This window comes from Erinaceus europaeus, chromosome 6 (assembly GCF_950295315.1).
Source record: "Erinaceus europaeus chromosome 6, mEriEur2.1, whole genome shotgun sequence".
Taxonomy (NCBI): Eukaryota; Metazoa; Chordata; class Mammalia; order Eulipotyphla; family Erinaceidae; genus Erinaceus; species Erinaceus europaeus.
The window spans coordinates 10,472,796-10,544,436 of record NC_080167.1 but is presented as its reverse complement, the minus strand read 5'-3'; the positions used below and the strand labels follow the sequence as shown (position 1 = coordinate 10,544,436).

Sequence of the window (71,641 nt, the reverse complement as noted above, 5' to 3'; positions counted from 1 at the left end):
GTTGTTCTCTGCTCCTGATGCAGGGGATGTGGTTTTCATTTCACATCTGGGACTCACTTAACTTGATTTGGGAAGTCCTGTGTTTCGGATCCAACCAAACCAAACAGCAAAGTTTGTGAAAATAACCCTGTTCGGCCTCCCTCCCCTCTCCACCCCAGCCCAGCCCACCACCCCTCTTGGTGTGGATTGATTTTTACATCCATTTGAGTTAGCCTGTAAGAAAAAAGAGGAAGAGACTAAAGGGGAACAATGAACGCTGAATCGACTTGCCTTCTCTCCTTGGAATGGTGAGGCCTCACATATGTGGACTGATTCAATTATTCCGCTTCCATTGAGAGGGAGAAAGCAGGGGTGGAGTCTTCTTCCTGACTGCTGTCTCTTTGGGTTTCCGGTGCACGGGGGGGGGGGGGGGGGGGGGGGAAACAGTGCAGGATGAAGGGAAAGGCTCTTAGAAACCACAAAGAAGCAAAACCTACTTGTGTGTTTGGTTGGCCTGTTATCAGGATAAATATGTGGAACTTTATTCCTCAGCACTGGAGAGTCCTGGCAGAAATCTTGTGGTGGGAAACATTCAGGGAGTCGCCAACCCACTCACCTATTGGCTGGAATGCATAGGTACTGGACCCAAGAGCTGAAAATCCAAATGTAAAAATCAGATGTATAATACATGGGGGTGGGGTGACACGGTGTGAGAGTGATTTGCATTGCAAAAGATCCATTCTCTGTCTCCATGGGGACACACTAGACCTCAAAAAAAAAAAAAAAATAGCTCAGTCCTCAACTTAAATTTTCATTCAATTTACAGGAAAAAAAATAAGTGATATGTTAATATCCAAACCCTCTGTATTAAATCTTACTGAATTTTCCAAACATAGGCACTACAGATTCTTTTAATCTAGCTTTTAAAATAAGGAAACTCTCAACTTCAAATTTTAATCTAGAAGAAGGAGGAGGAGGGGAAGAAGAAGAAGGAGAAGAAGAAGAATTGTAGAATGAAGTTTTGAGAGAAAGGTACCTGGAGTGTAACTGCATGTGTGATTCACTGCAGCTGAGTCTAACTTCTGATTAAAAAACAAAACAAAAGGAATGGGTCAGGTGATGATGCATCTGATTGAGTGCATGTATTACAGTGCACAAGGATCCAGGTTCAAGCCCCTGGTCTCCCTACCAGCAGGGAGGAAGCTTTACAAGTGGTGAAGCAGGTCTACATGTCTCTCTTTATCTCTCTCTCTCTGTCTCTTTCTCTCTCTCTCTTTCTCTTTTTCTCCCTCTCTAGCTCCCTCTCCCTTCTCAATTTCTCTCTGTCTCTAGCCAAAATAAATAAGCAAATAAATAAATAAATGGAATGGAATGGTTAGATGTGTGAAGAAAAGAAAGCAGATGCACATACACATACACATGTCCAAAGTGTGCACAGCAAAACCTTCCATCTCCAACAAAGCAGGAACAAGTTGAGGTGTCTCTCTAGGAACATGTATCACTGCTACTACACAGTGAAGGTGGGGGTGGCAGAGCTGGAAATAAACTCTCTGCTCTGTCATCACCAGCCAGACTCGGGTTCAAGTCACTGGCCTGCTAATTATTTCTTCTGTGATCCTGGGAAAATTCATTGATCTCAGCATCTTCCCCCTCCCACTCAAAAAAAAAAAAAAAAAAAAAAAAAGGCCATGTGGTCTTTCTGAGAGTTAAATGAGGTAAGATGCTTAATTCAATATCTGGTGCTCCATGAATTTTAAAACTATGTAATTTTGGAATTAGAAGATTATGACTTAATGTTGAGAAACAAAGTCATGTATTTAAGCATTGAGGAGAATTCCTGGAACTCAATAAATATTCAATCATTTTTAAGAGCCCAGCCAAAAAAATAATCAACCCAGACATTCTCGAGTACACTGAATGGAAAACAAGGCTTACAGCCATTAGAACTAGTCTATAATTAGGACAGGAAATAGCAGAGTTTTAGCTTCTTCACCAAGAGAACTGAAGTTGACTTTTGTGGCAGAACCCATATTTCAAGCTGAGTTAGATCAATCCTGAGAGGAAAATCAACTAGCCAATCAGCACGCCACGAAGACTCTCCAAAAAAAAAAAACAAAAAAACGCTTCTAATGATGTTCACAGTGCATGTTCCTTAAGTGCTAAGCGTCAGTCACTGTTCTAAGCTCTTGATGTGAAGGTCAACAGCCTGTTAATGCTCACAGGTGAGCCCTGGGAGGCCCAGGCAGTAATGACACCCATTGTACTGATGCAGAATCCAGACACGAAGAAGTTAAGTCTTCTCTTTGAGATGTTTCCGTTAACAGAAGACCTGGAACAGACTCAGGTGCCTGTGTGTAACTTTCATCTCCTCTCAGGCCTCTGCTCTGTCATGTATTCCCACAAAAAGTAAAATAAAAAGGACGAGAGAGAGGGAGGGAGGGAGGGAGGGAGAGAGAGAGAAAAGAAGAAGAAGAAGAAGAAGAAGAAGAAGAAGAAGAAGAGGAAGAGGAAGAGGAAGAGGAAGAAGAAGAAGAAGAAGAAGAAGAAGAAGAAGAAGAAGAGAAGAAAGGAAGAAAGGAAGGGAAAAGAAATGATTATTGACATTCCAAATATTCAGCCTCCAGTGGAGTCAACCAACGATTTCAACTGAATAGAGACTTAAACAATTCTTATGGGTCCTTTCTGTTGGAGACTAGTGAAAACAGCAGGGGGATAGAGTGAGGTCTCTTAAGAAAAATTTGCTTGATTTTTAAAATGGAACATTTTATTTTGGGGTGATTTTTTTCCCCCTGCCAGAGCTTCTCTGAAGCTTTACATCTAGACAGATGCACTGCTACCAGCAGACTCTTTATTATTATTATTATTATTTTTTTTCTAGATAGGCAAAGGATGAAAGTAAGAGAAAGGAGACATCACAGACAGCACTGCTTTACCATTAAGGGAGTTTCTCCTTTGCATGGTGTGTCCATGCAGAGGCCTGAACCTTGAACCTTGGGCCTCCCATAGGATCAGGTGGGTGATCTGCCAAATGAGCTCCCTTTCCTGGACTTAAGTTTGGGAAACTAAAGTGATAGATAGTTGTAAGAAATGATACACCAAGGTCCCATTTACCCTTCAGCCTGTCTCTCTAGGCAGGAGACTTGTAACTTTTGAAATTTTTTTATTATCTTTATTTATTTGTTGGATAGACAGTCAGAAATTGAGAGGAAGAGGGAGATAGAAGGGGGTGGGGAGAGACCTGCTGCCCTGCTTCACCACTTATGAAGCTTTCCTCCTGCAGGAAAGGCGGAGGCTTGAACCTGGGTCCTTGAGCACTGTAGCATGTGCCCTCACCAGGTATGCCACCACCTGGCTCCTAGGAATCTTGTGTGACTCTAGTATATAACAGATCATTGCCAAGGACTTTGAGTTTTTAAAGAATACTGAACTCTTTTTTTACTTCTACAAATCCGCCATCTGGTTTTTTAAAAGTAATTGATAGATTTTTAGTGCCATCAGGGTAATCACTGGGGCTCTGTGCCAGCATGGCAAATCCACTCCTGCTTCTGGTAGCCATTCCCCTCCTCTCTCTCTCTCTCTCTCTCTCTTTGGTAAGGCAGAAAAAAATTGAGAGGGGAAGTTAGGTAGAGAAGGAAAGAGAAAAATAAAAACTTGCAGACTTGGGAGATTCTAAAATTTCTACCTACTGGGAGGATTATCCATATCACAATTAGATTCTAGATTACATGCAGGACTAACCTTTTAGCTTAAAACATGAGATTTTTTTTTTCTCTTCTTTTCTTTTCTTTCCTCTTTTCTTTTCTTTTCTTTTCTATTTTTTCCTGCCTCCAGTTCCTGGGACTCAGTGCTGGCCCTAGGAATACACCTCTCTGGTGGCCCATTTATTTATTTATTATTATTTTTTATTTGATAGGACAGAGAGAATTTGAGAGGAGAGGGTAGGTAGAGGGAGAGAAAGATAGACACCTGCAGACCTGCTTCACCACTTGGGAAGCAACTCCCATGCAGGTGGGGAGCAGGGGGCTCGAACCAGGATCCTTGCGCTTCGTACTATGTGTGTTTAACCCGGTGCGCCACTGTCCAGCCCCCAAGACATGAGTTTTTAATTGAGCTTCAAGGGCGGAATGAAAATGCAACACTCCCTAAAATTTCACATACAAAATTTTAAGTGTGACAGCTGGGAGGTGGCAGCACCTGCATGAACACACATGTTACAGTGCACAAGGACCTGGGTTCAAGCCAGGTCTCCACCTGTGGGGCGGAGGGGAAGCTTTGAGAGTGGTCAAGAAATGCTGTAAGTATCTCTGTGTCTCTCCCTCTCTATCTTCTCTCGCCCTCTATATCTGGCTGTCTCTATCCCATAAATAAATAAATATAATAAACAAAAACCTTTAAAAAGCACAACAAAAACAACCCTCAAATTTTAAGTGTGTGTACTTTTTCCAAGGAGGGAACTCTCAATTTCCAGCTTCTCAAAGTATCCTTGACTTGAGAACCAGACCTTGAGTGGACTACACCAACCTGTTATTTCTCTTCCACAGTTAGTTGACTAACATATGCTGGCTAAAGCCATGAATACAACTCTAACTCGAAATAAAAAAGTAAAAAAAAAAAAAAAAAAACAAAGAAACAAATACATTTTTTGAGGTAGTTTTTTTTTAAATAATTTTTTAATATATTTATTTATTTTTATTGTTGTTGTTATTGATGTCATCGTTCTTGGATAGGACAGAGAGAAATGGAGAGAGGAGGGGAAGAAAGATAGACACCTGCTAACCTGCTTCACTGCCTGTGAAGTGACTCTCCTGCAGGTGGGGAGCTGGGGGCTGGAACCAGGATCCTTACACAGGTCCTTGCGCTTTGCACCACATGTGCTTAACCTGCTGTGCTACCGCCCGACTCCGACAAATACATTTTAATCTGTGTTTTGCGTGTGCCAGGGACAAATGTTAGAATTTACAGAAGAGATAAGGGAAAATGTGAGTCAGGTTTTTTTTTTTTTTTTTCAGTTATTTCTGACAGATTTGTGGACATAGCAACTGTGTGTGTGTGTGTGTGTGTGTGTGTGTGTGTGTGTATGTGTGTGTTTTCCTCCTTACAGGAAGAATATTGACCCTGCTTGCTTTGCTTCAATGTCTCTAGGCACTCTTTCCATAAAGATGGAAGCTTTAAGAAAAGCTTAAGGGACCCCCTCACCCCCCAATAAAGGTAGGAAGTCACCTCTGGCCCCACAATCCAGAAACTAAGACGTCCCTGATCCTGTGAATCCTGAAGGGGACTAAGTGAGGGACTCCGAGCAGACGGAACACTGGATCTCAGACCACAGACCACAGTGTCCCCCTGTAACTCAAGAAGACACTGCCCTCTCCTGTGACAAACATCCTTCTAGCTGCAGCCCACCCCCCAACTTGGCCTTACACAGCATCCAGCAGACTGCACAGAGAACTTTCCAGACCCTGCAGACAGTCCTGCTCAGGCACTCTCGGAACTCTTGTTTTTTTTGCTCTGACTTACAAGAGACAGCGAGATGGGAAAATGTGCCTTTGATTATGACCCCTCAGTGCTTCCTGAGAGCTTCTTTCTGGACTTTTAAGTCTCCTCGAGTTTCAAGGCCTGTCTCTTTCTCTCCCCTGCTCCTTCCCCTTTTGTTTCAATGATTCTTAAAAAAAAAGCCATAAAAAGCCTCTGATACTATAAATTTCCCCTGTAAACCCTGGTTTATAGTTTTAATTCCCACCCCCCATTTCTCTCTCTCTCTCTCTCTGTCTCTGTCTCTCTCCCTCTCTCTCTCCCTCTGTCCTCTCTCTGTCTTACAGTGCTACATGCCTGTATCCTGAAGCACTGCAGCTTTGTAGGACAAGTTCAAATTCATGAGAAAGGTCTGGGCCATCCCATGACGTGGGGTTTTGAACTCTGGGAGCAAGTGAGGCAACCTCTTCTGGAGTCAGCTGCACAGTGACATCACAGGCAGCTCCAGACACCAGTGAAATAACTCACCCCTAAATTGTATGTTGCTTTGCCATGGCCACTACCCAGAGCTGATTCCGGCCCCCACTGCATTAAAGGGGGGGTTGGCGTTGTTTCTTTCACTCACTCTGCCTCTATATTTCCTTCCTTCCTTCCTTCCTCCCTTCCTTCCTTTCTTTCTTTCTTTCTTTCTTTCTTTCTTTCTTTCTTTCTCTCTTTCCTTTTTTATTTAAAGGTCTACAACTTATTTTTTTAGTTATTTATTTTGCATAGAGCCAGAGAGAAACTGAGAGTGAAAGGAGAGATGGAGAGGGAGAGAGGCAGAAAGACACCTGCAGCCCTGTTTAACCATTTGTGAAGCTTCTCCCCCTGCAGATGGAGACCAGAGGCTTGAACCTCAGCCTTTGCACACTGTAGCATGTGTGATTAACCAGGTGTTCCACCTCCTGGCCCCGGTCTCTGTCTTAAAAACAAATAAATAGGAAGCCTTGTCCAGTGAGAACGCTGTCAGCTTCTTTGAGAATACCAAGTCATCTGAAATCTTCCAATGGCCCAGAGGAAGTTCTGGTTGTAGAGAACTACAAAAATAACAGCAACTCAGGCTCTGGAAGCACCCGGGGCAACACGGGGAAGTCCATGGAGAGCAGAGCAGTGTGTCGGTGTCTCTCCATCTCTCACGTTCTTAATAAGGATGGAAAATTAAAAAAAATATAATATCTGGGCCAGAAAGACCCCTAAGTTGTATATCTCATTGTGTACTAGGTCCTTGGTTCATCCCTACATGGAGCATGAACAGACAGGAGACCACTAGCTTACCCGGCCCCAAACTCCTAGGCTCCTCTGAGGTCCCTCAGGAGGTCTGGCTGGTTTGCCTGGATTATACACCCAGCAGTGAGGTTTCCAGGGAAGAGTGACCTTGGGGGGTTGACTCACTGAATTCCCAGCCTGACCTCGGCCTTTCTGAGTAACAGCCAAACCCTGCAAGCCAGGCCACCTCCCCTCTCCAGGCCTCTCTTTATTTCCCACCTGCCAGATGGGATGGCCCCCAAGCAGAGACCTCCATGCATTTAAACCGAAGATACTCAACATGTAGCTATAACTGGCAATGCAGAGCCCACAAGTGAAGCATTTATTAATATAAAGAAATGATAGGACCAGGGAGATGGCTCAATAGCAGAGCACAGGATCTGCAAGCTGGAGGCACAAGGTTCAATTCCCAACTCTACAGAGGCCTCCCCACCCCCAACCCCCGCCCCTCAGTCAAACTCTTTTGTTTTTTTTCTAAAAGTCTTTTTATTTATTTATTATTGAATAGTGACAGAAATTGAGAGGAGAAGGGAAGGAAAGGGAAAGAGACAGAGCGACACCCATAGCCCTGCCTCACCACTTATGAAGCTTGCCCCTACAGGTGGGGACCAGGGCCTTGAACCCAGGTCCTTATGTATTGTAATGTGTGTGCTCAACCAGGAGCACCACCCCTTGCCTCCCTCCCAAATCTTTTTAAAAACATTTTATTTATTATTGGATAGAGACAGAGAGGAATTGAGAGGGGAGGAGGGGATAGAGAGGGAAAGAGACAGATAGACACCTACAGCCCTGTTTCACCACTTGTGAAGCTTTCCCTCTGCGGGTGGGGACCAGGGACTTGTACCTGGTTCCTTGTGCACTGTCCTGTGAGCACTTAACTAGATGCACCACCACCTGGCCCCTCACACCTCTTTAACAACAATACCAACAACAATAATAATAATTGCATATGCTTGCCAGGGACTCACAAAATCTGCAGTTTCACTGCTCCCTCTAGGCAATTTTTTTTCTCTTTTTAGACAGAGACAAAGAGGAAGAGAGAGAGAGGAGAGACACCCCAGCACCTCTACCATTTATGAAGCTCCCCTCACTCAGTGCCTTGCATGGTGCTCCCATGAGGGGGCAGGGGTTCAAACCTTGGTCCACACTCACGGCAAAGTATACTCAGTACTCATGGAGCTACTGGGCTATTTCCTGACTCTAAAGGAATATTTAAATGTGAGCCCCCCATCACCTTGGCTGGAGAGGAGGCTCAGGAGGTCTTAGGTCAGACCCCTCCATAACCTCTTCACCGAGACCCATGGTGTGGACCTTGGCAGGATCCCAATCAATGTTTGTTAAGTGAAAAAGTGACCCTCATGGCCTCTCCCATACTTCTCAAGCGCCCTGAACCGATGGGATCCCCAAAGTGGATTTCAAAAGCCGGTGACCTTCTCCCAGAACTGTGTGATAGCATCTGGGGCCGGGACAGGGAGGACACAGCATGCTGGCATTGGGCCAAAGCCTGGGGCTCCCTGGGTTCCAGAGAAGTGAAATGCATTCTTACTGCCCAGTGAGCCAGGGACATGCAGACTGGCCAGTTCTTTTCATCTAGGCTGAGAGAGATCAGAATCTCGGGCAATACCCTGGACTATCCACCCTCCCCTGAGGAGCCAGCTTCAGACATGGGGCCAAGAGAAGAGGTTGGAATACACGAGGTTCTACTTGTGTTTCCTCTTCTGGTCTTGTTTTTCAACTTCAGTTTCAACTGCTTGAGAGTGAGATCAGAAGTTGGACTGGACTTGGTGTATTGCACTAGAGTAAAGGACTCTGGTGTGGGTGGGGGGGGAGCACAGGTCCTGGAAAAGGATGACAGAGGACCTGGTGGGGGTTGTATTGTTATGTGGAAGACTGAGAAATGTTATGCATGTACAAAGTACTGTATTTACTGTCGACTGTAAAACATGAATCCCTCAATAAAGAAAGTGATATATATATATTATTTCCTCTATTTGGAACTTCCCCCTTGATAATAGGACCAACATTTCTTCTGTTGACTTCTAATTTTATTATATAAATTTTCAATTTCATATAAATATTAACATATTTTATGGTTACAAAATTCAGTCATATCTTTAAGAAAATATTACAATGGGGAAAAATCACTAGAAACAACTTCTTACCGCTGGATAGTTATTTCTCTTTGATATCCAGGACAGGAGTCTGCAATTTATAACTTCATAGACCAAGATCAACTTCAAAATTGAAATAAGAATTGTTTTCATATTTTGAAGTTGCTGAAAAAAATATTACTTTTTTTTTTTTAATGAGTGGGAGATACAGAGAAAAAGACACAGAAGAAAGAACAGAGCCCCTGCTCAGCTCTGGCTTGTGGTGGTGCTGAGGATTGAACCTGGAACCTCGGAGCCTCAGACACTGCATCCTTTTGCATAACCTTTATGCTGTCTCCTCAGACCTGCTAACAAAAAGGAGGGAGTCAGGTGAGGATCCCTGTTTGAGCCCCTGGATCCCCACCTGCAGGCGGTGAAGCAGGTCTGCAGGTGTCTGTCTTTCTCTCTCCTTCTCTGTCTTCTCCTCCTCTCTCCATTTCTCTCTGTCTTATCCAACAACAATGACATCAATAACAACAACAACAACAATAACTACAACAACAATGAAAAACAACAATGGCAACAAAAGGGAAAATAAATAAATAATAATAATGAGAGAGAGAGAGAGAGGGAGGGAGAGAAGAGGTTGGATATCACCCAAATCCACAACAGTTTCTTTGGGAGTCAGGTTCCAACCTGGAGCCTGCTGCATTCGAGACAGATGACATCATACGCGGTGAGGAATTAAAGGCAGCGAGAGATCCTCCTGATTTACAGAAACGGTTAGAAAGAAGCTACATCCTGCGTGTGGAAAAACAGCCTGTCCCTATGAAGGCTCCCGGCTGCATTGACTTGTGTGTCCAAGGGAGGGTCTCAAAGACCCATCTGCTAGTTTATGAGGAGGTGGGGACAAACTCCTCTGACACCCCAGCTGGGCCTGGGATGCCCACTACTGTCTTGCAGTACTGAAATAAAGTAAAGATTAACAGCAACCAAAAACAAACAAACAAACAAACAAACAAAACTCTCAGTAAACTAGAGCTCACTTGGATAGTGTACTGCTTAGCCGTGCGTAACCCAGGTCTGAACCCAGCCCCACTGCATTGAAGAGAGTTTTGGTGCTGTAGCCAGTCTCTCTCTCTCTCTCTCTCTCTTTCTCCCTCTCTCCCTCCCTCCAAGGTTATTACTGAAGTTTGGTGCTGGCACTATGAAGCCATTGCTCTTGGTGGCCATTTTTTCCCCCCTTTTATTGCATAAGACAGAGAGAAATTGAGAAAGGAGGAGGGAGCTGGGCTGTAGCACAAAGACCAGCATAAGGATCCTGGTTCGAGCCCCAGGCTCCCTACCTGCAAGGGAGCTGCTTCACAGGCAGTGAAGCAGGTCTGCAGGTGTCTATCTTTCTCTCCCTCTTTCTGTCTTCCCCTCCTCTCTCCATTTCTCTCTGTCCTATCCAGCAACAACAACAGCAATAACAACAATAATGATAACAATGATAAAACAACAAAGGCAACAAAAGGGAAAAAATGGCCTCCAGAAGAAGCACTGGATTTGTAGTGCAGGCATCGAGCCCCAGCAATAACCCTGGAGGCAAAAAAAAAAAAAAAAAAGAAGAAGAAGAAGGGAGAAATGGAGAGGGAGAAAGACAAAAGACACAGGCAGAGAGCCATGGGCTAGAACCAAGATCCTTGAGCAGGTCCTTGTGATTAGTACTATGTGGGCTCAACTAGGTGCACCACTGCCTGCCTTCTCCCCCATCCCCTTATCTACCTTTGTTGAAAAAAAAAAACTAATCAGAAAAGCACTCTTTATCAAGTTCTCAAGGTAAGAGAAAGAAGAATGCCAACAGGAACCCCATTTTACTCAGATCCACCAAGGGATTTTGAGAAAATGGAAAAAAAAAAAATCTCATATTTTTTTCTAAGTGAAAAAACATGATGGCAGCTCTTATGTTTACCTCTGGGGATGAAGAAATTGTCCTATAACCATATCGCAGGACTTCCTGTCATGTCAGAAGACTGAGCCTTGGCTCCTCTGGCCCTTGTCATAGTGTTCCCTCAGAGGGGCTTCCCCTCTGAGGGACTGCCAACATGGCGTTCTAGCGACTCACGCCTGACGGCCTTGGCTCAGAGAGAGTCTCAGCAATAACCATTGGATTGAGTGCTGGTTGTGCCACTGCTGACTGAGAAGTGTTAGTCAGGTTTCTGGTCTCTCAGAGGCAAGTGTCCAGCAGCCATAATGATGACAGTTATGGTTGTAGTCTCATGTCTACTGTGAGAGGTAGGAGGGGGGCTGTGTGTCAGGTCCTGACTCCCCCATCCCACAAGCCACACATATTAGAATTGCTTTTACCCACGGTCTGAGTCTCAGCTTCCCTTGCTCAGTTATTATTTTCTCCCCTTCCTTCTCTCCCTGCCCCAGCTACCCTTTCTTCATTTTGACGCAAGACTCTCAGCATTTACCTCAGCCTCTCCGCATGCTGGCTGTTCAAAGTTCTGAAGCTGCTCTGAGGACTGAGCCCATGGCTCTTAGTCAAGCACCTGGCATGTATTAGGAGCTTAATAAATGGTTTGCTGAAACTGTGGGATCCAGAACAAATGTCTTACAAGAAATCTGTAGCCATAAAAGGTTGTGTTTCCTGTGTCTTCCCACAGCCAAACCTCTGTACTAGAGATTCTGCAATTAAAGATCTGTTTCCTCAGGAGGAAAAAAAATGGCAGGATGACATGCAGATGCCGGCTTGTGCTGGATTCTTAATTTTGCAAAGGGTGTCAAGTTGTCTTTAGCCACTGGCAATCATGTGTGAACAGGGTTCTCTATCCTGGTTCTCACTGGTAAGTGAGTGGAACTTAACTTTTTAAACTGTGGGCTGCGTTGCAAGGAGAGGGAATTAAAGACTTTGGTGAGGAAAGAGGGAGAAAAGTCAGGTGGCAACAAAAATCACTGAAAAGAGAATCATTTTAAGGTATGGCTGAGCCTTAATTGGTGTATTTGTTAAATGAATACTGGATTGTATCCTTTCTTCCTTTCTTTTTATATTTACTCTCCCTTTTGCTGCCCTTGTTGTTTATCGTTGTTGTTGTTATTGCTGTCATTGTTGTTGGATAGGACAGAGAGAAATGGAGAGAGGAGGGGAAGACAGAGAGGGGGAGAGAAGGGTAGACACCTGCAGACCTGCTTCACCGCCTGTGAAGTGATCTCCCTGTCGGTGGGGAGCCGGGGGCTTGAACTGGGATCCCTGAGCTGGTTCTTGCACTTTGCACCACGTGAACTTAACCTGCTGTGCTACCATCAGACCCCCCAAGATTTTTAAAATTTCTCAAACAGAAACAGAGAGAAAATGAATGAATGACTAGATCCCAAACTGACAGTGGCTTTGCACAGTTCTTAGTCTCCCTGCAATTCGTCAACTGGTTGGGAACTTAGGACTTGGCCGAAAAAAAAAAACAACTGAAAAACAAAGCTGACATAAAATACAAAATAAAGGGGGGGGGGGGAGAGGGGCGATGATTAGTTAGAATGTGTACCCACTAAGCGAGCCACACGGCATTCTGTGCTCTAAAACTGAGAACAACTAGCTGCAAAAGCTTCATAAATCATGCACTCAGGATAGGGGTTTGACCAAATAGCTCCGTTATCAAAGGGAGGTCCGACTCTCGAAACTATCAGCAAAGCCAGAAAGAGTTGCTGGAGGAAGCGGAATGTTCTGAGGACACGGCAGGAAACACATATGAGAAGCCACGTGCTTCTTCTGTTTAAGCCAATGACCATGGAACTGAGCCTCGATCAGCCAGAAGTGTCCATCCAGAAGAGTCTGGGAGAAAGTGAGCAGTGGAACAGTCTCAGCACATAAGCGCCAACATCAACTGCCAGAGACAGAAGTCAAATGTTCAGCTCAGAACTGGACATAGGTCAGTTGTCCTGTGGTTGGCGGAGTTTCCGACATGATGGGTCAAGGATGGTCTCTCTCATTCCTGGGAGTCTGAGTCACATGGGGAAATCTAGAGAGTTGGGACATGACTGATAGAATATCTGTACTTTCTGATAGAAGATGGAAGGGCCCGGGCAATGCCACACACCTGGTTAAGCAGACATAGTACCAAACACAAGGACTCATGCAAGTATCCAGGATCCGGTTCGAGCCCCCGGCTCCCCACCTGCAGGGGAGGAAGTTTCACAAGCAATGAAGCAGGTCTACAGGTCTCCCTCTCTATCTCACCCTCCTCTCTCAATTTCTCTGTGTCCTAACCAATAAAATAGGGGAAAATGGCCTCCAGGAGCAGTGGATCTGTAGTGCTGGCGCCAAGCCCCAGTGATAACCCTGGAGGCAAGAGAGAGAGAGAGAGAGAGAGAGAGAGAGAGAGAGAGAGAGAGAGAGAAGGAGGAGGAGGAGGAGGAGGAGGAGGAGGAGGAGAAGAAGACTAGGAAGAAGAAGATCTAAAAAGTGCAGACTGATATAATCAATGAAAAGAAAGTCCTTCCTTTGCATTCTCAATTCTGAAAAACATGAAGGTCCATTTACCAAGAATAAACTTTCTTCCATGGTTCCTGAGCAGGTATGAAATGGGAGAGAGACAGATGATTCAGGGGGGCCTCAAAGCCCAGTCATTTGGCCCATGGTTTGGAGAGGATTTAGCAGATGTGAGCAAGCCCATGGAGCACAGCCAAGCCCGTCCCCACATTCAGCTTGCGGAGACCACAAGTGCAGTTTCTCTGATCCCAAGGGAAGACTCTCCTTTCATGCTGCCCAGTGGGACCCCAGCAGAGGCCAGACGCCCTCTCCTTCTCCCACCATGAGAAACCAAGGAGCAGAAATCAAGAACTCCCTTGCCTCCTGTTCCCTATGGTCCTTCTGCTCCCCAACAAAACATACCCAGAGCTCAATGTTCTTACAATACAGAGGTTCTAATTCCAAAGAGTAAGACTGAGAGCAAAATAAGTATTCCACTTAGGGGTGGGGCTGGTGTTAGGTGAAGCATTACAGCCACATGACAGAATGCTCAGCTGGCATTCAACCCCTCTTCAAAGGCTTCTGAGACAAAGTTACATTAAAAGCAGAAAGGGGGGGGGGGCAGGTGGTAGTGCAGCAGGTTAAGCGCACATGGTGCAAGGACTGGTGTAAGGATCCCGGTTCGAGCCCCCACCTTCCTACCTGCAGGGGAGTCGCTTCACAGGCGGTGAAGCAGGTCTGCAGGTGCCTGTCTTTCTTTTCCCCTCTCTGGCTTCTCCTCCTCTCTCCATTTGTCTGTGTCCTATCCAACAACAATGACATCAACAACAATAACAACAACAACAACAATAAAACAACAAGGACAACAAAAGTTAACATAAAGAAAGAATTTAAAAAAGCAGAAAGAAGAAGGGAGCAGCGGTGTGCTCGGTTAAGTGCACACATTATCATGTCTAAGGACCTGGGTTCGAGCCCCTGCTCCTTCCATGCAAGGGAGATGCCTCACAAGCAGGGAAGCAGGTCTGCAGATGTCAGTCTCTGTTTTTCTCTCTCTAGCTCCCCTCCTCTCCCAGTTTCTATCTGTCCCATCTAATAAAAAATAGAGAAGAAAAACAAAGAAACAGAAAGACTAGGAATGGGTGGTGGTGTACCTGCTTGAGCGCACACATGGCCATGTGCGAAAGCAAAGACCCAAGTTCACATCCCTGGTTCTCACCTTGGGGGGGGGGGGCTCTGGGCTCCACTGAGTGATTCCCCAGTGGAGGAAGTGCAGTCCTCCGGGGCAGGAGTGAGAATGGAGCCAGGCAGGGCCCCCTGGAATTATTAATTTATTTCATTATTTAACATTTATTAGCTTACTTATTGGCTAGAGACAAAGAGAAATCAAGGGGGGAAGCATCACAAGCAATGAAGCAGGTCTGCAGGTCTCTCTATCTCCCCCTCTTCTCTCAATTTCTCTCTGTCCTGTAAAAAAAATGGAAGAAAAAAGGCAGCCCTACCCCCTCCTCCCCATCTAGCTGCTCACAAGACTACTCACCCCCATCCCTGTCTATTTTTAAGACATGGAGACAGAGAATGCAGAAGAAAAAGAGAGAGAGAGAGAGAAAGAGTGAGAGAGAGAGAGAGAGAGAGAGAGAGAGAGAGAGGGCCCACAGCACCAAACTTCCCTCAATGTAGTGGGGGCCAGGCTCCAACCCAGGTCATACACATGGCAAAGCAGCGCACTCACCAGGTGAGCTATCTCCCCAGCGCTTCCTTCTCTTGTCTGATTCCAGAAACCTTCTGGGACTCCTTGTCTCACTTTCCCACAGACCACCCCGTGTCTCCCCCGACACCCCAGCCGTCATCCCCCATCCTCCATCACAGCCTCTTCTGTGACTTCAGGGGACAAGGAAAAAGAGAACCAGAATGAGAAGTGCTGTTTTGCCAGGGGTCAGGGGCCAGGGGTAGAGGTCAGGGGCCAGAGGTCAGGGGCCAGGGACTGGAGCAGGGACTGGGTGGCAGGGGATAGTGGCCTGAGCTGGAGCAGGGCAGGGTGTATATGGGGGGTGGTGGTGGCTGGGGGCGGGCAGGGAGTCAGGAGTGAAGTGGAGGCTAGTGAAATCAGCCTCGTACGTGGCCGTGCCATCTTGAAAATGGCGTTTTACTTGCCACCCTCCTGTTCTGTTATTTATTTATTTATTTTTTCTGTTTGTGAGTCCTGGGAGGCAGAACCTGCCTTCAGGGAAGCCAGGATAGGACATGTGTGCTTGCACACTCTCTGCCGCTCCCCCTTCCCAGCGTCCCCCTTTTATAAGGACCCATAGGGTTGCAAGGTTAAAGGCAGAGGGGAGCAGCCTCTTCACAAAGTGCCAAGGATCAAAGTCATTAACAGAGGGCAAGAGACCCGGCCTGTGGGAGACAGAAGCCAGCTCCCCAGTGCCTTCTGAGTGCCCTCCTCATCTCCCCAGACCCAGACAGGCTGCTGAGACCTCCTCCAGCTTTTTCAGGGGTGCTGGAAGGGACCTCCCACCCTCACCCTGACCCCAGCCCCCATCAGGCAGGAAGTGAGCCTACTCTAAGAGCTTGGGGACAAGGGGGTGAGGGCAGTCTCCAGGGAACCTCAATAGCCGCCCTGAGCCTTGAGGCATAACCTCTGAGCCCCCCCACTGTCCCTGTTTCCTGTTTCAGGAAAGGAGCCAGCACACACAGTCACACGGGGCCACCAGGCCAGGGGACTCTGGGCTCTACTGAGTGATCCCCAGCTGAGCAAATGCAGTTGTCCGGGGCAGGAGTGAGAATGAAGCCAGGCAGAGGGAGGCCAGCACCCTTGGGTGCCTGTGATAGATAGTTAGACGGTGGTGAGGTTGCACCCACTGGCTTCCCTGCAGCCACACTCTAGCCTTTGCGTCCTCCTTTCTGAGTCTGGACTCAGTCAAATGGCCTGCTTTGCCCAACACACAGGTTGTTTTGTCTTGTGTTTTCTAGAACCTTTTCTGTGGTTGCAAAGTCGCAGGTGGGTGGGCCTCTCGGAGGATCCTTCAGGGAGAAGCCTGTGATGACACCCCAGACCCTCAGGGATATGGGCTGAGCCTGGAGGGAGGCCAGCTGAGCCACACAGCTGCCACTCAAGGAAGCCCCCCCACCCCCCCACCCCGCCCCAGCTCAGTTCAGGACTCAGGAGCAACAATGGCGCTTAAGTGTTGAGATAGTTTATTCAGCAGTAACAGCCTACAAATCCAACCACCACCACCTCTACCGTTGCAGAGAGACTTCCTGTTTGTCCCACAGCTCCACTCAACACTTCCCAGATGTCACCATTTGGCCCTTGTCTGAATCAGGGCTGCATCCCATTTATCTTTAATATGTTTTTTAAATTTTATTTCATGTGTTTATTTATTGGACAGAGACCAAGAAATTTTGAGAGGGAAGGAGAGAGAGAAAGAGAGACACCAGCAGCACTGCTTTACTCCTTGTGAAACTTCCCCTCTGCAGGTGGGAACTGAGCAGGGCTTGAACCCAGGTCCTTGAGCATTTTAGCATGTACACTCTACCTGATGTGCCACTATCAGGCCCATTGCATCCCACTTCAAGGATGAGGGAAGGGGCCGGGTGGTGGTGCATCTGTTTAAGTGCACATGTCACAGTGCCCAAGGACCCGGGTTCCAGCCCCTGGTCCCCACCTTCAGGGGGAAGCTTCCTGAGTGGTGAAGCCGGGCTGAAGGTGTCTCTGTCTCTCTCCCTCTCTAGCTCCCCTTCCCTCTCAATTTCTATCTCTAGCCAACATCAATACTACTACTACTACTAATAAAAGTATAATATTTTAAAATGAGCATAGCATGGCTCAGGACACTCACACCCACCATGTTTCTCCAAGACGGTGGTTCCCAAAGGTGGCTCAGTATCTCTCCTGGGAGTGGAGTCCTGGATCCTTTGCTTTCTGTCCCTGCATCCCTAGGTTATCACTGGGGGTTGGGGCCGGCACCAGGAATCCACTGTTCCTGGCCACCATTTTTCCCATTTTATTGGTTAGGACAGAGAGAAATTGGGTGGGGGAGAGAGAGGGAGAAAGAAAGATAGACATCTGCAGACCTGCTTTACCACTTGTGAGACAACTCCCCTGCAAGTGGGGAGCCAGTGGCTCGATCCTGAATCCTTGCGTGTGTCCTTGCGCTCAGTACTATGTGTGTTAACTAATCAGGTGTGCCACCTCCTGACCCCCTTAATTCTTCACCTGCCTTCGACTCCTAATTGATCAAAGAAAGATGGTACCAGTCACCAAGGTTGTAGAGTCATGGATTTGAAATTGGCAGTGTCTGAACATTGCTGAAATCAATGACTGTCACAATGAGTATACCCAGTCAAATGCCAGTGATTCTGTTTCTCTCTCTCTCATTGAAAAAAAATTATTATCTTTATTTATTGGACAGAGACATCCAGAAATCAAGATGGTAGTAGGAGATAGAAAGGGAGAGAGACAGAGAGACACCTGCAGCTCTGCTTCACCACTCGTGAAGCTTTCCCCCTGTAGGTGGGGACCAGGGGTTTGAACTCAGGGTCCTTTCTCACTGTAGTGTAGTGTGACTGGGGACTGGCTCCCTGTCTAGTTTGTCTGGGTGTCTTGCTCAGGGTAGTTGCTCAGCAAATCTGTGCTCAGCCTTGAACAACACAGGGCTTGAGAATCACTCCCCCAACAGTCAAAAATCCATGTCTACTAAAATAGACTTCCCGGCTCCTTTTTACCCTAAAATCTCTATTCCCATCTGCTCTATTCCTACTTTTTGCATTCCTGTTTATTAGACAGTTTGCCCTGCTTTACATCTTACCACCTTTCAGCCATCAAGTTGCAGATGCAGCTATGATTCCATACCGACTTCCCTGGGCAGATGACCTCGCCAGTGTGTCCTGGAACCTCACCTCTCCAGAGCCCTACACCACTAAGAAATTATAGAAAGAAACAGGCTGGGGGTATATATTAACCTTCCAATGCCCATGTCAACCGGAGAAGCAATTACAGAAGCCAGAACTGCCACCTTCCATACCCCAGAAAGAATTTTGGTCCATATTCCCAAAGGGAGAGAAATCTTAGGGGAAGATGACCAGAGGGCTCTGAACTCCAATTCCAATCAGGACCCAGAGAAAGAAGGAAAAAAAAAAAAAAAAAAGGAAGGACACTCAGACGTAGTAGGTGTGACTTAGAAGAGAAGGCAGGACTGTAAGGGGAAAAAGGGCAAATATATATAAATATAGACATAAAGTTACAGAAATAATAGTCAGTCCATATCTCTGACCTTGGGAGAACTACTGCAGTTTCCAGTGGAGGGAATGGGGACACAGAATTTGGGTGATGGGAATGGTGTGGAATTGTCCCCATGTTATCTTCTAATTATGTGAATCAATATTAAATTACTAATAAAAAAATCTCTGCATAACACAGAATCCCCCCAGATTTCCACTACTGTTGAAATTTGAAAGCTTACTGTTGATCTCAAACTATACTAGTAACATAGATCAACAGTCAACACATATTCTGTATGTTTTAATTGTGGATTTATCTTTTTCTGTATTATGAGTCAAGGTCTTATTTTATAAAGACAGTGTTACTAAGGAAATCACCAGGAAGGGAATGCATATAAAGTCACAATATTGGGCTGGATTTATCAATACCCTTGTTTACGTCATCTGTTCACAAGGAAATCAGCGCAAAAGTGGATCCGGCATGTTCAAACCTAGCTTGTCCGAGGACCAGCTGTATGTGGAAAGGCATCTTTGGCACCCCTGGCTGGAAAATAAGAGTGAAGTGAGAGTCTTCTGAGCAAGAAGACGCCAGGTCTGTCTCTCCACATGTAGTTGGCCCTTGAACAACCTGGAGGGAGAAAGCTGAGCTGTCTCAGTCTGTACACGAGGGGTTTAGTTTAGACTCAGAGGCAGCCTGGGGGTGGGGATGGGGGTGGGGGTGGGGAGGTAGCTGAGTAGGCAGAGTGCAGGCTTTTCACGCCCGAGACCCCAGGTTCAATTCTCAGCACTGTAAAAACTGGAGCACTACTCTGGCCTCTCTTGTGACATGGATAAAATAAATCACAGGAAAGATCATGAAGGGGCAGGGAAGAAAGTACAATGCTTCTGCAGGAAAAAAAAAAAAAAGAAGAATTTCATGCCTGAGGTTCTGAGGCTCTGAGGCTCTGAGGCTCTGAGGTCCGAGGTTCAATCCCCAGCACCACCCTAAGCTCTAGCTGAGCTGCGCTCTGGTCTTTGTGTCTATCTCTCTGTATCTTTCTCTCTTTGTCTGTCTCTACCTGTCATTAATATAAAAATAAAGTTTAAAAGAAGAAAGCTCATTAAGTTCTTTTAAAATTTGTATTTATTTATTTATTATGCAGAGAGAAATTGAGAGGGGAGGGGAGATAGTGAGAGGGAGAGAGACAGAGAGAGACACCTGCAGCCCTGCTTCACCACTCCTAAAGCTATCCCCCTGCAGGTGGGGACCAGGGGCTTGAAGTCAGGTCCTTATACACTGTGTGTGCACTTAACCAGGTGTGCCATTGCCTGACCCCCCACCTGTAGAAAATTATCCCAAGGGAGAATTATTTCTTCCTTTTTTCCTTGCAAACAATTTCTTCCTTTCCCCAGTGCCCCCTACAGTGCCTTCAGTCCCTCTGAATGAAGCCTGCTTTCAAGTCTGTTTGGAGGCGAGGGGGTGGCCCTGAGCACAGTGACCCCTCAGTGCCCCGGGCGCCCCGCAGAGCCCCCTCTGACACTCCCACCCCACCTCCTGTGCCTTGTCACTGTTTTTCCTTGCAGCTGTCTCTGCATTTCAGAATTCATAGCTCTGCCAGGGACTCTATTTCAGGATTTGTGGCAACAAGCAAGGTCCAGCAAGAAGGGAGCTCTCAGCTAGCATGGTCCCCTGCCCTTCCCCCTCCCACCCCCCAGCTACTTGGTGAGCAGGAGAGATGCTGAGGCTGGTGGGCATCTGGGGGCCCAGCAATGTGCCCACCAGGAGGGGGCAGTGCCGGGGACGACTTCCACTGCACTTCAATTTATCCTCTGCCAGGCTGGCTGCCTGGTGTTCTCTCTCTCTCTCTCTGTGTGTGTGTGTGTGTGTGTGTGTGTGTGTGTGTGTGTGTGATGGCCACGAGCTGTCTCCCCCCACTAACCCCATCTACAGACACTGAGCTGAGCTACTGTGAAAACTGACTCTGTTCCACCACCCCAGGCCCTTTCCACATGGTGAAAGGGGCCAGGAGGCAGTGTCCTCACTCAGAGGGGATTCTGGAGGACCTGGGGACTGGTGAGCTTTGAAGGGTAGGCACGGGTTGTGGGTTGTGGGGGAGTGTTTCCCTCCCATCCTGGAGGCCCCTGTCTTCACACTGTGAATTTGCTCCACTCGCATGAGCCAAGCCCACTCATCCTTAACCAAGCTGAGACATAGAAACAGCACACTTCCACATGTGTGCATGCAAGCTGGACACCACACACACACACACGCACACACACACACACACACACACACACACACACACACACGCACACACACACGGTTCTCTAGCCTATGATGAGTCTGTAGAGTATGATTGGTAGTGAAAGGGCCGAGAGATAGCTCACTGGGTAGGGTGTGCTTCTTGCCCAGTGTGTAACCCAGGCTTGAACAATGGGCCCCTACATAAGAGAACCCCATCACCTGGCAACGTTCAGGTGCTAGGATATCTCTTCCTTGTTCTCCCTTTTTCCTTTTCTTTCTTAGACTCTGTCTAAATGAAAAAGTGGTGAAATCGCACATGTGTGAGAACTTAACACTATAGAAAAAGATAAACATACATACACACCTCGCAACTGCTATATATGATAGAGCTACACATATGGAGGATATAAAATAATCTACATCGGGGTCTGGTGGTCTGGTTGAGCGCAGCACAGATTGCAATGCACGAGGACCCAGGTTCAAGTCCCTGGTCCCCACCTGCGGAGGGGGGGGGGCTTCATAAGTGGTGAAGCAGGGCTGCAGGTCTCTCTCCCTCTGTATCTCCTCTTCCTCTCAATTTCTGGCTATCTCTATCCAACAACTAAGTAAAGATAACACAAAATAAATTTTAAAAAACTCACATAATCTATATGAGCAGTGATTTATAAACCACCACCCCAACATGACCAGTGTCACTATCTATTCTGCTTAGTTTGGTAGATAGCTGCTTCCCACGCAGACAGGAATCTCCGACAGTCCTAAAACCTCTCCAAAGATGGCAAGAGCGAGGGCCAACATTTATCACCACCGCACACACCATACAGGGTAAACATATGCAACATAGATACGTGTGCACAGACGGGATGGGGCGGCATGGGGTCTGTCTGTGTCATGAGAGCACTGGGCAGGGGGGGCACAAGTGGATGCAGGCTCACAAAATGTTTGCGACTGGATTCCAGTGGCCTCGTCAGTCTTCCCAGTGCAAACTGAATTGAAGTACAACCATGAGTGGCTCCCAGTTTCACGTTCTCTTCCACGGCCTCTCCCCCATGCATATTATCATCAAGAAATGTTTCTTCCTCTCTGGACCCCGGTGTTTACCTCCCGTGCTCACCCGAAGGGACTTCACAGGGTCTCTGTGCCGGGCGAGCTAACCTGTCACTTCTTGTAGAGTATTAGATGTTCTTTATCACTTGTGTGGACTGCAGACACAGCTGTAATGAGCTCTGGTTTTTACCAAAAACCATATGGAGAACAGCAAGGGTGACAGGGTAAGAGAGTGTCCAAACTTTGTTCCCCCTTTTCCACTTGTTGCATAGTAGTTTCTCAATAAGTGATGGTGGAATCAGTACCCCAGAGAGTGAGTTTCAGCCCAGCTCTAGGATGAACAGCTGACATCCTCATGTGTACACAATCTACCTTCTTCCAGCTGTCCGGATGCCCAGGGAAATTGGGGAAGGGGCCTCACCAGAGCCTCCCAATTCACTAACAGCACCATAAGCCAGAGTTAAGCAGTGCTCTGGTGAAAAAGAGAAAGAAGAAAAGAGAAAGGAGAAAGAGAGAAAAAAGCCCACACTCCACAAAAACCATACTGCAGAAGGCAGCTCTGCACCAGAGACTATGCCACTGTTTAAGCAAGGATAGGATTGATAATGGGCTGGGCTGGAGAGAGAGCAGAGAGGTTGTACAACACAATTTCATGCCTGAGGCTCTGACGCCCAAGGGCACTTACTAAAGGGACCAGACAGGAGGGGAGAGGGGACTGGGCCAGGTTGGTAAGTAGTGATTGGGGACTGAGAGAGGCAGGGAATGAGGCCTCCTGGTTAAGGAAGAAACTCCCAGCAAGCGGGTAAGTGGCCACAGGGAACCTTTAGAGCCAGGAAACCACCATGGGCTCTGGGCTTGATCAGAGGTGCCAACCTGAGCTTGCCGCTGCTGCTTCTGAGTGAATGTGCTGGTGCTGGCTGTTCCTGGTGATTCAGCAGGTAGAGTCACTGCCCCCCACCCCTGCCACCGTCCCAGCATCAGGCAAGGCCTGTCGGGAAATTGTGAGGAGCCTCACAAAAAACCCTGCATTTTTCTGCCTCCAGGAGCCTGGCATTCCTTGAAACATTAAGCCAGCTCCCCCTGCTCCACCCTGCATTCCTGATACTATGGCCTGTCTATATAATCATTATTTTGCCTGAAAGATCCCCACCCATTCCATTCCTTTGATCTGTCTTCTTTCTACACTCAAGAAAGACCCTCCCTGCGTGCAGGGTATTATTAATCCTACCAGTTAAAGCCCTCGCAACAGTTGCTAAGGAAGTACCTACCTTTCCAGTCCCTTTTGCCTTTCTCCGCCCCTTTCCTAGCCATTTCTGTATCTGACTTGCCACCTCTGGGTATGCCCTTTAAAAACCTTGGCTCTCTGATCAATAAAGATATTGCATTGCCTTGCCGCCATGAGCTTGGTTTCTGAGTCATCTCCCTCACATCACTGAGTGAGTAGCAGCCCAGGCTGGCTCCGGTCACCTTCTCTCCAACCCAGAGAGTACACGCCCGGGAAGAGGCACCCCCACTCTAGCCCGGCAGAGGCCAGCAAGGACAGAGTGATGGAGCATCCTTCTGTGGTCCATGACACTTGCCAGTCAAGAGCAGAGCCACACTTGGAATTGAGTGGGGGGTTGATTCTCTACTTTGCCTTTCTTTCTTCCCTTCTTTCTTTCTTTCTTTCTTTCTTTCTTTCTTTCTTTCTTTCTTTCTTTCTTATCTTTACTGAGTAGAAGCAGTCAGAAATCAAGAGGGACAGGGGAGATAGAGAGGGAGAGGAAGAAAGGCAGCCATCTGCAGCTCTGCTTCACCACTTGCAAAGCTTTTCCCCTGCAGGTGGGGACCAGGGGCTTGAACATGGGTCCTTGTGCACTGTAGTGTGTGCACTCAACCAGGTGTGCCATTGCCACCTGGAAGCCCCTCCCACTTTCTTTCTTCTTATTTTTTAAATATTTTAAATTATCTTTATTTATTGAATAGAGACAGCCAGAAATTGTAAGGGAAGGGGGAGAGAGAGAGAGAGAGAGAGAGAGACACCTACAGCCCTGCTTCACCACTTGTGAGGCTTTCCCCCTGTAGGTGGGGACTGGGTGCTTGAACTCGGGTCCTTGCACACTATAATGTATTCACTTAACAAGGTGCACCATCAACCAACATCCCTCCCCCACTTTCAACAAGTGATACAGCTTCTATCTGCTGCGCTCCCCACCTCTGGCTCCCCTCTGAACTCCATGTCCCCAGAGTCACACACAGAATGACCTGGTCCTGTATCAGCTCTGCCTAAGCCCACCTACAGGCAGGAATACACACACACACACACAACACGCACATGTCCCCCACCCAGATGTGCAGCCCTTGTATTGTCCCTCTGTCCCCTCCCCTTTGTCCATCACCCAGGCATCTTCCTGGCCCCCGTCTTCTTCCCACTCAGAGTCCTGCTGGTATTCTCATTTCCTGCTCAGAATATTCTAGTGAAAGGTCCATCAGGACACACTTCATCTGGGGAAGACACTGGACACTCTTCCCAGACACATAGCAGGGGTGGGGAGGTGATGGATCCAATGGAGACCCTGTCAGGGGTGGGGTCTGGGTAGGGGAAGGCTGGAACCCACTGACCCCCAGGGATTCTGCCCCAGCAGATGCCTGTTTTCTTTCCTGGCAGTGAAATCATACTTCCTCCCTGAGATCCCCCCCCCCCCCCGCCCCTCTTCAGAAACACCCTCCTTCTCTACCTGAGGGCTAGAAGTTCACCTTTGCAGTCTGGTTTAGAGTCTCCCGTAAAAATGAGCCTAGGGGCCGGGTGGTGGCACACCTGGTTGAGCATACATGTTACCATGCACAAGGACCCAGGTTTGAGCCCCCATGCCCACTTGCAAGAGGGAAAGCTTGGCAAGTGGTGAAGCAGTGCTGCAGCTGTCTCTCTGTCTCACCTTTCTCTATCTTCCCCTTCTCTCTCGATTTCTGACTGTTTCTATCCAATACTTAAAGATAATTAAAAAAAAATTTTAAATCCTATTAAAAAAATAGAAAGAAAAATGAGTCTAAAGTGTCTTGTCTTCTCCACAATGGAGCTACGGATAGCCAGAATTTACAGGGGTTCCCTAAAAACAAGTAAAAAGTGCTATACTTGGGGTTTGTAATGAAAGAACCCTTGTTTCCCCGGGTTGCCTGACCAGAATCTCCCAGGAGGTTCCAAAAGCGCCATGTTCCAGGGACTCTTGAGAGAGTAGAGATAGTACTGGCTGGGGGTGCCTCCACTACTTCACATTCCAGAAGGGAAGGGGGTGTAAAGATACAGAAGGAGAAAGAGTGACATCTGCAGCACTGCTTCACTGCTTGTGAAGCCTCTCCCCTGCAAGTAGGGACCAGAAACATGAACCCAGGTGCTTGCACATGGTTAACATATGTCCTCTACCAAGTACCACTGTCTGGCCTTCAATCTGAGTCTTTCAGATGACTCTTGGAATCTAATTTTTTTTTTTTTTCTGTTGCCACCACGGTAATTGCTGGGGCTCAGTGCCTGGCCATTTTTTCTTTTTCTTTTTCTTTTTTAATGATTTGATAAGACAGATAGGAATTGAGAGGGGAGGAAGCGATAAAGAAGGAGAGAGAAAGAGACACCTGCAGACATTTTCCTCACTCAGGAAGCTTCTGCCCTGCAAGTGACAAATATTGTGTGTACATAAGTGGATGTGCCACCACATGGACTTATTATCGGTATTATTATTATTATTTTAAAGCTTGCTGATATTTTTACTGGGTTTGAACTGAACTATCTTAAGCAGAAGTGATATTTTTCTTTTTAAAAAATATCTTTATTTCTTTTTAAATTTTTATTTATCCGGGCCACTGCTCAGCTCTGGCTTATGGTGTTTCTGGAGATTGAACCCGGCACCTCAGAGCCTCAGGCAAAAAGGTGTTTTTGTTTTTGTTTTTGGCACCTCAGAGCCTCAGGCATGAAGGTGTTTTTGTTTTTGTTTTTATTTTGTGGAAAGATAGCACTGTCTCCCCCTCCAGACGTGAGCATCTTCTCTGCCTGGGACACTGGCTTGCTCCCAGCTTCTCCCTCTGACAAACAACACAGCAGGAGTCAGGTTAGGGTGTGTCTCTGGACCCTGTGTATGAAACTCTCAGATGTGTATAGGCAGGAATGTGAGCCTGGAGTCTAGCAGTAAAGCTGCCTCAGTTTCCTATAAAAAAAATTCTAGAACACTCTGCAAATTAGGTGGCGACTGGATGACACTGCGCTGCTAGCTCACACTTGGTTTCTGATGTCTGTGTGTCTCTCTTGCATGCTTACTTTCTTATATTTTATTTGTTTGTTTGTTTGTTTATTTATGTATTAGCTAAAAACAGAAAGAAGTCAATAGGGAAGAAGGCCATAGGAAAAGAGAGATATGGGGGAGGGAGGAGGCGGTGGTGCACCTGGTTAAGCACACACATCACAGTGCACAAGGACCTGGGTTCAAGCCCCCTGGATCCCCACCTGCAGAGGGAAAGCTTTGCAAGGAGCAAAGCAGGTCTGTAGGTGTCTCTCTGTCTCTTTTGCTTTCTATCTTCCCCTTCCCCTCTCAATTTCTCTCTGTCTCTATCCAACAATAAAGAAACAAAATTAAAAATAGAGAAGAAAAAAAAAGGAGAGAAAACGGCCAGACACCTGCCGCCTGCTGCACGTTCATGAAGCTTCCCCACTGCAGCTGGGGGGGGGGGATGGAGGGGCTTGAACCAAGGTCTGGGACATTTTAATATATACTCCCTACAGGCTGTGCTACCACCCAACCTCTTGATTTTCCATTTCTTCCCAACATCTGGGGCTGGGAAAGCAACCCTGCTTTGGGTGATAATTGGTCTGTTCTCTATTATTACTGTGAGGGCAGCCATCTTCAGCTCTACTTATTGGCCATCCGAGTTCCCTTCTATTCTGAAAGGCTGGTACTCATCCCTGCTCCCTCCTTAAGAATCAGTTTATTTATCATTAGGGTTGGGTGAGCTCTTAACCGATTTGCTCAAGCAGCTTCTCCAGGGAGGGCAAAGCGATGCGTTTGACAAAGGGAATCAGAGGTCCTGCTCCCCTCCCTCCCAGGGCTGAGAAAGCAGCTCCTATTGACTGGCTTCTATCACTCATCTGATTAAAGCAACCACTTACTTCCAAATGCTTCGAGCCGGGGCCGGGAGCCATTCATAAAACTCATATTGAACGATCTGCTTCCACAAAGTTTGCCTTAATGTTTTTTGCACAGTATTGATTGTTGGGGGGGGGGGTGGGTGGGAACTATAAAAATTGACACCAGGACAAACTTTGAAAGATGGCTCTCACTCAGCTGAATGGGATCAATGCACATCGACCAGGGAGGGGCAGGAACACCCCACCACCACCCCCACCACACACACACATATACTTCTCCATTAGCCGGTCCCTGCTTCACCAGCAAAACCCTTCTGGATCTTTCTTAGCTCTGCTTAGGGACTTCAAGGCAGCTGTGAAGGGGCCCAGGCTAAGTGCTGAGGTACAAGAGATGGTCTTCACCTTGGAGTGAGGGACTTCCAGGTGCTTTGTACTCAGCACTTGCTGTGGACTTTTGGCAAGGGAGCAGAAGGAGTGGGCTAAGTATCTACTAAGTGCTTACTATGTCCCAGCCATCTGAGAAGGGCACTTTGCAAATTCTTGGGAGGCCTTGGAAGATTGACCTCAGGCAAGGGACTCCAGTCCTTCTGAATTTCCATGTGAAAAGCAGAGCATTGGGGCCAGGTGGTGGAGCACTTGGTTAAGTGGCACCCACTATAATGCACAAGGACCCAGGTTCAAGCCTCCTGGTCCCTACTTGCAGGGGAAAAAGCTTCATGAGTGGTTAAACAGGGCTGCAGGTGTCTCTTTGTCATTCTCCCTCTCTTTCTTCTCTTCCCCTTCTCAACTTCTCTCTGTCTCTATCCAATAGTAATAAAGATTAAAAGAAGAAGGAGTAGAGGAGGAGGAGAGGGAGGAGAAAAAGGAGATGGAGAAGGAGCAGGAGGAGAAGGAGAAGAAGGAGAAGGAAGAAGAGGAGGGAGAGGAGGAGGGAGAGGAGGAAGAGAAGGGAGAGGAGAGGGAGGAGGGGAAGGAGGGGGAGAAGGGAGAGGAGGGGGGAGGGGGAGGAGGAGGAGGAGGAGGAAGAGGAGAAGGAGAAGGAGAAGGAGAAGGAGAAGGAGAAGGAGAAGGAGAAGAAGAAGAAGAAGAAGAAGAAGAAGAAGAAGAAGAAGAAGAAGAAGAAGAAGAAGAAGAAGAAGAAGAAAAATGAACTGCTAACAAATGCAGGGTGTTATGTGGCCGGCCTGCCCCATCACCTCCACTGTCCCAGGGTGAAATGTGACACTTGTATCAGACATGCCCCTGACTGCTGGGAACTAATCTCAAGAGCAGCCCCTGCAACCTCAGGCTGGTCTCCCTTGTGCTCAAGGACCAGACGCAGAAGCTCAGGAAGGTTGAGTGTTTTGCCCAAGACCACACATTGAATAAGTGGCCGTATGGGAACTCAGGGATCTTCCACCCAGCCCTGGTCCCATACTCTTCTTCTGGGTGCACTATGGGTAATGATCAGTCTGGGGGTGTAGGGTGGGAAGCAGGACCCCTCACAGGTCAAAGAAGCGACAGCTCTGTTACCAAGCGTGGTCTCTGTCACAGAAAGAAGCCCTTCTGCTTTCTGTCACTTGAGATGGGCACTGTCTGCCAGACCTGAGTGTAGGAGGGGGATACAGACCCCAGAAGGCCACAGACAGGGTGCCTCCTTTGTGAAAATCCAGAAGTAAAGGGGCCTGATAGTGGTGCATGTAGTTAAGAGCACACATTACAGTGTGCAAGGATCCGGGTTCAAGCCCCAGTCACCACCTGCAGGGGGGGAAAGCTTCACAGATAGTGAAGGGGTGCTGCAGGTCTCTCTCTCTCTCTCTCTCTCTCTCTCTCTCTCTCAGTCTCTCCCTCTCTGTCTTCCCCTTCCATGGACTGGGGCCATGGATACTGCTGGGACATTACCAACATGATGAGACATACAGAAAAGAGTTACTTCCAACACAGAGGGAATGATGGGCTCAGTGGGGCAGGGGAGTGGGCATAAGGGGGGTCATGAAGGGGTATGGGAGAGGGAGCCCCAGTCAGGGCTGGCAAGCATGGGGCTGGCTTCAGAAGGGCCAGCTCGGCTGAACTGAGGAGCACTCAGAGTATCTGTGGGTCCAAAGGCTTGTTCTCTGGGGAGTCCCTCAGTGTGTGGAGACAGGGCAGAAGGCATCAGTCCCCATAGGAACCACATTGGGGGCTTGGCAGCCTCGAGGCTAAGTGGCCACTCACCACTTCTTTGGGGGGGTGGGGTGAGGCCTTGGGAGGTAGCTCAGGAATAGAGCACTGGCCTTGCATGAAATCTTGGCTCTGAGTCCTGTGGCATATGATGGAGAGGTGACCAACTCATCAAACCCTCCTCCTCCTCCTCCTCCAGCTCCTCCTCCTCCTCCGTCTCTCTTTCTTTCTCTCTGCCTGGGTTCCTGCACTACAAATCCACTGCTTCTGGCAGCTATTTTTTTTCCATTGTATTAGACAGGACAGAGAGAAATTGAGAGAGAAGGGGAAGACAGAGTAGGAGAGAGAAAGATAGACACCTGCAGACAAGAAGTGTCCCAGCTGCAGGTGGGGGAGGGATGGGGGCTCGAACCCAGATCCTTGCAACAGGTCCTTGCACCTACTACTATGTGCACTTAACTGGGTGCACCACTGACCACCCCCGACGATCAGCTCTCCCTCACCCATCCTCATCGTCATCAATCATTAAAATTGGGGCTAAGAGATAACTCACCAGGGACTGGGGAGACAGCACAGTGGTTATATGAATGTATTCTCATGCTTGAGCCTCTGAGGTCTGAGGCTCAGGTTCAGTCCCCAGCACCACCATCATTCAGAGCTGAGCAGTGGTACTCTGGTCTCTCTCTTACCCTTTGTATCTCTCTCATTAAACAAACAAGCAAATAAATAAATTAGATTTAAAAAAATAAAGAGAGCACTAACTCACCAGGTGGAGCATGTATCAAGCCAGGTTCAGGAGCACCAGAGCCAGACGGAGCTTCAATGCTGTGCTGTCTCTCTCTGTCTCTGTGTGTCTGTCTCTGTCTCTCTTATCTAGATGAAAAACATTAGGCTGGGAGCACGAAAACTGGATCTGTGGGAGCCCCTAGCTCTATAGCAAGGCAACACATTTAAATAAATAAAGAAGAAGGCGGGTTTTCTCGACCCTGCTCAGGAGAAGGAAGGGGAATCATCGAGAGGAAGCTATGAAGAAATGCTGATACCTGGGGCCCTGACCCAGATCAGAAGGTAGATGGGCGGGACCTGGCCATGTGTATTTCCACACATTCATCCCCTGACTGGCTTGGGGGCGTGGCTTGGGAAGACAGAGGTCATGCCAGCAAGAGTACAACAGGAAACCAAGCTTCCAGAATGTTCCTTCAGTGGGTCCCAGAGTGTATGCCAGCTGCTTCTCCACTACTGAATCCCTGCCTTGCCTGTTGACCTCAGTTACATCACTGGTTCACTCCAGTTGCCCGCTAGAGGCTGTTGAGGCTCAGAGAGGTTGAGTGACCACCCAGAGCCACACAGCTGCCTTCAGAATCCCTGACGTGTGAAGCTCAGGATAATTTGCTCCAGAAATACAGGGTGCTCTGAGGTGGTCAGAGGGTCCCAGGGCCTGTGAGGGAACTTTCTGGGTGCTTCTAGAGGCCGCCATGGGCAGCTTTCACTCTCCCTACCTGCCTCACCGCCCCCCACCACCCACCGAATTTACAAACGTTTCCATTTTATTTTTTTAAGTTTCCATTTTTAAGACTCCAAAGCACAGTGCCACGCGAATTGGCTGCCCTACCCCTTCACCCTGCTCCCATTCTGGAGAATGCTTGTTAACAGAAAGTAGTGGTGCCAGCAGAGAGAGAGAGAGCGAGCTCTGCCCCTGGGGCTGCCTGCCAGTCCTCCTACCCAGCACCCCTCAATAGCCCACAAATCACTCCAGAATGGGGGAGTAGCTAGTAAGTGCCGTGTTCGCCCCCCACACCCCCCCAGGGCCTTACTGAGGGTGGATGCATGTGCGTGTGCGTGCTTCCTTTCATGCTTTTCTTTTTATGAACCTTGTAAAAGCACCTACTGTTGCACCCTCTGCTGTAAACACTCTTTTAAAGGGATTACCGCCGGGGTCAGGGCTCTGAAAGGCACCTGGAGAGATTGAACATGGCTCCGGAGAGGCGAGAGACAACGGCAGCCCAATGCAGGGCCGGAGGGATATTCTTTCAAGATTCATTGTATTAATTTCACATGAGAGAGAGAGAGAGAGAGAGAGAGAGAGAGAGAGAATGATACCAGAGCACCACTCCAGTCCATGAGTGAGACTTAGATTATGAAGCTTCGAGCCTCAGGCAATGCAAGTCCTGCACTCTACCAGCTAAACTACTTGCCCTGTCTTAAAAGAAAAAGGATTTACTCATTTATATTTATAAGAGAGAGAAAGAGAGGGATACCAGCACACTGCTCAGCTCTGGCATATGGTCATGGCAGGGATTGAACCTGTGGCCTCTGGAACTCAGGCATGCAAGCCCTACGCTCTAACACACTGAGCTAGTTCCCTAACCTTCCGAGGGATATTCCTTTAATTCTATGCCCCCTCCCTCTGTCTCTCTCTCTTTCTTTTTTTCCATTTATCTTCTTTCTTTCTTTCTTTCTTTTTATATTTATTTATTTATTTATTTATTTATTTTCCCTTTTGTTGCCCTTGTTTTTTATTGTTGTCGTAGTTATTATTGTTGTTATTGATGTCGTCGTGTTGGACATAGAGAAATGGAGAGAGGAGGGGAAGACAGAGAGGGGGAGAGAAAGACAGACACCTGCAGACCTGCTTCACCGCCTGTGAAGCGACTCCCCTGCAGGTGGGGAGCCGGGGCTTGAAACGGCATTCTTTCGCCGGTCCTTGCGCCACGTGTGCTTAACCCGCTGTGCTACCGCCGGACTAGCTCTTTCTTTTTAAAGATTTTATTTATTTACGAAAGTGAAAGATAGGAGGAGAGATAGAAAAAAAACAACAGACATCATTCTGGTTACATATGCTACCAGGAATTGAACTGGGGACCTCATGCTTGAGAGCTCAATGCTTTATCCACTGCACCATCTCATGAACCACTATTTATTTATTTATTTATTTATTTATTTATTTATTTATTTATTTTCCCAGAGCACTGTTCAGCTGTTCAGCTCTGGCTTATGTGGTGCTGAGGATTGAACCTGGGACCTTTGGTGCTTCACGCACGAAAGTCTTTATATATAACCACTATACTATCTCTCCAGCCCGAAGAGATATTTTTCAAATGTTTTCTTTGGATGACAGATATTTGGATGCTTTTTTTTAAAGTACTCATTTTTAAAAAAAATTTTATGACAGAACAAGAGTAGAGGAAGTAATACACACACACACAAACATACACACACACACACACACACACACACACGTATTGCTTTTTCTCTGACATTAGGTGGTGCTGGGGATTAAACCTGCAGTCTCTGGACCTCAGGCTCGCGTGTCCTGTGCCCTCACAGACTGAGCTATGGCCCTGACCCCTGATACTCTCAATTCCCCTGCTGCCACTGTCCAGGCGCCCTGCTGGGTGACTTCCTGATGTGCCCCCAACAGACTCCTAATGCTTCTTCCTCCTGCACCCCCCCCACCCCATCTTCTCTCTCTAATCCATCCCCTACCACCTGCCACCCACCACCCCTAGAAGGGCCTTTTGGGACCTCTGCAGGTGTCTATCTTTATCCCTCTCTATCTCCTCGTACCCTCTCAAGTTCTCTCTGTCAAATCAAGCAAAATAGAATGGGGGGGAGAAATGGCCACCAGGAGCAGTGGATTCACAGCATCAGCACAAAGACCCAGCAGTGGCCCTGGTGGCAATAAAAAGAAAGATAAGTAGAAAAAGAGGAGGAGAAGGAAGAAGGTGAAGGCTCTCTCTGCCTGTGCCCCCAGCTCCCGCACGGTTGTAGTTGGGTGCTGTTTCTTCTCCAGGAACCATGAACCCTGTTATCACCCCATTTCCCAAAGCTTATCTCTGTGCTCGGATCACCTCTCCTTCTTTGGTCCTCGGTCCAAGGATGTTAACAGTTCTCCCCTTTGCTGACCTCATGGTACTGCTCCCCCCATGACTGCTAACCCACCCCCCCTCCCATACGCAGGCACTTCCAGCCCTTCCTCACCTCTCCTTGATCTATAAATGTGAGAACATCACGTCCTTCCAAGCAGGGTCCTAACTGCTGACTCAGGTGGGACACTCAGTTTATGTGCCATTGACCCATAGGGAAGACCATTAGAACCATAAGGAGCACCAGGCTCATTCTAGCTGGAACATTCTAGGGGGTTAGGATGTATCTTGGTGGGATGGGAGTAAGATGACAACAGAGGACAACAAAATGGAGATCCACCATTAGGAGCAAGGGTTTGGGAGGCTGGGCAGTGGCGCACCTGGTTAAGTGCACACATCACAGTGCATAAGGACCTGGGTTCAAGCTCCTGGTCCCCACATGCAGGGGGAAAGATTCACAAGTGATGAAGCAGGGCTTCAGGTCTCCCTCTATTTTCTCTCTTTAAGCTTTATTTATTTATTAATCTTTTTAAATATTTACTTATTGATTCCCTTTTTGTTGCCCTTGTTTTATTATGGTAGTTCTTATTATTGTTGTTATTGATGTCATTGTTGTTGGATAGGACAGAGAGAAATGAAGAGAGAAGGGGAAGACAGAGGGGGAGAAAAAGACAGACACCTGCAGACCTGCTTCACCACCTGTGAAGCGACTCCCATGTAGGTGGGGAGCCGGGGGCTCGAACCAGGATCCTTACGCTGGTCTTTGCGCTTTGTGCCACCTGTGTTTAACCCACTGTGCTAGCACCCGACTCCCTTAATCTTTATTTATTGGATAGAGACAGCCAGAAATTGAGTGGGAAGGGGATAATAAAGAAGAGAGACAGGTGGGCCGGGTGGTGGCACATCTGCTTGAGTGCACATATTGCAATGCCTAAGGACCCAGGTTCAAGCCCCCAGCCCCACCTGTAGGAGGAAAGTTTTGCAAGTGGTGAAGCAGGTCTTTAGGTGTCTCTCTGTCTCTCTTTCCTCCCCTTCCCTCTCAATTTTTGGCTGTCTCTATCCAATAAATAAAGATAATAAAACTTTTTTAAAAAGAGAGTAAGAGAAACACCTGCAGCCCTGCTTCACCATTTACAAATCTTCCCCCCACCCTGAAGGTGGAGAGTAGAGGCTTGAACCTGGGTCCTTGTGCATCGTAACATGTGCGCTCAACCAGGTGCACCACCACCCACCACCCCTTAACATTTTTTTTTTTTACTATCTTCATTTATGGGATAGAGATAGCCAGAAATTGAGAGGGAAAGGGGAGATAGAGAGGGAGAGAGACAGAGAGACACCTGCAGCCCTGCTTTACCACTTGCAAAGCTTTCCCTTTGCAGGCAGGGATCGGGGGGGGCTCGAACCCAGATCCTTGGGAATCATAACATGTGCATTCAACCAGATGCACCACCACCAAGGCCCCCTGTCTCTCCCTCTGTATTCCCCTTCCCTCTAAATTTCTCTCTGTCCTATCAAATTAATAATAATAATAATAATAATAATAATAATAATAGAACATGGGTTTGGAGTCTGACAAGTCTGCACTGGAGTCTTAGCTACACAAGGAGGCACCACACTGCACACCTGTCCACCAGCTCTGTGTGTTCCTTGCAAGGGTTTGAAGAGCAGTGTGAGTTGGCCTGTGGAAGGTATTCATTTCAGAATACTGGGGGATAGTTTCCCACTCACAGCGTCCATTTGCAGTGTGGCTTTGTCTGGCCTCTCCAGTTACAAACCCCATAATGGTAGGGTTTATGCCTTAGCTGTGTCCACCTTCTCCCAAAGCTTAGCTCAGGCAGGAGACCCTCGTGCTAGGGAGAAGGAACACAGCACATACTGGCCACGTAGGCATCATTTTAATTTCTAAGTCCGTGGAGACTCAGACAGTGAGTGAACTTGACCAAGGTCACGCAGCTTGACTTTAAAACTGATTTGAACTGACTGATGCCAACACCTACCTACACAAGCTTTTTTTTTTTTCTTTATTTTTTCACTGAATCAGTTGCTATTCATTTGACCCAGAAAGGGGAAAACAAAAAACAAACAAACAAAATAAAACCCATCCTGAATGCTAAAGATGACACTTCACCAACTTTTGGGCTAAGGCAGTTGAGGAAGGCAGTGGAGAGGTGTGAGAACATCAAGGACAAAATCCCAGTGAGAGGCCGCCTTCTCAGAGGTCTGGTTAACATGCACCAAAGTGTCTTTATGGGGAGAGTCTCCAGGAGCTCAGAGAACAGAAGGATGAGATGTCAGCAGTGGCAAGGCATATGCCAACATGAAATCTGTGTGTGGACGGCACATGAGAACCGCATTGCAAGTGAACAATCACTAATGATCTCTGGCCTGTGAGGTGCTTAAAAGTTTATTGTTGGGAGATGGGCAGTAGCGCAGTGGTCAAGCGCACGTGGTGCAAAGCACAAGGACCGGTGTAAGGATCCCAGTTTGAGCCCCGGCTCCCCACCTGCAGGGGAGTCGCTTCAGCTGGTCTGCAGGTGTCTATCTTTCTCTCCCCCTCTGTTTCCCCCTCCTCTCTCCATTTCTCTCTGTCCTATCCAACAACTACAACATCATCAACAACAAAAACAACAAGGGTGACAAAAGGGAAAATAAATAAATATAACAAACTACATTTTTTAATATTATTATTATTATCTTTATTTGTTTATTGTTTAGAGACAGCCAGAAATCAAGAGGGAAGAGGGACATAGACAGGGAGGGAGAGGGGCTGGGCAGTGGCACACCCAGTTAAGCACTTAGTACTAAGTGCAAGGACCCCTGCAAGGATCCTGGTTTGAGTCCCAGCTCCCCACCTGCAGGTGGGAAGCTTAGCAAGTGATGAAGCAGGTCTGCAGTTGTCTCTCTCGCTCTCTGTCTTTCCCTCCTCTCTCAATTTATGTCCTATCCAATAAAATAGAAAAGAAAATAGCCACCAGGAGCAGAGAATTTGTAGTGTTGGCAGCAACCCTGGAGGAAAGTGTGTGTGTGGGAGAGAGAGAGAGAGAGAGAGACCTACAGCACTGCTTCACCACTTGCAGAACTTTCTCTCTACAGGGGGAACCAGGAGCTCAAGGTCCTTGTGCATTGTAACGTGCTTTCAACCAGGTGCACCACCGCCTGGCCCCCGAGTTTACAGTTCAGATTGGAGGGAGAGAATAACTGATTCTCTCAACTTGGATTACAGGATGGTGTTTGGGGTGGGGAGGTGGGGGAGAGGGAGGTAGGCAGTGGTGGACTGACTGGTGCTGCAGGGGAGTGGGTGGAGAGGGCTCCCCCAGGGGGGATATGACAGTGCTAAGAGCAGAATGAGAAGGGCTAGTGACCAGGCTGGCCTGATGGAAGGCATCACTGGATCTTTCCATAGGTCAGGCAGGGCTGCTTTGCAAAGCTGTGCCGGGTATTTCTTGCTCAACTCCATATGGGCTATTGCCCAGGGTGCTGAGTCCCCAGACCAATCTCTGCTAGCCAAAGAACTCTTATTTACCCAGAGGAGAATGGGTGACCTGCCTACCTATTGTGCAAACACACACACACACACACACACACACACACACACACACACCAGGCACTTTGTATAAATCACCACATATAATCCTCTTAACAGCTCTGAAAGGCAGACTTGGTAGATTAAAGACAGTAGCAAATCCCTCCTTCTCCACCCACTGGAGAGGTAGCCAGATCTTTAGGAATGGGCTCATGCCATAGGGATGTCTGAGAGGTGAAGTCATTTTTCTCTTTCTCCTTTCATCTGGAATAGCTAATCAACAGGTTCGGGGTGGAGGTTAACATCCTGGGACTTTTAAGAGTAGGGCATAAGAACTTTTTTTTTTTCTTTCTTTCCCCTTCAGTTTCTTGGTGTCCTGAGATGCCACAGAGAAAGCCTAACTGCCTGCCACAGTTTGTTGAGCACTTATTTGTAAGTGCTCAGTTTCAAGAGAAGATAGGAAGACACACCCTCACTGGGGCTGGGAGGGAGGTGGTGCACCCAGTGAAGTGCACAGAGTATCAAGCACAAGGACCCAAGTTTGAGCCCCTGCTCCCCACCTGCAGGAGGCTTCCCTTTGGGAGTTCTTTCCCTCTCTCTATGTCCTTATCTCTCCTTTTCTCTCTGTCCTGTCTAATAAGAAAAAAAAAAAAAGGCCACTGGGAGCAGTAGATTTGTAGTGCTGGCACTTAACCCTGGTGGCAAAAGAAGAAGAGGAGAAGGAGGAGGAGGAGGAGGAGGAATTTACAGCTATCAATCTACCAAATATTAAAGCAACATAACAAGTTCAGATTCTCTTGAGTGCCTATCCCTGTGCCAGACACACAGAAGGACACCGGAAGACCATCTTTCTGCTTCCTGAGTGCCCACATCAAGTTCAAACTTGAGCAAACAGATTCATGAGCTGGATTAATCATGGTGTGACAAACTGGAAAGAAACACTAAAGCCAAAAAAAAAAAAAAAAAAAAAAAAAAAGAAAGAAAGAAGGAAAGAAAGAAAGAAAAGAAGAAGACACATTTAGAGTAGACTCCAACTTCCAACTGCGTGCCTGTGCCCCATAAAACAGCCTCACCATGACACGTGAGCTTGATTCACCGTTTGAGTCAATTTCTTAATCATCGATCATTTGTCCTCACCCTTCCCCCACCACCCTGAGGCAATGTTAGGGAGCTCTGAACAGAGCAAGAGGCAACCTTTCTGTCTCTTACTTCACCATGGGATTTCTTGAAGGCGAGAGGCCCCAGGACGCCGAGGCTGATTCAGCTCCCCTCACCGTGAACTGCTGGTTCTGACCAAGGAGGGCAGAAGAGAGAGGGAGGAAACTGGAGTGACTCAGGCCAGCTGCTGTCCACTTTGGCACCAAGTGACAAGTTCTTCATGTTCAGGAAAGGCCTCTGTGGTAGGGCCCTGGGAGCCTGGTCTGCGGGGAGGGCGTGTGTGAGTAAGTGTGGGGACAGCTCTTGAATTATGGGGCGAATCTGAGCCCTTCAACCCGGGAACCTGAGAGCTGAGCAGAGGCCTGACTTCAGCACCAGCCAAGAGGCAAGCCCAAGAGTCTGAGCCTGGAGCCAGAGGCTGAATCACAGAGGCCCGGCCTTCCCCAGGCCTGAGTCAGGCGTGGAGGATTAAGTGTGCTATTTTGAGGTGCTCCTAAGTGCACTTTCGGAGAGTTTCCAACAGAGGTGTGTGGGTTCCCATTAACTCCCCAACACACCTTTCCAGTCAGGATCCTTTTTTTTTTCTTTCTTTCTTTCTTTCTTTCTTTCTTTTCATTTCCATTAACGCCTTCACAGAGGCACTTGTATCCATTATTATTTATCTTTATTTTATTTTGTAAAGAGAGAGACATTGAGAGGAAAGGGGGAGTAAGGGAGAGAGTAACAGAGACGCTTGAAGCACTGCTTTGTCACTTGTGAAACTTCGCCTCCTGCCCCCACCCAGAAGATGAGGTCCCAGAGCTTGAACTCAGGTCCTTGTTCATCGTGACATGTGTGCTCTACTGGACGCAGCATCACCCAGCCCCTGGCCATTATTTAGATGAATTTTTCCTCAGAATTTTCAGATTTGCTCTGAAGACCACTGATTGATTGATTGATTGATTGATTGATTGATTGATTTTGCCCTCCAGGGTTACTGCTGGGACTCAGTGCTGGCACTACAAATCCATTGCTCAGTTTTTTTCCTTTTTATTGTATAGGACAGAGAGAAATTGAGAGGGGAGAGGGAGTTAGAGAAGGAGAAAGAAAGAGAGACACTTGCAGACCTGTCTGTGAAGCATCCCCCCTGCAGGTGGGGAGCCGGGGGTGGGGGGGCTCGAACCTGGATCCTTGTACAGGTCCTTGTGCTTAGTATTAACCAGTAGTATTAAGTGCACTTAACCAGATGTGCCACCACCTGCCCCTCTTATTTATTTATTTTTACCAGAGTATTGCTCAGCTCTGACTTACAGTGGTGCTAGGGATTGAACCTGGGACCTTTGGTGCCTCAGGCATGGAATCTATTTTGTTTAACCATTGTGCTATCTCTCCAGCTTGTGATCCCTGATTTTCTATCAGGCTTCAGAGGTGGCCCAGGGGAAGGAGCAGTGGGGGGTGGGCTGGTAAAATACAGACAAAACCATTTATCACAAGATATATGTGGGAAGTACTGTTATATATTTCCTTTCTTCAATACATTTCTCTGCCTGGGAACTTTTAGAGTTTCTAATGTGCTAACACATTTTGCAGATCCCCAAAGGGATTTTGATCATTAGCTTATTCTGACTCTTTTTGGCCATGGGACCTTCTTTTGAAGAGAAAAGATTTTTGTTTGTTTGTTTTAACATAGATGCTTTGTGAATTACTGTCCTTGAGTGACCTGTTTAGAAGCAATTACAAGCCCACACATTTACCAGAGAGCTTGTTAGAGATGTAAACTCCCATTCCAGACACTAACATTGAGTAGGTCTTGGGTCAGGCTCAGAAACACTTCATAAATAATAAATACTTAACATAAGTCTAAATATTTCCTCTGGTTCCTATGTGGATGCCCCATGGCACCTTCTTTGGAAAACCCTTTTTCAGAGCAAGAAGAAGTTGGGTGATTGCAGGTGGGCTGAAAAGGGCTTTGTTATCTGGTGAGCTTGTTTGTAAAGTCTGAGATTGACCTGTATCTTCAGTTCAGAAAATAAATAAAGGGGGCTGGGCGGTGGTGAACTTGGTCACGCACCCACAGTACTTAGTGAAAAGATCCCATTCGAGCTCCCGGCTCCCCATCTGCAGGGGAAAACTCCACAAGCTGCAAAGCAGGTCTGCACACGTCTCTCTGTCTCTCTCCCTCTCTATCCTCCTCCTCTCTCAATTTCTCTCTGTCCTATCCAATAAAAAGGAAAAAATGGCTGCTTGGAGTAGTGGATGCATAGTGCTGCCACCAAGCCCCAGCAATAACACCAGTAGCAAAAAAAAAAAAAAAAAAAAGAACGAAAGAAAAGAAAGAGATCCTTCATTTACCTTATGAGACATGCAGTCTTCAAATACTTCAGAAATTCCTATAAATAATAGCAAGGTTGGGGTTCCTATAAATACTAGTCATATGGAGAGTCTTACACATAACAACAATATTCAGGGGTGGTCCTGAATTCATGTGTGCATAGGTAACTAGAAAAAGGAGTTAGGTGATGGATAGATGCCCCTTATTCTAGTCCCCTTTACCTCTTTTGAAGTACCCTAACAACACAATATCTTTTTTGGGGAGAGCATCCACTCAGTGCAAAGAAAATAGAGGTTGGGGCTGGCTGGTGGTGCACCTGGTTGAACGCACATGTTCCAAAGCACAAGGATCCGGGTTCAAGCCCCCAGTTCCTACCTGCAGGGGGAAAGCTTTGTGAGTGGTGAAGCAGGACTGCAGTCATCTCTCTGGCTCTCTCCCTCTCTCTGTCCCCCTCCCCTCTCAATTTCTTATTGTTTCTATCCAATAAATAAATAAAGATAATAAAAATAGATTTCTTTAAAGAAAAAGAAATTATGAAAGTTGAGGTCTAACTGGCAAGGCATCTCACCTGGTCAGGTTCCGACTTTGCCATGGACATAGGTTTAAACCTTGGTGCTGTGGTGTCTCTCCCTCTCCCCCTCTCTCATTCTTTTGGTCTGAAAACAGGTAGGCTGGAGAGGTCAAAGCCCCAGAGAGGAAACAAAAATTAAGGAAAACTGAAGTCCAGTTTCTGACTCCAAATGCTAATTCTGGTTCCAGGCCTGTGGAATCCTGGCTTCTCAGCCCTTAGGCTTACTAACCAGTTCCTGCTGAGCACATGACTTCCAAGAGCCTCCAGCGGGAGCTGAAGATAATAACAACTCACTTTGCAACTTTGTTGAAAGGATTAACGGAGATAAAGCCTATACTCCTTAGGCAGAAGGCCCAGCCTATGGTAAGTGCTTTGCAAATATTAATTACTAACAGTGTTTACATCCATGGCTGATGGGGGCTGGGTGGTGATGCAACTGTTGAGCACATGTTACAATGTGCAAGGATCCAGGTTCGAGCCCTCCATCCCCATCTGCAGGGGGGAAAGCTTTGCTAGTGGTGAAACAGTGCTGCAGGTGTCTCTCTATCTTTCCCCCTCTGTCATCTCCTTCCCTCTGGATATCTGGCTGTCTCTATTCAATAAATAAAGGTAAAATTTATATATATTTTTAAAAGTCATATCCATGACTGAGTAGCAGAGAAAAGGAACAGGTCCCTGCTGGGATGGGGAGATCTCACCAACCAGGACACATACCCTGCTGCCATGCAGGAGGCTGTGGGTGCAAGCCCGGGACCACATGGGAGCATTAAAACCAGCACTGGGCACTAGGGGGCTCTGTGGATTGTGGGGTGGAGCTGTGCTCTCTCTCTCTGTCTGTCTCTGTCTGTCTCTCTGTCTCTCTCTCTCTGTTTTTACCCCCAACCCCTGCATGAAATGGAAAGAATGAAAGAGTTGGCTTGGGAACCATAGTATGTAACATGTGAGAGGATCTAGTACTTGAGGAAAAGGAAAAAGAAAAAAGCAGACTCTTTGGGGCCAAGTTATGTTTCATCAAGCTCACTTGAGGAGCCAGGTTCAAGCCCTCAGTCCCCACTTGCAGGGGGTGATGCTTCATATGTGGTGAAGTTGTACTGCAGGTATCTCTCTCTAAATCTATGTACCCCCTTCTCAATTTTTCTCTTTCTCAAACAAAAACAAAAAAAGAAAGGAAAATAAACAAAATAAAATTGAAAAAAAGGGAAAAATGGTATCTGGGATCTGTTGAGTTGTTATGCTAGTACTGAACCCCAGACATAAGCCTAGTGGCACAGGGCCCTAAACTTGGGAACATGAGGCCCTGAATTTGATCCTTGGCATCCCGTGTGCTAGAATGATGTTCTGATGCCTCTCTCTTTCTCGTTTTTTTTTTTTCCTCTCTCTGTCCCTCCTCTCTTTTCTTTCCTCCCTCCCTCCCTCCCTATCTTGTGTTAATAAATAAAACACTGAAGGGAATAAAAGGGGGGTCAGGCGGTAGCGCAGTGGGTTAAGCGCAGCACATGGCTCAAAGCACAAGGACCGGCATAAGGATCCCGGTTTGAGCCCCCGGCTCCCCACCTGCACGGGGTCACTTCGCAGGCAGTGAAGCAGGTCTGCAGGTGCCTGTCTTTCTCTCCCCCTCTCTGTCTTCCCCTCGTCTCTCCATTTCTCTCTGTCCTATTCAACAACAACAACAACAATAACAACAACAGTAACAAAATGGAAAAAATGACCACCCAGAGGAGTGGATCTGTAGTGCAGGCACTAAGCCCCAGTGATAACCCTGGAGGAGAAAGAAAGAAAGAAAGAAAGAAAGAAAGAAAGAAAGAAAGAAAGAAAGAAAAAGGAAGGAAGGAAATGAAAGCCCAGCCCATGTCTGGAAGCAGAGAGATACTCTTTCCAGCACTTTCTTTCACCGTCTTCCAAGTGTTGCAAAGGAGATGAGATTGGAAATGCCCCCCTCCACCCCCCCCACGCCCTCACCACCACCACAGTGTCTGGTTCTTCATGTTAACTCCACAAGGAAGCGAGGAGGGAGACCATGGCTTCAATCCTGTAAACTTACACTCAGGAAAAGCAAAAGCAGGCACATAGAGGCGCCTGGGGGAAGTGGCAGCACGGTGAGAAAGCTGGCCCTTCTTTCACTTCCTCTCTGAGCCCAGCCCACACCTACTACTATTTCCTTTTCTTCTCCCTCTAGATAAAGTCACCAAAGGGCCTGATTTCTTCAGATGTTCTCTACATACTTTTCCCTCTCAGCAGTGGGACGAAAAACAAACAAATAAAAATAACAAAAAAACCCAAAGGTTCCTGGTCACAAAACTTGCAGGTTCCAGAGAAGTAGTGGTTAGGGCTCTCTGGTAGGAATCTCCCCCTAACAAAAGGCCCATAACATCTGGAAAATTCACACACACACACACACACACACACACACACACACACCCCAAAATATTTCTAAATACAAATATGTTTGAACAATGTCATAAACATGAACCAAGCCTGGTCAGTTTCTCTCACTGTCACGGTAAAGAGTGAAAATTCCTGTGGGGAGGGGCTTACTCCAAAACTATAATTTATTTGACTTTATTTTATTTTATTTTATTTTATTTTATTTTATTTTATTTTTTTGCCTCCAGGGTTATCACTGGGACTCGGTGCCTGCACTACAAATCCACTGCTCCTAGAGGCCATTTTTCCCCTTTTGTTGCCCTTGTTGTTGTTGTTGTTATTGTTATTTTAGCTGTTGTTGTTGGACAGGACATTGAAATGGAGAGAGGAGGGTAAGATAGAGAGGGGGAGAGAAAGATAGACACCTGCAGACCTGATTTACCACCTGTGAGGCGACCTCCCTGCAGGTGGGGAGCCGGGGGCTCAACCCGGATCCTTACACCAGTCCTTGCGCTTTGTACTATGTGCACTGATCCTGCTGTGCTATCGCCTGGCCCCCAACACCACAATTTCATCACCAGCCTGTTCAGCATTTATACTTTTGTCTGTGGAATCACTTTGGGAATTTGTATATGAGGAATGTCTTTTTCACTGAGTATTTAGTTCATAAGGGACTTCTTTTTTCTGTCACACTGATCATTTTTTTTATTTCTTTATTGGGGAACTAATGGTTTACAGTCGACCATAAAATACAATAGTTTGTACATACATAACATTTCCCAGTTTTCCACATAACAATTCAACCCCCACTGGGGCCTCCTCAGCCAGCATGTTCCAGGACCTGAACCCTCCCCCTGGCCCCACCACAGTCTTTTACTTTGGTGCAATCCACCAACTCCAGTCCAAGTGTGATATCATTGTAAATGGACTCCAACTCAAATCTGACCGCTGTTAATTTAGGAAACAGGCATTGTCCCCCACACCTGGCTGCTCATATCTGGCAGGTCCAGGTACCACTGGACCCACGGAGCCCAGCGGAAGCCATGTCCACACCATCAGCTAAGCAGCCCTGGCTACTGCTGTGTCTCCCAATTCCTTATTTCTCCAGAGACTGCCCCCTTTCATAACCCACTGCTCCCTCCTCCCAGCACCAGAACTCAGTTTCCAACCATCCAACTCCCACTTCAGCCCTCAAATAATGTTTCAGAGCACCCAGGGAGCTCAGTACCTGTCCCCTGCCCCCAGAATTGTGCCCAAGGGGACTGGACAGTGGCACATCCTTACTAAGTGTAAGGATCCGGGTTCGAGCCCCCCCCCAGCTCCCAGACTGTAGGGAGAGATAACTCACAAGCAGCAAAGCAGGTTTGCAGGTGTCTGTCATTCTCTCTCCCTTTCTATCTCCCCCTTCCTCTCTCAATTTCTCTCTGCCATATCAAAAAAATATATATAGTAAAAATGGCCTCCAGGAGCAGTGGATTTGTAGTGCCAGCAATGAGCCCCAGAGATAACCCTGGAGGCAAAAAAAAAAAAAAGAATTTTGCCCAAGAACACGCTAGTGCAGGAAGCCCCACCCAAGTCACAGAACTGAGTAGGTATTGACATCCGAAGCAGTCATTTGTGATTCAAGCCTGCATACATGTGAGCACAGCTCCTGCACACACACAGATACATACATGGGCTTCAACACTCATGCACACAGACACATGAGCAGGTGTGATGCCTAGATATGTGCACACGCCCCCACCCTCCTAGACCCCCCCCCCCCAAGCAGATAGCCAGCCCAGGTCCCCAGCTCCTTTGTGGCGTGCCCTCCCTTCTCCCCTAGAGGCAGATCCAAGAGGAAACTTCCCGGACCCTTCCTCGGGAAGGGGAAGAGGGTGAAAAGTGTACATGTAGCATTCCTCCTGCCAAGGGAGAGGGGTTTCTGGTTTCAAAGGGAGCCCCTCAAGGAGAAGGATGAGAGCTTTTTCTTCCTCCTCCTTCTCCTCCTCTTCTTCCTCCTCCAAGGGAAGCCATAAATCATCTCTGCTTTTCTGCTGCCTCCACCAGTGGGGGTGAGATTAAGGCTGTTAGGTTGGATTTGCTGGAGGGTATGTCTTGGGGTCTCCATGGCCCTCTTCCACCCCCTCCCCCTCCATCAGCAACAGCTTCCCCAGAGGACACAGTGAAGGTGTCACCTGAGATATTTAGAGCAGGAAACTTCTTGGTGCTGCTGGGCAGGTGGGAGAGGCCAGCTTGCAGAAGATGTTCCTACAAACCCCTGCCTCTCGCATGACCCTTGCAAGAGCCACCTCCCTGCCCCCAAAGACTTCCAACAGAAAGGCAGAGGCCTGGCCCACCTCCCAGTCAGGGTTTGCTTGGGAAAATGTCCCCCTGCTTGGAACAAGGTTTTGTAGGCCAAGGGGAAATCCATAAAATACATTTTAATAGCCTTGTTCTTGTGAGGAAGGTGGTGATGTGGATCAGTGAAGGGAGGAGAGCATGGCCAGGGGAAGAGGTGTGCCAGGCCATCTGCCTGGAGCTGAGGCCCCTCCCAACTCACACTTCTCTGTGCACGACCTTCTGTGGCTCCTTGCTGCCTGGGAAGGGGAGGGGCAGGTGACATAGAGTGACTAGACAACTTTTTGGAAACCAAACCCTTTGTATTCTCTTCTCTTCTCTTCTCTTCTCTTCTCTTCTCTTCTCTTCTCTTCTCTTCTCTTCTCTTCTCTTCTCTTCCTCTTCTCTTCCTCTTCCTCTTCTCTTCTCTTCTCTTCTCTTCCTCTCCCTCTTCCTCTTCTCTTATCTTCTTTCTCTTCTCTTCTCTCTCTCTCTCCCTCTCCCTTTCTCTCTCTCTCCCTCTCTCTCTTCCTTTCTCTCTCTCTCTCCCTCTCTCCCTCCTTCTCTTTCCTTCTTATTTTATTTATTTTCCCCTCTCTTTTCTATTGACAGAACAGAGAAATTGAGAGGGGTGGGGGAGACGTAAAGGGAAAAAGAAAGGCAAAGACACCTGCAGATCTGTTTCACAGCTTGTGAAGTGTCCTTTCTGCAGGGCACTCAGTTGAGAAGGAGGAGAAGGAGAAAGAAGGAGAAAGAGAGACACCTGCAGCACTGATTTACCACTGATGAATGAAGCTTCCCCCCTGTGGATGGGGACCAGGGGATTGAACTTAGGTGTTTGTGTGCAGGGTACTGGGTACCTTTAACCAGCTGCACCACTGCCCAGCATCTCCATTGTCCTCCACAATATTGTGTTTTTTTTTTTTTTTTTTTGCTTTATTGCTGGGGCTCAATACCGACACTATGAATCCATGGCCATTTTTTTTCCCCGTTTTATTGGATCTGACAGAGATAAATTGAGAGAGGAGGAAGAGATACAGAGGGAGAGAAAAGGACAGACACAACCACACAACAACTTCTTGGCTTCTCTTGGGTGTCTCTTAAGGAGAGCAGAGCAGACACAGTATAGGTGTAGCCCTCCCAGAGTGGCTCTTTACCATCCGGGAGGAGAGACAACCCTGTCTAGATAGGCACCTCTAATATGATTCTTACTGGTCTGGGAGACCAGTGCTGGCTTGTCTCCAAATAACAAACTTTTTGCAGAACTCCTAAGGAACCTTAAAAGCCCCAGCCAAATGTATCACAGCTCAGCTCTGTGAGGCTTCCTGCTCCCTCTCAGTCTCTCTTTAGTGACACGGCACTAAAGAGAAACCAACAAGAGACAGGGAAGCACCCCAGAAGCAGAAAGAGAAAAAATACCTGGAGCTCTTATCTGGTCTCAAGAAGAGCTAAGGGAATGGAGAAACTGATTTCAAACAAGGTCTCACCGTTGATCACAGTGAGCTAGACTCAAGAGCTTAGAACTGTTCCAGATGTGTCTGCCATTGCCTGGCATATGGATGGAGCCACCCAGGGGCTTACGTAGACGTCTGAGCTCAGAAGATGGATGGATTATGGGATGGAGTCTTTCAGTTGGATTGAGGCCCCACATGGGTGTCTGGGCAGGGTGCACATGGAGGGAGATGCGGGCTAGAGAAAAGCCAGCTGCTCTGACGTGAACAAGGAAGCCTTTCTGCGTGGATGAAGCACTCAGAGCAGCGACGCTGGGCTCGGAGAAGTCTTTGAAGACCACTGAGCTTTTGGGGAACTTGGTTATCCCAAGGTCATCCTCAAACTCTCACATCAGCCCAGGCCCTTTTTTTTTTTGCCTTAGCTGAGAATGAACAAGGTTCTGACTCAGAGATCACCACACACAAACTTCCTGGATGTGTTAAAAAAAGAAAAAAGAAAAAGAAATAAACAAAGAGATAAAAAACCCTGGGCATGTTACTGGCAGCCATGAGGGCTGTGTGAGTATGTGACCAGCTGGGGTGGGAAGTCCTGTTGTTTTTGTGTTTGACTGGATGGTCAAACCCAGCCAAATACCCGCCCCCCCCCATTTCACTCTCACGTGCCTGTGTGTGTGTGTGTGTGTGTGTGTGTGTGTGTGTGTGTGTGTGTGTGTATCTGGAAAAATCTGAAATACCCTTTCCTTTCATGTGGGCCAAGGTTTTTCATGGCATGAGGGGATTTCCCGGGACCCACAGGAGTGGGAGTTTAGACCGGGTTCCTATCAAAGGTCTCTTGGCAATGAATTACATCACTTAGTGCCTCAGCTGCCATCGATACATGATTAAGTGGAAACTTAGTAAGATTCCACCCCATGCATAAAAATCAGATAATTGGGTTGGGGGGGGGAGGGAAGCAATTAGTTAATTCTTGAATCAGAGAAAATCACCTAGCAATTATCAATGCTATTTGCCAGGCCAGGGGGCGGTGGGAAAGAGGTATTTTCTGATCTGGGATAAAACTATCTTAACCCAATGATGAGTAAAAATTGCTTCTGAATTTCCTCAGGCGTGGTTGTGTTCTGTGGTGAGTATTACCAGACACAGGCTGAAGGAAACATTAAGACACAAACCTTTGCAATCAACATGCAGATTCTCACCCCAACGTGGGAGGGATCAGAGAGAGGACTCTGGAGGCCCAATTTCATTAGTGTTCTTCCTAGCCTGGTCTTAATAGTTGAATGTAATTTGGCTAATGGCATTTGTGTTTTTCATTACATTATATGGGCATTAAGAAGACCTCTGAAACAATAGAAATATTCTATGAAGTTAATTACTCTCAGAGTTAAGCAGCCATTCCCTGTTCAACAAAAACCCCATAGATCTTTGCTGCTATGAATGACAAAAGTGAAGACAGACTTTTTCTCTTTTTTTCCTTCTTTCTTTCTTTCTTTTTTTTTTTTTCTCAACCATTGCAGGAGCTGTGACTTAGGCCTGTGAACTATTGCTGGAACATTACCATTGGAAGGCTTTTAGGATAACATCTGAGGGAGAACATTTATTTTAGATTAGAGCTGTGTCCCAGACACACTGAAGTAATCAGCTTTTATTTTGGCCTTGAGAGAGTCCATATGATCCAGGTAAGGGCCAGGTGATGGCATACCTGGTTGAGAGCACATGTTAACAATGTGTAAGGGCCGAAGTTCAAGTCCCAGGTCCGCAAGGTTCACTAGTGGTGAAGCAGGGCTTCTGGTGTCTCTATTTCTCTTTGCCTTTTCTATTGTTTTCTTTCTGTCTGTCTCTAGTCAATAAGTAAGTAAATAGAATTTTTGTAATGTTAAAAAAGAAAGAAATAGAACATGGAGGACATTGCCAACAATTGTTGGTCTCTTCTCCATTCCTTTCTTCCAGAAGCCTAAACTGAGATTCCACCCAGTGTGATGGAAATTGGAGCTTCTCAATTAGAATGAGGGAGCCTTCCACTGTGCCTGGGGAGCCAGGTTCAGCTGGTAGAAGAGTTTAGGGACCTGAAGGGATTTTCTATGGACACTTGAGATGTGCACAAATGTGCCAACATCATACTGGTCGATCACTCCTGAAACTTTTAGCAACTGACTTGCCTTGAGTTGTAACAGAGCTTCCCCACTGCTGTACCGCAGAGGTAGAATATGAGGCATCACTAATAGATGCTTAGCAGAAGCTCCCAAACATAATGTCCACAGATAAATCAGTCTTGAGACACATTATGAATCCCATCTGGATGTTTCTGAAACACATCAGTTAGACAAAGTCCCCCAAGAAGCCTTGCAGTAAAGGTATCTGTTTAGCTTGATAAAACCAATATTTCATAAATATGCATGAACACACACACACACACACACACACACACACACACACACACACACCTTATTCTTTCCTTTCAGACAACAGGTGCCATGTTCAACTGAATGTCCCAGCAACCAGTGAACTTATCAAGACAAACCACTCTGATAGTCTAGGACATTCTAAGCACAGTCTGTTGCATTAGCAATATTCCCCAGGGTGTTCGCCACCAGAGTTTAGCAAGGACACAGCTGTAGCATCTTCTGGGTGTTGTTTCTTGCTTTATGTATGCTTGGCTTTGTATCTGGTGAACGAGTAATTATTTGGGGTTCCCTTGAAGAGGAGGGTGAAATACAGAGTGGTCAGATTCAAGATGGGTAGCTGGACTAGAGGTAAACTCATGTACTGAGCGCTTGTCTCTGCTCTAAGGACCTCACGTGGGCTGAGTCACGTCATTCTGAAGACAATTCTGGGAATTGACTGAGTGTTTTTATTATCTTGACCTTAGAGATGAGGAAATTAAGTCACAGGGATATAAAACCACTTGCTCTGGGTCGCTAGATCATGAGCTAGTAGACTGGAGCTAAAATCAGACACTCTGGCCCCAGGCACATGCTCTTAATTTATCAATTTTGTTCACATGCAGTGCTAGAGATTAAATGTGTGTGTGGGGGGCTCCAGCATATACTCTACTGCTGAGTCACCTTTCCAGCACAATTAAAAATTTTATGATAGACAGCATAAGTGTAAAGCACATGAAATTCCACTTGCTTTGACTTTGTTACTCCCATGTGGGGCTGGGGATCAAACTCAGGTCCTCACATACACAAGGAAGGCCACTACCAGTGAGCCAGCTCACTGGTTCCAAGATGTGCTCCTGATTGCTTTCAATTATCCACGTAATGGGCACCACTAATAGTCTGAAGACTCACTAAGTGTCAGGAACTGTTCTCAGCTGTCGGGCTGCAACACGGAGGAGAGAGAGGAGATCCAGAGCGGAGAGGGAACACAAATTTTTATTCCCACGGGCACCTCAGAGTTGGGTGAGAGTGCAGCAGTTCGGGCCACGTGGAGCTAGCAAAAATGGCCGCCTCCCACCACACGCAACAACTCTTCTGTGCCAGGGTGAAGAGCGAGTCAAAAAAGACCAGACCCGCAGCAGCAGCAGCGGGCTTTATAGGATAAAAAACCGGAAGTGGAAGTCGGGACAGGATTGGTTGGGAAAGGTACTCCGGGAATATCGTTTCAACTCTTATGGGAACTGGCAGTACCCTGAGGGGACAACATGGTGGCTGTGACTGCATCTACACAATTTCCCAGAACTCAGCAGTCTACTATCTGAGTGCTGGGAAATGTGTTCACCCAAAAGGATGATAATGGCATTGTTTCTACTTTTCAGATAATGACATCAAGTGTCATAGCAATTTAGCTCCTTGTCTAAGTTTGGGTAACTAAGCCAGTGGCCAAATCAGTATTTCAACTGAAGTCTGGAAAACTCTTGAGTCCCATTAGTTATTCAACTGAGAAAACAAAATGGCAGACACCTTCAGATGTCAGGTGTTGGGTGAACTGAAAAGTGGTGCAATTATTGAGGTTGTCCCACAGTGGGGTGACTGCATGTCAAAAGGTTGTCCCTGACGTGGCAATATTTGAGCACATTCTGTCATGGTAAGGGCAACCTTTCGAAGGCTAACAGACCAAAGTGAAGGTGCATAGTCACCAGACCCTGAGAGTTGAGTGAGAAGTGGAAGATGCATATTATTTTGGGATTGTAAATGGGTACCTTATTTATTTATGTACTGTTGTTTGAGCTTCTTCTCTTGCCAAGTCTTAGGGACTGGTGAAAATCCTATAGAAATTACAATCTGGGAGGGAGTAAATAGCATAGTGGCTATGCAAACAGACTCTCATGCTTGAGGCTCCTTCAAGTCCCAGGTTCAGTCCCCTGCACCACCATAAACCAGAGCTGAACAGTGCTCTGGTAAAAAAAAAAAAAAAAAAAAAGATTTACAACCTAGTGATGGAGTCTATATTTTTAAACAGAAACAAGTAAGTAAATCAGCCTCCTGTTGACAAAAGATCTAAAAGCCATATAGAAGGAACTAGAGTCCAGTAATGATAAGGAAGAGCAGGGCATGGAGGGCAAAGGGATCAAGCTAGAGTCCAGGGGTGGGGGCTCTCCACAGAGGTTATAGATAAAACTTGGGTTTCAGTTTTGAGATGGGTCCAGTTGTGGGCAGATCTGCAGTGGAAGCACCCTGCAGGAAGAAAAAGCCTGTGCAAAATCACTGGTGCAAAAAGAGCCAAGTGCCTGAGTAACACCCAGGGAGGACAGAGTCATGAGAGAAGGACTCTCCTGTGTGAGATAGTGACCTGGTAGTGAGCGTGTACATCAAAAAGTTAATGCCAACTGTAGTAGACAGGATTTCAGAGGCTGAGGGTAATACTACCTGATTTTGGTCTTTAGAATAGGCCTATGGTTTCTAGGAAGAGAACAGATGAAGACAGAGCAAGAGTAGAAACTAAGAGACAGGAAGGTGGATTTCATAGTCGTAGAGCAAAGTAGAGGTGGCAGGAAGAAGGACAGGGTGATAAGAAAATGAAGAACTGGGGGCCTGGCGATAGCACAGCGGGTTAAGCGCACATGGCTTGAACCACAAGGACCAACAAAAGGATCCCAGTTTGAGTCCCTGGCTCTCCACCTGCAGGGAGGGGAGTCGCTTCATAAGTGGTGATGCAGGTCCGCAGGTGTCTGTCTTTCTCTTCCCCTCTCTGTCTTCCCCTCCTCTCTCCATTTCTCTCTGTCCTATCCAATAACAACAACAACAGCAATGACAACAATAACAACAACAATGGCAACAAAATGGGGAAAATGGCTTCTGGAGCAGTGGATTCATAGTGTAGGCACTGCGTGCTAGAGATAACCCTGGAAAGAAAGAAAAAAAGAAAGCAGAGGAATAGGGGCTGGGTGAAGCGCACATAGTATTAAACACAAGGACCTGGGCAATGATCCCAGTTTGAGGCCCTATCACCCCACCTGCAGGGGGGACGCTTCACAAGCTGTGAAGCACGTCTGTAGTTGTCTGTCTTTCTCTCTCCCTTTCTATCTTCCCCTCCTCTCTCCATCCTATCAAAAAAAAAAAAAAGAAGAAGAAAAAATGGCCACAGAGCATTGGATTCATAGTGCAGGCACCGAGCCTCCGCTGTAACCGTGGAGGCAAAGAAAAAGAAAGAGGGAGAGGAGGAGGAGGAAGAGGAAGAGGAAGGAAAAGGAGGAGGAGGAGGAGGAAGTCAGCAGTAGAGGATAATACCTCCCAGGGTTCTGGCTCATGGCGGTGTTGCTCACTTATTCCAAGCAAAACTCGGCGGTAAATAAATCCATCGGTCTGTCATTGCCAGTCCTTCTGATTTGATCACCAAATTACTGGCACAGAATGTGTTGGGAAGAATATCCTATATCCGTCTATAGGACTGAGTCTAAAGGCATACCAAGCTATCCAGAACAGCAAAAACCTTGCCATCATTGGGGTTCCAAAGTCATCCCCAATGGACGAAGCAACTTAACACACGCACAGGCTCCTCAGGCATCAGGACTCTGTCAATTACCAATGGTAAACCACAGGCTGGATCTCGACCAATCCCAGGCTCCCACAAAAGCCAACAATTAAAAGGTGTATCCTCCGTGGATGACCAGCCACCCGGGAGACCCCGTGCTCCCTAGGGCTAGGCTAACAGCTTTCCAGAGTCCGCCTCAGCCCCAGCTCCCGAAAACCTGGCTCCAACCCTAGGAAGTGAGTGCTTCAATAATGGATGATCACCAATAAACAGCCAGCGACTTGCTGGAAATGATGAGTGATAAATAATTGAGAGGGAGGGAGGCTGACCAGCGAGCGGTACCCTTTCCTCCTGCCCATTCTCCTTAATGCATTTCCTTGATCAGGTCCCTGCTGTGTAGGGTGCAGACAGCTATACAGACCTTCGGAAGATGCTGACCCTGCCAGCTCAGAGATTATAAATATATGGGCCTCTGTGGTTTTATGATGGGCAGCTACCCGGCAAGGACAGGGCTTGGCTGCCTCTGCACAAGCCATGTACCCTCCCTTTCCCGCCCCCAACTTGCAGTGGCCCCCAGAAAGCAGTCAGCCTCTCAGAGTCCAAGGAAGGTGGAAGGAGGCAAGGCTAAGTGAGTTCAGGGAGAGAGAGAGAGGAAATGAAGGGTCTTCCAGGAGAAGTCAGAGAAGGAAGGTTGGATTATAAAAGAGTTCTTCCTGCCTCTTCCCTCGTTGGCTCCAGAGGCACCTCCTGGTCCTCGCCACTTCCTATCACCTCTATCATTCCAGTCCCGTGTAAGTCACCACGTGCCTTCTCCACCAGGTCTCTGTCTGTAACACTTTCCCCAGGACTTTGTTCAAATGTCACCTTTCCTGAGAGGCCATTTCTGACCGCAGTATTCAGCACACAAATGTATCCCCTGCCCATATGCATGTGGTACCAGCAATCCCCTCCCCGAGGGCTTGTTCTTCTAACATGCTGTTTACCACCATCTCTGTTGGCTTTCAACTGGCGCCCTAACAGATCATCAAAGGTTTTTAACAAAATCAGTTGCTACAGCTGAGTTGTTCAAAGGCCTCAGGGAGGGGTGGGTAAAATCCAAGTGTTGCCTGGCCCATGTTCTGTCAGGAAGCTCCAGGGAATAGTCTGCCTCTCTGGCTTCTTGGGATTCTGATGGTCACTCACATTCCTTGGCTTGTTGCCCCTTCCTCCAGCCTCAGAGTGCTATATCTCTCCTGGTTTCCCTGGGAACTTGTTTTTTCTGCCTCTTTATCCCACTTTTAAGGATCCTTGTGGATACAGTGGATCCACTCTGATAATCTAGGATACTCTCCCTCTTTTAATGTCAGTTAATCAATTAACATAATTCCATCTGCAGTATCCATCCTTTTTGTCATATAATCAAACAAATTCACAGATTCCAGGTGATGGGTTGTGGATCTAATCTGCCAACCATCAACTTGGATCATTTATATAGGTTGTGGGCTTTCAACTGCAACGTAAGATTCAGCGTGGCAGACTGATAGGATATTGTTTTCTCCTCACTGGGTACTTACTGCAGCAGCTGGGACACAGCAGTGGGTGTACAATACTTGGTAACTGATTGAATGCATGAGCTTATGGCACCCATAGACCTTTCTCTGCCCTTCTCCACACACCCTTGGGTGGTGGGCAGCTGCCCAGTGTGTGCCCTGTGAATGTCACCACTCATCTGGAATGTTCTCTTACCTGGACTGTTCAGTTCTTAGCACTTAATCACCCTTAATACCTGACATTTGGACAGCCGTGCCAAAGTGAGATATTTCTGACCTCCTAGGATGAGTGAGAAATACTCTGTCCTCTGCCTTCCTCCCAAGTCCCGGACCCCCTCCCTGAACTGTGTCTAATTCCTTCTGGAGAACACCGGGAGGAGATTACAACGCGTTCATTCCCAGCACTGTCTTTGTATTCTTACACTGAGCATAGGCACAGTCAGTTACTTGTATGTTTGTGTCTATAAGATCTGCTTACTCACTTTAGGGGGAAGCCTAGGCCTGTGGGGAAGAAGTCCAAGATTCAGAACTCACAGAGGCTGGGCCAGAAGGCTCTGGAGATAGGGTGGCACACTTTGGAAAGTAATAATAATACAATGACTTTGAGTGCATACTGCTTGCGAGGAACTGTGTGGAGTAGATTGCACGCATTATCTTATTTGATCCTTACAACAAAGCCTCTCGCATGCCAAAGTCCATGCTCTTAAACTGTGGGGCTATAAGGCCAAGGGCACCTGGGGCTAACAGCGTGTTGCCATGTAACGTCTAGGGAGAGAAGAGATGCCATTTCTAGTATGAGCATGTGCACAGAAGAAATATAGCTCTATAATCTAGTAGCAGAAATGGAGAGATGGAAGGAATGGAGGAAGGAAGGAAGGAAGGAGGGAAGGAGGGAGGGAAAGCAAGAAAAGAGGGAGAGAAGGAAGAAAGGAAGGAGGGAGAGAGAAAGAAAGAAAGAAAGAAAGAAAGGGAGGAGGAGAGGAAGAAAAGAGGGAAATAAAGGAAGAATAAGGAATGGAGTGAGGGAGGAAAAAAAGAAGGCAGAAAGGGAGGAATAGAAGGAAAAAGAAAAAGCAGAAAGAAGGAAAGGACAGAAAGATAATGCTAAGAGCAAGAAAGGCATTTGTGAGAACATATATCCCTTGGGACTCAGAGGCCAGCCTCAGAGGCCCAGTCTAGCTTTCTGGACTCAGTGTCCTGCTCCCCTGAAGGGACTGGCCTCAGGCCCTGACCAGCAAGGTGACGGTGACATCAGCAAAGTGTCCCATTCAGTGCTGGGCACAAAGTAAGTGCCAGATTATACCAGCGCCGCCTCCTCCTCTCCTGCTGGTGAGGAGACCTCCTGTGAACTGGAGCTGAGAGTGAGTTCTGGGAGGGGGGAGCTCCTGAGCACAGGAAGGGTCCCAGGTGGCAGCAGTCGGGGAGTGGGGGAGCAGGGATTGAAGTTTCTGGAGATTCATGGCCCGGGCTGTCCTCTGCAGCCTGATGGATGGGGCAGAGCCATCTCCCTAGGGAGATGGAGACGCTGTCAGGGAAAGAGCTGGAGAAAGCCTTAATCCCCGCACCGGGGAGAGGGTCCTCTCGGGCAGAGATGTGTTTGATCAGCTCTGTCAGGTGGGATGTGACTTGCCCACATGGGGTCCCATCAACTGTCAGGTTTCAGCTGGCCGTTCTGAAGTGGGGATGAAGTATTTCCCCCATTTTGCTGACAAGACCCTGGGCTGTTTTAACTCACAGAAAAATTAAAAAAAAGCAATAATCTGGGCTCAGAATACTAAAGACACATCATTGAATCCATGCCAGCACAGAGAGGGGCATGGGGGGAAGGATTCCCCACTCTCCCTACTCCCCCCTAAAAAATATCTCCTAGGAGATGGGAGGCAGTGTGCCCAACAGAACACATATTTGGTCACACATGAGGCCCTGGGTTCAAACCCTGGTACCACATGAGAATGCCATGGAGGCACTGGGAAAGCTTCATGGACACTGGGGAGATAGTGTAGTGTCTCTCCATTCTCTGCCTCTCCCTCTCTTCTCCTACAAAATAACCAACGGAAACATCAAGCGGGGGAGGTGGCTCTATGATGGGACAATGGGGTGTGACTGACACTTTCCTGGGGTCCAGGTCTTGAGGGCGATGGGTGGGATCAGTACCACTGGTGGTGAATGAAAGGAGACCAGAGAGGGTGTTCAACAGCCCTGAATGCACAGGGTGCCCCTACACACACACACACACACACACACACACACACACACACACACACACCCCACACACACCAAGACTCCAGTTGTCTGCAGTGCAGTATAAGAAGAAGACAGTTCTGAGAGCAGCAGTTCCCTGTCTGTCAACTGGGTTGCCTTTGGGATAAAACAGGCCCCCATCAGTGTCAAGTACAGGACAGGGTACAGCAAAGCATAAAGCTCTCGCATGTTACATGTTCCTTTGATTTTTTTTTTTTTACATAAAGTCATTCTCAATGGCTGTAGCCAGGGGTCCAGACAGAGGTTGGGGGGGTCAGCTGGGGCTCGAGCAGAAAAGCAGCCTTTTGTCATGGTCTCTCTTCCTGCCTGTCCCCCCTGCCACCCCCCTCCACTGCCACGTCCCCCTCAGAAGAACCTTGCTCATCTGCCTGCTCAGAGACTGGATGCAAAAGCCATTATTAAAAAAATGAACACGAGTTGTTTTTTCCCTTTTTTGATCAAATAATCCAGTTTGCTGCCTGAGACAAATCATTATTCATGTGGAACCTGCCTGCTAGGCCCCCAGGGAGGAAGGCCAAATTGATTTAACATCTAATCCAGTTTGGACCTTCAGCTAACCCCAGTGGTATGCTAACCTCACCCCTGCAGGGGGAGTGGGGAGGGAGGTAGTGGAGAGGCAGAGAGAGAGGCCAGGGAATTAGCCCAAGGCCTTGGGAGGGAGGAGGGGTGGCAGTGGTAAGCAGCAATTCAGCTCCCTACAAAAGTGAGATGAGACAGACAGCCCACTTCCAGCCTTACCTTTGGCTCTCAGAGCTGTCTCCTCTCCCTCCGGCTGCTCCTTATAATGACCACAAGGCCACACTGTCCTTAGGTCGGCTGGCTGCCTCTTCTGTCAGGAGGGACCACAGATCCTCACACTGGAGACACCAAGGTGTCCATTTAGCAGCTGAGGAAGCTAAGTCCCACCAGAGAAACTGAAGAATATGCACAGTGAGTGCAAACCAAGCTCTAGGAAAGGGACTCAGAGGGATTCCTCTCTGCTCTGCTCTGAGTCTCTGGATGGGCCTCTGGGGGAGAGAGGGAGGAAGGGTGCTTAGAAGATGGTTTTCTCCCTGAAGGTCTGCCTTGTAATGATCTGACCCTTGTGACCCATGTGGCAGAAAAGTCACCCCTACCCCTGAGCTTGCTACTTCTTACTGCTACCCCAATCCCTCCTGCCCTCTCTGGGTTTGAGGGTAGGGAAGTGGGCATCTCAGGCATGGGAAGCTGGCAGCTGCCCAGCAGGGGCTCTGGCCAGAGCCAAGGGCAGGGTAAGGGAGGTGGACGTAGCCTTTGTTGGTGTCTTGTTTCTATGCATCTTAGTCTCTCACTTGTGGGGGCTTTTCTTGTCCTGCCTCTTTCCCCTCATTCCCCATCACTGCTTCCTGGGGCCAGGGACCTCCATCATAAAGGACTTACCCTCAAATTCTAGTCTTGGGGACTCCCCCCAATTCAGGCAGCCTGGTGTCCTGTAATTCTGTCACCAAAACTACTGGGGATTTTTGTGGGGAGAAGACTGGCAGAGCTACAAAGAGGAAATGTCTGAGCCCTGAAAATTCTCTGGAAAAGAGACTGAGGCAAAGCTTATAATAATGACAATGATAATGATAATAATAATAATAAAAATAATAATAATGAAAATGTTCATAGGCAGAAGAGAGAGCTGGACACAGAAAGGGACAGAAGGGATGTTGGTCTGTGATTTGAGCCCAGGAGAGTTCTCTGGCCCCATGAGAAGTTTTGGAAGGGGCCTGGGTGGTGGTGCACCTGGTTGAGCACACATGTTACAGTGCATAAGGACTCCGGTTCAAGCCTCCAGTCCTCACCTGCAGGGGGAAAGCTTTGCCAGTGGTGAAGCTGGACTGCAGGTGTCTCTCTGTCTCTCTTGCCCTTCCTACCCCCCTTTCCTCTTGATTTCTGACTGTCTCTATCCAATAAATAAATAAAGATAATAAATTTTTTTTTTAAAAAAGAAAAGTCATGATGCATCAGAGAGAGAGAGAGATGGAGAGAGAGAGACAGAGACAGAGAGAGAGATGGAGAGAGAGAGACAGAGAGATGGAGAGACAGAGAGAGAGACGGAGAGAGAGACAGAGAGAGAGAGATGGAGAGAGAGACAGAGAGAGACAGAGACAGAGATAGAGACAGAGAGAGATGGAGAGAGAGACAGAGAGAGACAGAGAGAGAGACAGAGAGAGAGATGGAGAGAGACAGACAGAGAGAGAGACAGAGAGGCTATGGAGCTAGGATGGCTCTTCAGAATTGCCCCAGGATGGGAGAGGTTGTTTGTCTATCAGTCACCGGAAGCAATGAATGTGGGGTGGCTGGGCTTTGTCACCCTCTGACACTTGGAGGGATAGGTTCTCAGTGCCACAGGGAGTCTGAGCAGCATAGCAGAGAGTCCCCCAAAGCCACTAGTCCCTCTTGGGATTTTTGGAAGTGGTGTCCCTGGCCTCAGCTGGGGACAAAGCCACATCCAAGTTGATGCTAACCAGCAGAGCTGGGCTGGTAAAGGAGGAGAGACTGGGCTCTTCCAGGAGGCTGGGACCAAGGGATTGGAGCACAGAGAGCATAGATGGCCGGTGAGCCAGGGCCACAGCAGCGCATGTCGTGCTGAGACAGAGGGGTGGGGAAGGGGCCGATGGAGAGATGTCATTACGTCCCAGATCATCATCCTAGGAGTGAGCTTCTGCTTCAGTAGAGGTAAGGCAAGGAGCAACCAAGCACGCGGTCCTGGACTTCTCGGTGTGGACTTTCTTGGCCTTCAGAAATGAGGTGGGGCATATGCCCAGCTCTCTCAGCTAGATGCCCCCCTTGGAATAGAAACCAGAGGGAAGCAGATAGGATTATGTCCTTCCTCACCTAGAGGAATTAACTTAAGGAAGGTGTCTTGGGAAGAGACATGGGAAGAAAGCATGGGATTTCACTTTGAGCTGATGAGCTGATGGCGCTTCCCTCAGTCCGAGCACAGCAAACTGTGAATGAATGAAGTAGGGCCAGGGGTTGGGTCTCACACACACACACAAAAAATCCCCCTGCTACCATGATTGCAAAGCAAAGGCATATAAGACACACGGGGAGAGTAAGCAGGAGCACTGGGAAGTCCTCCCTCACTCTGCCGCCCTCTAGAGAGAAGTGTGTTCCCTCCATCTCCAAAGTCAAGACGGCCACAGCCCCTTGCACAAGGAATCGCATTCCTGGAAGTTGTGCGATTTGGGGGAAACCCAGCACACAGCACTGCTGAGAAGGGCGCAGGGAGATGTGAGGTGCTCCCGCTGAGTGCACAGAGCAAAGCGCAGGCACTGCCTTACAGTCATCCTAAGGAACGGCTGACTCCCAGCAGTGAGGTAAGCAGACACCTAGTAGACCCGAGAGCGCCAGGCTGATCAAGACAGTTTCCAAGGGCGCCTGCTTCCAGCCTCCTTTCTCAAGGTCTCTACTGGCTACAGGCGATGGAGTTGTCATCTTGGAGGTGATTAGTTTCTCCTATCCCTTTGGAGTTTCAGCAAACAATACTGGGCAACAGGGCTCTCCCGCCCCTCCCACCCCTCCCCCAGCAGATACCCAGCTCTCAAGAACTCCAGGCTCTGTTTGTTTTGCAATTACCAGGAGTTAAGGGGCCCTCTGACATTTTCACAGAGGAGGGGGCAGTGCAGACCATCTCCCCTCCCCTTGCTTCTTTGACTGCTGGTCCCATTCCCTTAACTTTAAAGACAATAGCATAATGGCCACCTCTTAGGCACCTTTCCAAAGTCCTTAATACTACATTAAGGCAGACAGGCTTGTGTGAGGAAGTAGGCCAAGTCACAAAGGCGTAGGCTTCAGAGTGCTATCTGGGCATGGGAAATGTGACTGGACCCCATTCTCTCGAACCCAGGGGCCAAGCCAAACACTAGCACAGCTATTGATGAGATGTGGTCCCATTAGGCTGACGTAGAATGACACAACTTCAAAGCTGCTGGCAAAAAAAGAAAAAGAAAAAGAAATGCCTATGTGAGTGTGTACGCATGTGCACTGCATGAGTTTGAATCACTGACCAGAACAGTTGCCAGAGGGAAGGGGTAAGAAGAAAATAAATGGACCCTCTGATCTCATGCAATGGCACAAATATAAAGTCCTTGAATGGACTTTCCACTCACCAGGATAAAATGCCACAGGCTACGGGTGATGGATATGTAAAAAAGGAATTTGAGCAACTGAAAAATAACTTTTCTCATCCAATCCTACTTTTTTTTTCTCCCCCCACGTGACCTTTTTTTTTCTTTACTTTTATTTGATAGGATGGGGAGAAGTTAGGGTGGGGGAGATAGACAGAGAGGAGGAAGATAGATACGTGCATCTCTGCTTCACAGTTTGTGAAGCAGGTGGGGGCCAGGGCCTTGAACTTAGGTCCTTGCCCATTGTAACGTGTGTGCTCAACCCGGTACACCACTGCCTGGCCCTTTCTATGTCTGTGCTCCATGGGGCTGCTTTCCAAGGCCTAAATGACGTCGTCTTTTCAAAAGAAATGGCCTAGGGACTGGCTGGTGGCACACTTGGCTAAGTGCACACGTTACCCTGCGCAAGGACCAGGGTTCAAGGCTGGGGGTCTCCATCTATGAAGTGGAAGCTTCACAGGCGGTGAAACAGTGCTACAGGTGTCTCTCTGTCTCTTTCCCTCCCTACCTCCCCCATCTTTTCAATTTCTCTCAGTCTCTATCCAAAAATAAATAAAATAATCAAATAAAGGCAAGGTGTTTCCCTACAATGCCAGAGAAAGAAGAGGAAGAGGGGTCCCCGGAGTCCTAGCATGTCCCCATGCCTGTGGTCTCCTCCTTCTCTGAGCCCGTGAGGAGCTCTGCCGTGGAGAGGTCTCTGGAATGCTCCTAGCCTCTGCGTGTGGGGCAGCCAGGAGTGCTGGGGAGTCAGCGCCCCCTGAGTTGTCATAAATCACAGATGGGGGTGCAGGGGGGTAGCAGTCAACACCTCACTTCCCTTGTGGTTCCCTGGTGGGGTGGGGCCTGCAACACCTCACAGAGGCCCCAGAGGGACTTCGCAGCAAATGCCCCAGGAAGGGAGAATGCCCTGGGCAGGGACTAGCTCACTGTTGCAACCCCAACCCAGCCAGAGTTTTCTGAGGCCACCTCTTAAATGAACCACTTGCACTTGAACCCTTGACTAAGAGTCTGCTTCCGAGGGAACCAGTGAGAAAGGAAGAGTTCTCTTGACACCAGAGGGCACGAAGCTGCCAGAAAACACAGTTAGGAACAGACGAGTGGCCTAGTAAGTTGTGGTCTATATACACAGTGGAATACTACTCAGCTATTAAAAATGGCGAATTCACCTTCTTCACCTCATCTTGGATGGAGCTTGAAGGAATCATGTTAAGTGAATAAGTCAGAAACAAAAGGATGAATACGGGATGTTCTCACTCATAGACAGAAATTGGAAAAAAAAAAAGATCAGAAGGTAAAACAATAAACAGAACTTGGACTGGACTCTGGGGTGGAGTGGGGGTTTCATGTCCTGGAACATGATGGCAGAAGAGGACCTAGTGGGGGTTGTATTGTTAGGTGGAAATGTTACACATGTGCAAACTATTGTATTTTACTGTTGACTGTAAACCATTAATCTCTCAATAAAGAAATTAAAAAAATAAAAACACAGTTAGGGGGCCAAGTGATGCTGCATCTGACTGAAGGCACATGTTACAATGTGCAGGGACCTGTGTTTTGAGTCCCCGGTCCCCACCTGCAGGAGGAAAGCTTTGCAAGTGGTGAAGCAGGGTTGTAGGACTCTCTCTCTCTCTCTCTCTCTCTCTCTCTCTCTCTCTCTCTCTCCCCTTCCTGGCTGTCTCTATCCAATAAGAAAATAAAGATCATTAAAAACAAACAAAACACAGTACAGAAGAGGTAGAGCAGAGAAAGAGGGAAGGCGAGAAACACATATTTGGTGACATCAAGTAAGGTACCTGGATCTAGCTGTGCCTGCAGGCTGATTGAGCTGAGAGTTGTCCAGAGACACAGCTGGAACACCACAAGTGTTTGCTGGGACTCTCTCCACCTCCTTGCCCGGCCCCGACTATCCATTCCCGCTGCACATGCCTCAGCTCACGTGGTCCAATGAGATGAATCCATGCCAAGGTCTGCCAGACCTTGGCTTGATGGAAAGAGGGATAGAGCCGCCAGGGTGGCAGACAATTCCAGGCCTTCACTGTGATTCATGCAAAACACCTCCTGGCAGCCTCCCTCTCACTGCCGCTGTGCTCTTGTCTGCCAGCCTATCTCAGAGTAGGCCGGGGATCCCCCAGGAGATGTTAACATCGACGCTCTCATCTGCTTGACTGACTGTCATCTTGACACATCACTGAGCTGGTGACGAAGCCCTTAATTAGTACATGTCTCCCGGCCTCTGATTTTGCCACCTCTCCTATGTGTCCTCGCTGAGCCTCTCTCTTGCTTCCGCTCTCTTCACCAAGGGCCCCTCCCACAGCTCCTCTGCTTCTCACACACTCTTCCCCCTCAGTCTGCGTGCCCCCTTCTTCCTTCCCAAGTCACTCGGCCATCTGGTCCTCTGGGCTCGCTGGGGACCAGGTTCCAGGCTGTGCAGCCCCTCCTGGAAGCTTCTCAGGCTGTGCATATGCCTCTCACCTCTCAAGAAGCAGCTCTGTCACCTGATTTACAGGCATGGGCTCAGAGAAATGTCAGTCACTAGCCAGGGCCCCCGAGGGTAGGCCTGGTGCAGGTCCAGTTCTGTTGCTCGCTGTCTGTTCTGTGAGCGAACCAATCTCCCCAGCTTTCATTTTCCTCAGAGAACAAATTAATGACATTACTTTGGGAGTCTGCAGATACGATCAAGTGCGATGGTTCTTACGTCAGGTGTGTGTATGTGTGGGGAGGTCTCAAAAGCAAACATCACATCATCATCACGGTTCACTGAATACAAAACATTATCTTACAAAGCCTGTCGACGTCTTCATTTATCTGGGAACTCAGAAGGCAAGGGCAGACTCACGGGGACAGTCCTATCAGAGTGCATGCTCAATGTGACGTCATCTAGTGGGACTCGTCCACTATGAATATCAAAGTCATTCCATTCTTCCAATGGACTGATGCTTCAGTCCAAGTGGTTATGCCTAGAGCTTGCTCCATGGTTTAGCTGAGGAAAACAAGGCATGGCACCGGGGTGGGGTGGAGTGACGTGACAAGGTCGCAGAGCAGGGCAGGGAAGCAGTGCAGGAAGGAGTGTCAGCCACCCTCTGCTCACCCTCCTGCTGTCTGACCAGGTGAGCCTGTGTGGTGCCCCCCGCCACCAGATTTTCTGCATCACACTCTGCTTCCCACTTCAGATCAGGGCCTGCCCGTGGGCTGAGCACCGCAAGTCCACAAAGGGCTTCCTTTATTCATCTTACAACTTGAAATGTTAGTTTGTAGTTGGGTTCTGCCCATCCCAGTAATAACGATCAAGTAGACAGAAATGGGGAATAGAACGAGTGAGCTACTCAAAGTGGTCTGGGAGGTGGTGCAGTGGATCAAGTGTTGGACTCTTGGGGCCAGGTGGTGGCGCAACTAGTTGAGTGTACATGTTACTGGATAGCAGTGCACAAGGACTCAGGTTCAAGGCCCTGCCCCCCCCCCCCACAGGAGGAAAGCTTTGCGAGGGGTGAAGCAGGGCTGCAGGTGTCTCTCTGTCTCTCTTCCATCTTCTGATACCGTCTTGATTTCTGGCTGTCTCTATCCAATACATAAAGTTTATATTTTTTTTCTTTAAGTCCTGGACTCACAAGAGTGAGGTCCTGAGTTCAATCCCTGGCACCACATGTGTTAAGAGTGGTTCTCACCCTCTCCTCCTGCCTCTCTCATTAAGAAAGTCTTATGAATATTCATGTATGTAGACACATATACAACTCTTCATCTGCGCTATTCTAGCCTTTAGGTTCATGATTAGTCAACAACTTGTTTGGCTTCATATGTTAACTCTCTTTTCCGCCACCAGGTTCCAGATGCTACCATGATGCCAACCAGACTTCCCTGGACAGACAACCCCACCAATGTGTCCTGGAGCCCTTCTTCCCCACTAAGGAAAGAGAGAGACAGGCTGGGAGGATGGATCGACCTGTCAACGCCCATGTTCAGCGGGGAAGCAATTACAGAAGCCAGACCTTCCACCTTCTGCATCCCACAGTGACCCTGGGTCCATGCTCCCGGATGGTTAAAGAATAGGAAAGCTACCAAGGGATGGGATGGGATACAGAGTTCCAGTGGTGGGAATTGTGTGGAGTTGTACCTATGGTTTTGCCAACGTTTCCTTTTATAAATAAAAAAAATCCATCTTCAAAAAAATGAAAAAGGAAAGAAAGTCTTATGAATATTCATATATGTAAACACATATACATATGCACATAATAATTCATTTATTTATCCTACTATTAGAGACTAGACCCCAAGAACCATGCAGTAGCCAGTCTCCCTGGAGAGCCACACAGACTGGGGTCATATAGGCCGAGGTAACTGCATGTAACACCCAAGGAGATAGAGAGGAATTTTGGGGTCCATGTCCCATCCCACCCTCATGGCTACCTGAATGGGGACATCAGAGCCAAAAACATATCCCAGGGCAGCCTGGGGCTTATTGAAACATCCTAGATAAATAAATTTTGTACATATCTGAAGTTGACAAGGGGCAGGAAGAGGAGCTCACCAGGCATGACACCTGCCTTGCTATACACAAGTCCAACAACTGCTTTATCAGCAATGAAGAAGGAAGCCCCCACACCAGGACGTGGCCAAGAGAAGAATGGCCCATCTTCTCACCAGAGCTCACCACCTACCTCCAGAAAAAGCTAAGAAAGTCATGCATGACCCTGAAATGTCTCATTTGGAAAGTGTTGTTGAGCTTTTTGTTTGTTTGTTTGTTTCCATTTGGAAAACACTGACGCATCTTCCCAGCAGAAGATGAAGCCTGAGCACACACAGATGGTCTGCCCACCATTCCCTCACAGGAAAGGATGACCGTGGACTTGTCCCCTATGGGGTGGATAGAGAAGAATCGTGTGTGTGGGCAGAGACCCAGGGTGCCCTAGAAACTGTTCACTGGAGATCACTGTGCCCTCTTCAAGCTCTGCCCTGTGAAATACCCCATCCTCCCATTGAGATGGAATCGTCAAGGTCCACCCAACAACTTCCCCGACTACTCCCCTCCATCTCCTGCCATCTTGGGCTCCACAGCTTCCAGAAGTTAGAAAGCTTCCCCCGTGACACTGGCTGACTGCAATAATTTTTCCAGCTAGCCCTTAATGAAACCAGATGCAAAACATACATAATAAAGACAAAAAGGAGGAACAAACAAAGGAGGGACCATTTGGCAGTTGCGTGACTCTTGGGAATTGGAAACCCATGCTTTGCCGCACTCAACCTCATTAATTATCCTTCAAGTGTTTCTGTTTGTCTTTAAAAAAAACAGTTTTTTTTTAAGCTACCCCTAACTGCAAAGGGAAAATGAGGACTTTTCTTCATTTCTCACATGAGACAATGATGTTGTTACCCTTGGACTGTGTGGCTAACTCTGGGTAGACATGATTTTAATGCCATACAGTCTTGGTGTTTTTGTGAGAGGGGAAGGGAGTTGATATGGATAGCAGAGGTCTGTGAAAAGATCCACGAAAAGAGGATAGGAAGAGCTCAGGCTGGTGTTGGCACACAGGGTGGCTCAGTGAGTGCTAGTGCTCTGTGATTCAAGTGTTATGAGACCATCTGAATAGCCCCACAGTGGTACCCCAGTTCTGCGGCCGCCATGTTTCACGTCAAAGGGCACCTGGCAGTGATACTGAAAGTAACGCATTTTCAGACGAGAGAACTGAGAGTTGGCATGAACTGAGGGAAGGGCATACACATCTGGGCCCAACACACTGGAAACTGGAGTCTCACAGAGCTGGATCTGAGCCACAGATGAGCCATGTAGGAGTTGGCTGACCTCAGACAACTCCCCTTTTGGAGAGTCCATTTTTTTCTCTCACTCAGGTGGTGGGCAAGCAAAACACTCTGGCCTGCAGGGCTACCATACACCTTGGACCTACGGTGGTGCTTTGGAGAGTCAGAGAGAATAACTGGCCATCAGCATCATGACTATTCATCTAAAATTTATACCAAAGCCACACATCAGTTAAGGGCATTTTGGTCAATAGTGGACAACACAAATGACGGTGGTTAACAGAGGCTCTCTGCACCTTCTAGCCTTGGTGTGTTGTTGGACACTCTGTGACATCCACACAATGTGAGACCACCTATCAACACATCTATCCTCTCCTCTCCTCTCCTCTCCTCTCCTCTCCTCTCCTCTCCTCTCCTCTCCTCTCCTCTCCTCTCCTTCCCTCTCTTCTCCTCCCCTCCCCTCTCCTCTCCTCTCCTCTCCTCTCCTCTCCTCTCCTCTCCTTCCCTCTCCTTCCCTCTCCTCTCCTCTCCTCTCCTCTCCTCTCCCCTTCTCTCGTCTCTTCTCCTCTCCTCTCCTCTCCTCTCCTTCCCTCTCTTCTCCTCCCCTCTCCTCTCCTCTCCTCTCCTCTCCTTCCCTCTCCTTCCCTCTCTTCTCCTCTCCTCTCCTTCCCTCTCTTCTCCTCTCCTCTCCTCTCCTCTCCTCTACCCCTACCATCCCCCTCTCCCCATTTCCCTCTCCCTCTTCCATCCTCATTTCCCTTCCCTTCCCTTCCCTTCCCTTCCCTTCCCTTCTCTTTCCCTCTCCTCCCTTCTCTTCTCTTCCCTTCTCTTCTCTTTCCCTCTCCTCCCTTCTCTTCTCTTCCCTTCTCTTTTTTTCACCAGGCCTATATTGGAACTTGGCACCTGAATGACTCCACCATTCCCAGTGGCCATGTTTTCCCCTCTTTCTTTCTTTAAAAAAAAAATACACACACACACACACACACACACACACACACACACACACACACATATATTAACATGGAAACAGGGAGAACTCAAAGAAGGATGTGGGAGATAGAGAGACAGAGAGACACCCCCAGCATTTATGCCTTGCCACTTATGAAGTTCCTTCCTGCAAGTGGGGGGATAGGGCCTGGATCATGTGTGCTCTACTAGGCGTACCACCCTAGTACATCCACCTATCTCCCTGTCTTTAATAGAGGGGAAAGAGAAAAAATAAAGGAGTGAGAGTCAGAGAAGGAGAGATACCTGCATCCCTGCTCCACTGCTCTGCTCATAAAGCTTCTCCCTCCCACACGGGTCGGGAGCAGGAACTTGACCTGGGTACTCACGCATGGCTACTTGTCCTCTCTACTAGGTGAGCCACCATGTGGTGCTCACAAGCCAACTTTTTATAGATAAAAATATATTCAGAGACCGAGAGGAAAAGATACCATATCACTGAGGCTGCTTCCTGTGTGTTGGAGTCCAGGCTCAAACACGTGGCAAACCAGACACCCCCCGCCCCAGGTGAGCTATCTTCCCTGCCCTTATCTGAGCACATTTTGGGGACTTCACTGTTGTCACTAACTCACACATACCTGTATCAGCATCAGCGATAATAGCATTGCTTGGCTGAATCATTTAGGTAGGGGCCAGGCAGATGCCTACCTGACTAAGGGCACATAGTGCTATGTGCTAAGGATCTGCTCAAGGATCCAAATTTGAACCCCCAGCACTCCACTTGAAGGGGGATGCTTCATAAGCGGTGGTGAAGCAGGTCTTAAGGTGTCTATCTTTCTGTCTCTCTCTATCTCCCACCCTTCTCAATTTCTGTCTTATCCAATAAATGAAAAAAAAAAAAAAAGGCTGCTAGGAGTATTGGATCCATCGTGCCAGCACTGGGCCCTAGTGATAACCCTGGTGGCAAAATATATATTTGGGTAGCACTGACACAACTTGGTGTAAGAACCAGGAATGAGGAGAGATATGTCTTTGTGAAAGATTAGCATCAGCTTCTCAACACGTCCACTTAAAAGCCCATTTCTTCTTTTACTATGTGCCAGCCACTGCTCTAGGAATGCAGGGCACAGCTGTCAATGTGACCAGCCAGGTCGGGCCCCACTGGACTTCATGAGGAATGACAATGAGCAGACGCACCAGTGGGCTTACACACACTGAACACGGCAGGTGAGAATCAGTTCTAACGAATGAAGATGGTGGAGGGGAGGGACAAAGAATGATGGCAGGATAGATGAGTGGATACCTTGCTGGGGGTGGGGGGCAGATGGAGGCTTTTGGATAAGCAGAGGGAGTGAAGGGGGTCTTGCGGCTGTCTAAGGGGAAATGCTTGGCTGGCAGGGGGAACAGCAAGTGCAAAGGCCCTGAAGCTGAAGGAAGAAGAAAGCAGAAACCCCATGATGCTGGCTGGGGAAGGTCCCTGGAGTAGCACCTTCTCTATGCCAGACACACAATTCTCTCAGTCCCCAAACTCTGCTCAGCTGTGCCACCCATCAGAGTAACTCTGCTGAGAACTCTTAGTTGTCATTTTTATATGATTCTAGGGTTCCAGCCAGTGGAACTCCTGGCCCCTCTGGAAGTCATGCCCTTGGCATCTGCTCGAAATGACCAAGTGGAAACAGGCAGAAAGTGCCAGAACCTCAGTCACAGCCATGCCACATGGACCGGCAGCAGTGGGCATGTTAGGCAACCTTGGCTTCCCAGAGCCTGCAGGCCAGCGACACCCAGAGCCCACTACTGGACTGTATCATCGGTGACATCCGGGACAGGGCTCCACAATTAGCAGTCCTCTGCTGCCCAGATGGTTGGGGGACACAGGGAAATGGAGGGGTCAGCAGCCTGGGTGGCTTCTCTGGGGTGCTGCCCTGCTGGTTTGGGACTAACTGCTTCCATACACCTTCTGGGACAAAAGCTGGGAATACCACCAGAAGGCCGGAAGACTGAGATGTGTTGAAGGGGCGGGGGAGGGGCACTCAGTTAAACCCACATAGTTCTAAGCAAAAGGATCTGTGTGAGAATTCAGGTTCGAGCTCCTGTGTGGGGGGAGAGACCTTCACAAGCTGCCAAGCAGGTCTGCAGGTATGTATCTTTCTCTCCTTTATCTCTCTCTCTTTTCTCAATTTCTCTCTGTCCCATCTAATTAAAAAAAGAAATGAAAAAAAAAAAAGGATGCTAGGAGCAGTGGATTCATAGTACTAGCACCAAGCACCAGTGATGACCCTGGAGACAAAAAAAAAAAAAAAAAAAAAGGATAATGTGACAGAATGTGTCCCCCGCCTTGTGCTTTTTCTCCTTTGTGGGTGCTCCAGGGGCCCAGAATCATAGCATAGGAATGCTTTCAGTGATAGCACAGCGGTTTACACAACAGATTTCATGTCTGAGGCTTGGAGGTACAAAGTTCAATACCTGGTACCTCCATAAGTCAGAGCTGAGCTGTGCTCTGATCAAAATAGATAGGTTGGCAGGCAGGCAGGCAGGCAGGCAGGCAGGCAGGCAGGCAGGCAGACAGACAGACAGACAGGCAGACAGAGGTGGATGGTAGAATTCTGCATTTTGCAGCTGAGTCAACTTGGAGGAAGATTTATATTTCTTCTTTTCTGGAACAGATGCAATTAGTTCCCTTTCTTCTGAAAAAGCAAGGTACAGAAAATAACACAGAACTAGAACTTTATCATAACTGGATGATGTTGCAGTAGGCTGAACACACACCTTACAATGTACAAAGGCCCAGGTTCAGGAACTGGGTGCTAGCACACCATGTTAAACACACATAGTACTATGTGCAAGGGCCCACACAAGGGTCCCAGTTGAAGACCCCCAACCCCCTACCTGCAGGGGTGATGAAGCAGGTCTGCAGGGGTTTTTCTCTCTATCTTCCACTCCCATTTCAATTTCTCTCTGTCTTATCCAATTAAAAAAAATAAAATATGGTCACCAGGAGCAGTGGATTTATAGTGCCAGCACCAAGTCCCAGCAATAACCCTGGAGGCAAACAAAAACAATAGCAAAAAAGACCCAGGTTCAAGCCCCACATCTAGGTCTCTCTCTCCATTTCCTCTTCCCATTTCAAATTCTCTCTGCCCTACTAAATAAAGGAATAAGAAAGCAGGGATAAGAAAAAATGGCTCCCAGGAATAACTGATAGGTCACGCAGGTACCTAGCCCTAACTATAATAACCCTGGTGGCCAAAAAATAATAAATAAAATAGACCATAGATTAATCATAGCCAACCTTGGGTTTGTATGAGAGCCGTGTCCTGTGTTAGTTTTGTGATCTTGGGTGAGTCCTGTGATTTCCAGCCTGTGCTTTTTTTTTTTTTTTAATCTGTTCATTGGCCTAATAACCAGGTGCTATAGATGTCTGGTGGGTCAGGATTTATAAATGTCTAGCCCACAGTAGACACGTGTCAATTCCCAGTGCATCAGCTGGGGAGGTTGTAACAAAAATCCTCATTTGATAGAATCTCAAACAACTGGTGCATTGTCAGAGAAGTAATTGGTTCTAGGACTAACATCATGTCTCAGTGGTATCCTCAAGAACCCAAGTTCATTTCACTTTTTCTTGGCCATTCTTTTTTTTTTTTTAATTTTTAAAAATATTTATTTATTCCCTTTTGTTGCCCTTTTTATTATTGTAGTTATTACTGTTGTTGTTACTGATGTCATCATTGTTGGATAGGGCAGAAAGAAATGGAGAGAGGAGGGGCATACAGAGAGGGGGAGAGAAAGACAGACACCCGCAGACCTGCTTCACCACCTGTGAAGCGATTCCCCTGCAGGTGGGGAGCCGGGGGCTCGAACCGGGATCCTTATGCCGGTCCTTGTGCTTTGCACCACGTGCGCTTAACCCGCTGCGCTACCGCCTGACTCCCTTTTCTTGGCCACTCTTAGTCTTACCAGTCTTCCATTATCATACCTGTGGGCTCATTGCCGGGCAGCTGTAGGCATGCTATCTCCTCACTGCAGGAATCAGGGGCAAGAGTCCAAGTGGCTTCATCAGATTTTTCCTTTCCTTTCTTTCTTTCTTTGTTTCTCTCTCTTTATTTCTTCTTTCCTTCCTTTCTTTCTTTTTCCCTTTTTTTCTTGACAAGGGAGAGGAAAGCCACCTAACTGCACCACATCTCTTTCTTTCATTTCATTAACCAGCAAGCACTGTTTCCCGTTCACTCCAGAATCAGTCACTGGAAAATCGGGAGTATGTCTCTGCTTGGTTCCTCCTTTAAACTCAAGGTGAATCTCATGTCCTGTCCAAGTCTAGGCCCACCATCCATTGTGAAGTCAAGTTAGGAGGGTTGTGCATTGTTGCACCCTATTGTACAGACATGTTGCCCTGTGCAATGACCCAGGTTCAAGTCCCCATTTCCCACCTGCAGGTGGAGCCTTCACAAACAGTAGAGCGAGGCTGCAGGTGTCTTTCTTAGTCTTTCCTTCTCTATCATCTCATCTCTTCTCAATTTC

General features: G+C 47.7%; 1 long non-coding RNA gene across 1 annotated transcript; it reads left to right on the top strand.

Annotated features, from left to right (window-relative positions):
* Window positions 1-36,613: 36,613 nt before the first annotated feature.
* Window positions 36,614-64,804, top strand: LOC132538993 (uncharacterized). The gene is made up of 4 exons (XR_009550312.1): window positions 36,614-37,816; window positions 39,480-39,532; window positions 40,645-40,819; window positions 64,248-64,804. It is a non-coding gene; the product is annotated as an uncharacterized LOC132538993 (long non-coding RNA).
* Window positions 64,805-71,641: the final 6,837 nt, after the last annotated feature.